This window comes from Bufo bufo, chromosome 1, assembly GCF_905171765.1.
Source record: "Bufo bufo chromosome 1, aBufBuf1.1, whole genome shotgun sequence".
Taxonomy (NCBI): Eukaryota; Metazoa; Chordata; class Amphibia; order Anura; family Bufonidae; genus Bufo; species Bufo bufo.
In genome coordinates, this window is record NC_053389.1 from 764,859,494 (window position 1) to 764,931,582 (window position 72,089).

General features: G+C 45.6%; 1 protein-coding gene across 2 annotated transcripts; it reads right to left on the reverse strand.

Moving 5' to 3' along the window:
• Window positions 1-287: 287 nt before the first annotated feature.
• On the reverse strand, window positions 288-38,849 carry MCOLN1 (mucolipin TRP cation channel 1). Of its 2 annotated transcripts, none has more exons than XM_040414713.1 (14): window positions 38,611-38,849; window positions 18,983-19,179; window positions 14,166-14,333; window positions 11,310-11,460; window positions 11,149-11,215; window positions 9,934-10,030; window positions 9,706-9,805; window positions 8,372-8,478; window positions 8,141-8,290; window positions 6,843-6,944; window positions 5,498-5,620; window positions 5,206-5,412; window positions 4,984-5,117; window positions 288-974 (listed from the first exon to the last, which is right to left on the reverse strand). In XM_040414713.1, exons 1-14 carry the CDS (start codon window positions 38,675-38,677, stop codon window positions 938-940), a joined length of 1,707 nt encoding a protein of 568 aa, XP_040270647.1. In that variant the 5' UTR covers window positions 38,678-38,849; the 3' UTR covers window positions 288-937. The 2 variants fall into 2 exon arrangements, with proteins under 2 accessions (XP_040270647.1, XP_040270646.1); XM_040414712.1 differs by having other exon boundaries at window positions 8,372-8,481.
• Window positions 38,850-72,089: the final 33,240 nt, after the last annotated feature.

Consider the following 72,089-nt stretch of genomic DNA (forward strand, 5'->3'; position numbering starts at 1 on the left):
AAAATACTAGGAGACCAGCATGAGCTGCACCAAACTCATCAGTGTTGCACACGGTACAATGTGTGGCTCATATAAACCCAGCATGGTCTGAAGACACCTACAGACCGCATCTAACCTGGGGTTATATAAAGTGTTAAAGATGCAGTCCATAAAAATAAAAATAAAAAACACAAACACACACACACACACACACACACCTCAAAATGTACTTGGCCACCAGAGAACGTCAAGACTGGTCCATCGTCTAGAAGCAGAACCTTTACTGGAGACCAAAGTTTTTCATATTCAATATACTTTTTATTAAAAATTCAAGACACATGACATTAGACAGCTCAATAAATGGTAGGATTATCTCATGATTCTCCAGATCTGGTGGACGCAAGAGCGCTCAAGCTTTTTCCGTAGCTGTTCCACCACCGCCGGTCTTAGACTTTTACCAATCTGCCATTTAAAAGATGTAAAGGAGATTGTCTGCTGTATTCCCATACAGTACAAGTAAAAAAAAAAAAATATTAAATTAAAAACAGTGTCACCTCAACAACTAATTAGCTGCAGATAATTGTCAAGTGTCCAGTTGTGCGTTTGGTCGCTCGATACTTGCGTTTTCTTCGACTTTGCATCCTGAGTCCTTTCTCCTGTTCCAATACCCCCATTAGTATATTATACACATCTCTTTAGCTTAACCCTCGAATATACTGAATTATAATATAAACTAATAACTTTTATAATGTAGAACTCCATAAAATGTCCAGTGCCTACAGATTTAGCTTAATTCTAATGGAGGCCTCCTGGATGCCATGTTTTCACTCTATGGTTTAAGGCTTTGGCGGAGTCATTTAAAAGATGAACAAAACTCTTTAAAATCAAAGTCCATAAAACGGAATTAAAAGGCCAATATGGAGGAATCCTTCATCCTTCTTATAAGAGCAATGTACCTTCAATTTATATTCACTTGCACATCTTCATCTTGAGCTCTAGAAGAAAGGTTAGAAGCATGTAAAAGTGCGCCATAAAAAGATCATGTAACATACATTCCAATCACAATGGAGGTTAATGTATGAATTTCCAGGTGAGCAGAACTGATGAGCTATCCACAAGCTAGGTCACCAATATCAGATCGGTGGAGTTCCAAAAAAAAGTCATGCTGCACCTTCCTCGCAGCATACCAAGCACAGTGCTGTACATTGTACAATGACTATGCTTTGTATTGCAGCCCAGGCCATTCCACTTTAATCGGGCTCAGAGGCACATAGTCACATTACCCAAGTCACATATTTGGCCCAGAAGGCAACTACAGAGAAGGTACAACAGGGATCATAATATCACAAGAACCTGCACCCAAAGACATTCAAAGCTGCATCGTGACTCAAACTAAGGCCTCATGCACATGGCCTTTGTTTGGGCGGCTCGGATGCGGACCCATTCACATCAATGGGGCTGCAAAAGATGCGGACAGCACTCCGTGTGCTGTCCGCATCCGTTGCTCCGTTCCGCGGCCCCGCTAAAAATATATAACATGTCCTATTATTGTCCGCGCTTTGCGGACAAGAATAGGCATTTATATTGCCGGTGCCCGTTCTGCAAATTGCGGAAGGCAACACAGGCGGCTTCCGTTTTTTTGCGTATCCGCGGTAATGTGCATGAGGCCTTAGTTCAGGTTCACCTATATGTACGGCATACATATTAGGGCTCCACCAGCCGTCAGCCGTCAGTCGTCAGGGGTCAGGTGTTAGACATTGGTTGTCTGGGGAGGGGGACGGCACAAAGCATAATGTCATGTGTACTACTGCCGAACCTTTTGTTCATGCAACCAAGCCTGGAGGGGAGGAGCGTATCATTAAGTCCCCAGGATTTCAGATGGATCTTTATGCCTGGGCAAAGCACTTAGATGCACGGATCCACTACACAGCGATCACAGCGGCAGCAGCAGCCTTAGTGTCTCTCCTTGTATTACAGGTATTTACTTTACTCATGGCTCAGGTACATTATGTGTAAGGTGGGACTCAGGGTGGGGGTCTCGGTCTCTTAAAGGGCCAGGGACATGGACGCCATTTCATAAAAGTTTATGGGACGGAACTTTATGACAGGTCTCTGGACCTTTAAGCCCTTAAGGACTTAGGACGTACCGGTACGCCATGTTTGCCGAGTCTTTAAGGACCCAGGTCGTACCGGTACGTCCCAACTTTAAAAATACATTGCGGCGCGGCAGGGGATAATCGGAACAGGATGTCCACTGAAATCATTCAGCGGGCATCCTGTCAACGCCGGGGAAGGGGGGGGGGGGGGGGGGGTCAGGCTATGAGCTGAGCGCTGCGATTGGCCAGCGCTACAGCATAGAAGGAGACCGCGGCAGGCTCAACTGGGTGGAGCCTAACTACGAACATACCGGAGGCTATAACCGGAGAACGGAGACGGAGCGGCGCCCGGGGATAACAGTAAGTGCAGGGGGATCCCTGGGCGCTGCTCTACACGTCTGTATGGTCAGTTTACATACTTTCTTCGGGTAAAAGGTCCTCTTTAAGGTGAAATAGGGCTGAGTCCTTAAGGGGTTAGGAGACTGAGACCCCCACAAAATGTACCCGAGCCATGAGTAAAGTAAAATACCTGTAATACAAGGAGATATGATTAACGATACGCTCCTCCACTCCAGGCTTGGTTGCATAAAGAAAAGGTCCGGCAGTACCGGACCCCGTCCGCCCCCTCCCCAGACAACCAATGTCCGACACCCGATGTCTAACATCTGACCCCTGACCCCGGTATATTTTGACTGACGTCTGAGGGACGAGGGAGTTTTGAGTTAGGGGAGGGGAGGGAGTTATGGCTGACGTCTGAGCTGACGGAGGAGGGAGTTGAGGATGTCCTAATATGTATGCCATATATATGCACTGATGTCTGTAGCCTTTAGACCTTGAATGTGTCTGTCTAGCAAGGTATTTAATGCTTCCTTCCCCTTTAATTCCTTGTAAATGTATTTGGTTAGTAGTACCTGGCCTTTAGTAAAGGCCAGGAGGGGCCAAGAAACATCTAGCTATGTAACAAATAGCTCTGTTCCACTAAGGACATCAGGGTCAGATATGTCGTGATACCACTACCTCATTTTGTATCATATGGGAATCAACCAGGTGCCATGTTGGGAACTGGCTCATTTCTTTTTACTCTGTAGGTTATCTTCTGTATACTTCTCCACATAGTCTAGTAAACTTTTTAAGCCTATTATTCCTGAATCTCAGAATTCACGGTAATACAAGGTCTCTTCTCATCTGTATGGCTTACTACAAGATCTAAAATATATGGAACCTACAAAAGCATAAATCTAGACACATGTATTCTAGACATGTACGTCGACTGCATTAGTGAAGGTCCATGAGCTGGGACCCTAAGTGCTCCTCAAAATATCATGCCTCGTCACCTTTCAGTTTGGAGACACCCAAACAATCTTAATTTAACACAATCACCATTGGTTTGGAGGTCCAAAAATCTGTAGCATAAGGTATATGGCTTCTGAGTTTGAGCAGTTGCTTAGGAACCTGGCTGACTGAATTAATGCAAAATGGATGACTGACAAACTCTTAGGCCCCTAATCCGGATGAGCGTGTCCGGATTAGGTCTGGATGTGTCGAGTCTGCGATCAGGGAAAATCGTGTGAGTAGATACGCAATTGCAGTCGGTTTTGACTGCGATTGCGTTCCGATGTTCAGTTTTTATTCCGCGGGTGCAATGCGTTTTTCATGCGAGTGATAAAAAAAACTGACTGGTACCCAGATCCAAACTTCTTCATTGAAGTTCGGGTTTAGGATCGGTGTTCTGTATATTTTATTATTTTCCATTATAACCTATCTTCATTCAGCAGGACCTGCACTGATGTCACCGCACTCCCACGTGGTGAACGCGATGACATCACCGAAGTTCCTTTTCCAGCCAGGTCCTGCAAGAAGACGAGCTTGGCTGCGCGATCAAGTGGATGAGGAGAGTTCCTTTTTTTTTTTTTTTAACCCCACAATGGACCATTTACTTAGCATTCTGAATTAAAGAATGCTATTATCCATTATAACCATGTTATAATGGAAAATAATAAAGTAAATGGGGTCCTGGGTAACTCATCCCTCGTCTCTTTAGCAACCATGCGTGAAAAATCGCATTGCTTGCGATTTTCACGCATCCCTATTCATGTCTATGGGGCCTGCGTTGCGCTAAAAACGCAGAATATAGAACATGCTGCGATTTTCACGCAACGCGCAAGTGATGCGTGAAAATCACTGCTCATCTGAACAGCCCCATTGAAGTGAATGGGTCCGGATTCAGTGCGGGTGCAATACGTGAATTCTCACCTGTGTAAAAGGGGCCTTGGTGTCAGTTGCAACATACGGTTGGAGTGTAATTTGAGAAGTAGTCATGTATTTGCATGGCTCTCACAATTCACTTCAATAGAAGTCAAGGAAAACAGCCGAGGCGCGACTCCCATTAAGGGCTCATGCACACGACCGCATGCATTTTGCGGTCTGCAAAAAATACGGATGACGTCCGTGTGCATTCCGTATTTTGCGGAACGGAACAGCTGGTACTATCCTTGTCCATAGTGCAGACAATAACAGGACAATTATTTTTAAAATGAATTTATTGAAATGAATGCGCTTTTTGCGGACCGTATGCGGAACCAATGACACGAAAAGAAAATACGTTCATGAGCTCAAAAAGGTGAATTGAAAAAGCCACACAGGATGGGGGTCAAGTGACTCCTATTCTGTAGATAGGTGCAGGAAGCAATTTAAAAAAAATAAAGAAAAATAAAAACACGTGTGACCAATTTTCCCTATAATATTAATAAATATCTGCTTAAATTTTAAATGAGTTCCCAGTGTCTAAAAATGGTAGAATAGAAATATTTATGTTCCTCTTTGGAGTGCAGCATTTCACAAGGTGAAACTCTGGGCAGCATGAAGACCCAAAGCACCCCTTTTTAAAGGGTTAATGGATAATACTCACCGTTCGGCACAGCAGCAGAGCATAGAACAGTTGGCGGAGCTCGTAGTGCGGAATTTCCCCGAGTTGGGGCTGTCCTTGCACTCGGCTATGTATTGATTGAGCGCGGATACATTTTCTTCTCCTGCATTCTGAAACTGAGGCGCACAGAAGAAATCAGTGTCAAGGCACATAGGGCAAGACTGGTAACTAGCCATTGGTCATGGATTACCCCCAAACTGTTACCTTGATGGTCTCGTAAGCTCCTGTGATCAAGGCAATAAAAAGACTGAGGACCATGTAGATAAAAAGACTGATGAAGGTATATAGGTAGAGTTGGCTGAACATCCACACCAGGTAACTGCTGTTCTGCATCTCCGAGAAGGTGACAAACATGTCGTCACCATTTATAAGGGAGAAGAGGCATTCAGACACCATCGAGAGGGAGCGAAACTAGAAGGAAGGTCACAATGTTACTACTGACCTGAGGGTATTCTGTGAAGACAATGTAATTTCAATGAAGGGTGAATTCCCTCACCTTGACATGATAAGGTCCCAGCACAATCCAGCCACAGAAGCAGTATCCCAGATAAATCACTGCCGCACAGCAACAGAAACGGATGACGTTGGGAAGAGCCACTCGGAGTGTGACTATGAGAACCTGCAAGACCAGAAATCATCAGGACTTGACAGAAGAGGTAAGAGTATGGCATGTTGGCATTTCTAAGCCAGATCTCTCATTGCAATCAATGGCGATACAATATAGTATTCCTTAGGGCAGTGATGCCCAACCGATGACCCGCGGGCCAAATCCGGCCCACGAAGCTGTGTCATGCGGCCGATGCAGTGACCCACATTCATCAGCGCAGTGAGCGCTGTGAACGGTGAAATGACTAATAGCAAAGCTCCTTACAGCCACATGTGACTGCTCCCCGGTGACCATGCTCCCCCCTCCTCATATGTTGCCGCATTCTATGGCAGCGATGGATTTGTACGGTTAACGTGTGGAGTGGTTTAGTAGCTCATTATAGTCATCTCTGCAGCTACACCATGCCCAGGAGAATCTTATCTAAGACCATTCTTTCCATTCTACCACAAAATATATAATTATGAAGAATCCTCATGAACATGGCACAGCCTGCATAGAGGCACACGGCATCCCCAAGCTCCCGTACGCCGGAATTATTCAGACGCTTCTGTAATAAAGCATGTGATGAAATCTCACCTTGATATTCATGATCCCCAGTGAAAAATCTCCAATTGCTGTTGGAGATTAAAGCTTTACCCACTAGTGACCCTGCTCCCCCCTCCCACCCCACTAGTGACCCTGCTCCCCCCTCCCTCCTGTCACCCCACTAGTGACCCTGCTCCCCCCTCCCTCCTGTCACCCCACTAGTGACCCTATCTTTTTACCGGACACAAGAGGGCTGCATACAAGGCTTTTTTGTCTGGTCTTTTGACTGAATCTGCAACAGAGGCTCCAAACACAGCCGCCAATGCAGATTTGAACAAGTGTAGGCCTACGCATTATGTATTTTAGTAATGCTCACACGTGCCCCCTCAGTGTTTGCATTTCTTTCTGGCAAAGCTACCTGGTTCTGGCCTGCAAAATTTATACCATGTCTAGTGCGGCCCTCAGACGAAAAATGGTTGGGCACCACTGCCTCAGGGTATTACCACAGACAAGCAGATCTCTGACCGATGGTCAGCAAGATACCTCCCAACAATAGAGACTTTCTTGTGAAGCATCATGAGACCAGTGATCTCTGCACTCACCACAACCCCTAATTAGGTCATGTATAAGTAATGAAAGTCAGATGAGTTGAGGACCACTGCCAGAACAGATTAAACTCGCACAACGTTCAGTACCCATAAATACTCACATTATATTTCTGAAAGAAGCTCAGGTACCGGATAACTCCAACCCAAACCAGTAAGGTCGAGGTTCCCAGTAGAATGCTGCAGACATCGTAACTGGCAAACGTCTAGAACAAGGGATGACAGAACACAGAATTGATGTGAGGGTAAATGTGACCAGATTTAAGATTCACTGGCAGACTAGGAAGTCTACACAGGTCAGCTCAACACTAAGGCTGGACATGTACTTAGAGGGTAGCCACATATAGGTGGCATTAGAAAGACCATTTTCATTCTCGATACCTTTCACAGGACCCCAGAGCTCCTTCTGAAGGGCCACTAAACCTCAAGTGAGCATTCAAAGATTTGCTGCTAATATCGGTCACAAAAAATCAAAAAATGCCGAACACCAGCCCACACTTCCTACTGCCCCATCCACCTGATGTCCAGACAGATGCACTATTTGGCGCACTAATAGGTAATATAAGTGACGGCAAGCCAGCATTGTGGGAAGAATTTGCAAGTGGAAATACTACAATTGGATAACTTCTTAAATTGATATTCATGGATTTGACTAGTGACGGCCTATTCTCAGGATAAGCCATCAATGTCTGCCACCCTGCCGATCCGCTATTTTTGAGTAGCTCTGCTGAAGGAAGCCCCCACTAGAGCAACGTTGCAGTAACACTACACAATGGATGGAGCCGTGGCGTTCTGGCACGACCCTGAAAAAGCTGATCGGTGGGGATGCAGTTCCTGAGTCATTAGTCAATAGGCCATCAACAGTAAACTACACCTTTAATGACCGAGAAGATTTAAAGGGAGTGTCACCAGGACATACCCTATTAAATCAGGCACTGTGTCTTGTATGGCTAGCTCAGCTGAACGTGTAATACCTTTCACTTAGCGACCCGTTGCTTCATTCTTAATCCATATGCACACGAGCAGTTAAGTGCACCGAGGGAGGACCCAAGACACTTTGTGCAGTTGTTCCTCCGCCTTCCTGTGTCGGCACCTCCATCTCCTTGATTGACAAGGCCAAGTTTTTGCATAAGCATCTCGCCTGGTCCTGTGAACCAAGGAGAGGGAAGGGCTGGCAGAAAAAGCAGGAGAAGCAAGGGTGCAATGAGTGGCTTGGGTCCACCCTCTGTGCACTTAACTGATCATTTGCATGTGGATTAGGAGTACTTCTCTCCAGAATAAATCAACAGATCCCCAAGGTGAAATGTATCATCACATTCAGTTGAGCTAGAACTACAAGACGTTGTGCCTGGGTTTTAGGTGAATGTCCTGGAGAGCAGCGATAGGGTGACAGGATTAGTACCTTGGATTCAATCCCAATCTTCATGACTGTCCCTGACAGAGTGAGGAGGTCACTAATGATGAGCAGCAGGTACCAACCATTTACGAACTCCAGCCGGTCAGACAAGGATACAGCCAAAGAGTGGCGAGTCTGTACAAACGTAGCAAACTCCTATAGACAGAGAAGGAAACACCATATTAGCGTATTGCAACCATCTACCGCCCGAGCAGCACCACCCAACACAGAACCTACACTCTGCAGCCTCAGGCCTCGTATGATGGATCTCCCACATAGAATGAAGGAGAGGACGCAGGAGATCATCACAAAGATGTCAAATGCCACCCGAGAGTAGTTGTCACCTGCTGGGAGAGATGGCACATGAAAATACCAGCACTAGGTAGAGCTGAACAGTATGGAATGACAACTAGGAAATCAAAGCAAGCTTGTGCGAGCAGGAGATAATTGTGCATTTCAAGATTTCTGTCTGCGCTCCAGACTACACAGCTTAAGGCTGGGTTCACACGGGCGTTGCGGGAAAATGTGCGGGTGCGTTGCGGGAACACCCGCGATTTTTCTGCACGAGTGCAAAACATTGTAATGCGTTTTGCACTCGCGTGAGAAAAATCGCGCATGTTTGGTACCCGAAATTCTTCACAGAAGTTCGGGCTTGGGATCGGTGTTCTGTAGATTGTATTTCCCCTTATAACATAGTTATAAGGGAAAATAATAGCATTCTGAATACAGAATGCATAGTAAACTAGCGCTGGAGGGGTTAAAAAAAATTATAATAATTTAACTCACCTTAGTCCACTTGATCGCATAGCCCGGCATCTCCTTCTGTCTCCTTTGCTGAACAGGACCCGTGGTGAGCATTAATTACAGGTAAAGGACCTTTGGTGACGTCACTCCGGTCATCACATGATCCATCACCATGGTAAAAGATCATGTGATGACCGGAGTGATGTCACCAAAGGTCCTTTACCTGTAATTAATGCTCACCACAGGTCCTGTTCAGCAAAGGAGATGCTGGGCCGTGATCAAGTGGACTAAGGTGAGTTAAATAATAAATAAAAAAATGTAAAATTTAAAAAAAAATTAACCCCTCCAGCGCTGTTTTACTATGCATTCTGTATTCAGAATGCTATTATTTTCCCTTATAACCATGTTATAAGGGAAAATAATAATGATCGGGTCTCCATCCCGATAGTCTCCCAGCAACCGTGCGTGAAAAATCGCACTGCATCCGCACTTGCTTGCGATTTTCACGCAGCCCCATTCACTTCTATGGGGCCTGCGTTGAGTGAAAAACGCAGAATATAGAGCATGCTGCGATTTTCACGCAACGCACAAATGATGCTTGAAAATTAACGCTCATGTTAACAGCCCCATAGAAATGAATGGGTCGGTATTCAGTGCGGGTGCAATGCGTTCACCTCACGCATCGCATCCGCGCGGAATACTCGCCCGTGTGAAAGGGGCCTAAGGGAAATAAGGCTCACATTTACGTGTGAACACAAACTAAGAATAGGCAGCTGGGTTATCCTTTGAGATCCATGTTTGCAGAGCGGTTAACACAAGCTGCTCACCTCTTCCAAATACACTCGGATCCTTGCACTCTTTAATGGTTGCATCGTTGTCCAGTTGTATTTTCACTCTCCCACTGTGCGCTTGGTTGTCAAATATGATCTGTATCAGAGACAAAGGACAAAAAAAAGGCAATTATAACTAAACATATAGGAGATCGCATCTGAGCTGCCTCAAGAACACAGCTATTTAACCCCCCTACATATGTGACTACAAGACCTGATACTCACACCGATGGTGAAGGTGTAACAGTCTGGCATCTCATTATTAATGATGGTCTGGATGTTAATTGCTTTTAACTGAAATTGTATTGTGATGTTGATCAATCTAAGAGGAAGGGGAAGGGGGGGGGGGGGGGGGGGAGGGAGAAGAAAAAACAATAGAGATTAAATATAGGATGTGTAGCGTCATTCCTCTGTTGATTCACCAGGAAATATATGAATAAACTTTCAACTCGTAGCAAGCTCTGCCTCTGATGCCGCCAGCTATCCCAAAAGTCAACGTTCGACCTTTTTAACAGGCCTTGAGACATGACTTGGATATTCAGTAAGCCAGCATCTCATCTGCAGACAGCTGTTTCGGGGTTGTTGGCACTCATCAGTGCAGAGCAGAGGGTACTGGCTTAAGTGGGTGAGAGGCCTCTCCCTAAGGAGATAGTATCCCCTGCATCCTAGCCCTCTCACTCAGATAAGCCCATACTCTGAACTGAAACAGCTGTCTGCAGATGAGGTGCTGGCTTATCCAAGTCATGTCTCAAGGCCTATTTAAAAGGGTTTAACATTGACTGCTGCCTTACATCTGGTGAAATTAGAGGTAGAACTTGACAAGAGCTCATTTGCATGCCCTCTTCCCAAAATTCCAGAGGAGCATTGCCTGGCCTATAAGACTCCTCACACCGATCAGGCGCCCCATAAGGAGATATCGCATCCCCTGAATCCTTACCACTAGGCATTACCATTCCCATTGTCAACAGGGTATGTTACCACATAGTCTGACATTGTCAGCACTGATTGGACAGTGCCAGTGTTGATGCAGATAAGCCTCATTAACAATGGAATGGTAACACCCAGTTTAGTCCCACATTACCTACTACAAGCACGGTAGAAGGGGGGAGGCTCCTGCTGCAGCTAGTTGCCACACAGTCAGACATATGACATTGAGGAGGAGCAGAGGGGACATGGCTGATTTCCTGGGACAAAGAAACATGACCATAGCATCTGAAAGGCAAAAAACCTGGAAGCATGAGCTCCCCAGGCAGGAACGCCTCCCCCTGACTGAGATCAGGAAAGGCGTTCCATTGAAGTAATAAGCCACAGCCTGTACTAGGCTTCTAGGCCTACGACTGGTATATCGGTACATCGATGGATGTCGGCTTAGCTCCTCCTCACACATGTGAAAACAGAACATTTGGGAACTTTTTCCCCCTTGTGTAATATTCTGCTTACTTGTGAAATTTAATGGTGATATTCCTGTACTGGTGAGTAGTCTCGAAGGGATCGGCGTAAACACAATCTAGAAGAGATGGCATAGAAAGAATGATTAAATAACTCCATGATGATATGCGCCGTGGAATCCAAAATGGAGCCAAACAGACCATATTTCCTACCTGTGACAACTTTGGGATCGATATTGAATGTATCGTTGGCAGGATCGATGTGGCCCTTGCGGTAATAACGCTGGCATACTGAGAGCGCTGACTGGTTGGCTGAATGTACGTACGCATAGCGAGCTGTGGTTTGGTTCGGTAAAGCGATGTACTGAAAAACAAAAAGGCAATGGGAGTTAATGGGTGTGGTTTGGTTACATCACCGCTAAACCGCCACCACCGCTTGTTGCATTACTGCTTCCCCTTTCTGAAGGTGTCCTGATATGTATTAGCTGGAGCAGGACTGATTATAAAATGCATTTTGTATGTAAATTACCTTTCAGGAGTCAGGGAGGAGGAGCCACGCAGGACAAGAGTCACAGTGCCAAATACTGACCAATCTGACATCTATAGCCGGTCACAAATCCAGAATTCTGTGCCTTGTTTCCTTGTTCTGGCACATGCGCAGTGAAGCTAGATGTACTTACCTTAGCTTAAAGGGGTTGTCTCACATCAGCAAATGGCATTTATCATGTAGAGAACGTTAATACAAGGCACTTACTAATGTACTATCCATATTGCCTCCTTTGCTGGCTGGATTCGTTATTCCATCACATTATACACTGCTTGTATCCATGGTTTCCTATAGTGTGCAAGCACGACCACCACTGCTGGATTACAGGGTGGTCGTAACCATGGAAACAAGCAGTATATAATGTGATGGCTAAATGAATCCAGCCAGCAAAGGAGGCAATATGGACAATCACAATACATTAGTAAGTGCCTTGTATTAACTTTCTCTACATCATAATTGTCATTTGCTGAAGTGAGAGACAATCCCTCCAATTTGCACAATGCCAGCCTGTGCATGCACCAGAACAAAATACAGCAAGTGCAGGATACAAGACGGGACCGAGATTAGGTACCCAGTGATTGGGAAAGTCAATCAAGTCCACCTCTGACTCCTGATAAGTAATTTATGTGTTTGTGGGTCATAAAATGCATGTTTTATATCAAACTGCACCTATTTTTTACACAAAGGACACATACAGAAAGCAAAAAAAGTAAAAGGGACATGGATCAGTGATTTGGCAAAGTAAAACCAGCTGACCGCTTCCTTCAAGGAAACCTGTAAGTTTAGTATGCGGTCCTACGTACAGGGTGGTAGTAGCCATGGCACGAAGAAAATGTGGTGCCGTTTTGTTATTAGCAGTGTTTAAAGGGGTTATCCCATGATTAATGTAAAAAATGAAAATCAGACATCATACAGTACATGAGACCCTCTTTCTAACAAAGCTAGAACCAGCCCTGTACCTCCCATGGATCCAGAGATCTCCCCATTCATTGCTCTGCTAGATTTATATCAAGGGGAGTGTCTTTACTGCTGCAGCTCAGGGGGGCGTGTCTCATCTCTCCCTATCACAGCTCAGGGGGCGTGTCTCATCTCTACCTATCACAGCTCAGGGGGCAGTTGAAGGATGAAACTGAGCATGTGCGGCCATCTCAGTGAGCACGACAAAAATAAAAAAGGAACAAACAGCAGGTGGCGCTATACAGATACATTCTATTGAACAACACAGTGACTATGCTAAATTTTTTAATTATATGCAATTACAAAAGTAATCAGATCCAGGTGCTGGTTTGAAAACTGTAGAATATTCTGTGTGGGACAACCCCTTTAAAGGGTCTGTCCACAGTGGAGAATGGAACTAGCAAGTAGGGAACAATACTTAACTGTTCCATGCCAACCGGTTCCAGCTCTGTAGGCCCCAGGTTGTGCTCACTGCACTTCCCTATGTAAACTTCCAGCAAGGATGAAGCCAATCAATGGGCTCAGTGGTGGCTGTGTCATGTGTAGCTTAGGGACATATTCCCTCCCCCCCCCCCCCCCCCCCCCTTCACCCTCTAAATAGCGAGCAATGAGCTTCAGCACCCACGTCTCCTATCACTCACAGAGCTCAATGATAGAATTCAGACACTTATGGCAGCTGCCACTAGAGGGCGCCAACTACGTACAGACTGAAGCCCTCTATGTGAGGAAGGACATGCAGGATTACCTCAACTACTAATATTCCCTATGGTAGAAATTAGCAATCTCCGGCACTCCATATGTCGTCAAACTGTGACTCCCAGCATGCACACTTGGTTGGCTATCCTTGGAACTTCCGTAGTTATGAATGGAGCGCGCCGAGAGTGGTAGTTTCACAACAGCCGGAGAATGCAGACCCTGTCCCATGGAAAGAGTGAGCGCCCTCTAGTGATGTAGGTTGGGCAAATATTTAAAGGGAATGTCAGGATAAATAGGGGATTACGTGCAGCGGCTACATTTTTTCTACAAAGGATTCTGCAAGAATGAGCACAGTATGTCCAGATACTGGGACCTCCAGTAAATAAAAGTGTGGATTAGCCTATAGTCAGGAGACATCATAGAGTTGTCCTACCCTTGTTCTTCAGAAGTATGGCTGTTAGGAACCTTAAACATTGCAAGAAGACCCTGGTGTGTTACCTATTGAATGAAGGAACAGGCTTTGACTACTGGAGGAGTGGGGGGGCGCCCTATTCTGCTTACTGTCAGGGAACTCACGTGACACGCAAGGCCAGGCTCACACAGCAAACAAATCACTAGTTCAGGCCCAGTTACTTGAAAGGGGATGAGCTCATATCCTGGACCTGGGGGGTCAGCACTTTCCGCACTCCAGGTGCTGTGAAACTACAACTCTCACCATGTAAACTTACTCGGATGTTCTCATAACTCCCACAGAAGAGAAGAGGATTCTGGGAGTTGTAGTTTCACGACAGCTGGAGTGGTGAAGACTGCCGATCCCTCTCAGTCAGTGCTGCCACTTATGTTGACAATAAGGACACCGCCCGCCTCACCTGCTCTACCGCATAGAAAAGGTGCTCGTAGACGTCCCTCTGAGTGTAGACAGCGAAGGTCTTATCCAAATCGTCTGTGTAATCCTTCAGGAAGAGATGCTTAAATGCCACCGTGTTCTCCTCCGTAAACTGCACAACCATCTGATTACTGAGACCAAACATGATGAGCTGCAAGAGACAGGACAGTTCTGAGGGATGTGGACCGGCAGCAGCCATGTCTATCATATTCATAGATACAAAAGGTGCATAATCACCTCTCCAGGCCCAGGTGGTCTATTTAAAATAAGCAGAGTAAAGGCATACAAAAAAAAAGGATATAAAACTATTGCCCAATACAAAATAAGTAAAAGAACATTTGATACATATATTGCCACAAACTGACACAGTTGGCATCAATTATTCTAATTGGTCACCTTGAAATTGGAGGATTACTTACCGGTAATAGTTTTTCCATGAGCCCATGACAGCGCCCTTGAGAGACCACCTCCATCCAGGACAGGAACTTTCATGGAGAGCTCTTAAGGAGGGGCTCTGCCTTTGTAGCACCAGTTAATATCGAGAACTTGTCCTAAACACACTTTCTCTTTTGGACTTTACACCCATTTTTTATATTTATTTACACAAGTATTTCATGCATATGAAACTGAAAACATAGGGTGGGAATAAATCCCGGATGCTGTCATGGGCTCATGGAAAAACCATTACCTGTAGGAAGGATAGACGATCATTAGAGTCTAAATCTAACTTGTAGTGACGAAAAAAAATAAATAAATTTGCTCTAAAGATGCACTGGCCATGAAGTAGAAATGGATCTGGTACTGATAATGAGACAGGCATCTTTTAATGTCTAGACAATGGAGCCTCCTTTCCTTCTCATTCTTAGGGGATTGACACAAAGATGGGAGAACAATATCTTGGGACCTATGAAAAAAAAAAAAAAGACCACTTTGGGCAAAAAAGATGGGTCCGATTTAATGAGCACTCTGTCCTCCAGGATGTTGGTATAGGGAGGAGAGGTTGAAAAGGCAGAAATCCTAACCCTAACCCACTCTCCTAGCTGAGGTGATGGCCACCAAAAAAGCTGTTTTAGGCTGGTTTCACACGGGCGTTGTGGGAAAAGGTGCGGGTGCGTTGCGGGAACATGCATGATTTTTCCACGCGAGTGCAAAACATTGTAATGAGTTTTGCACGCACGTGAGAAAAAGCGGCATGTTTGGTACCCAAACCCGAACTTCTTCACAGAAGTTTGGGTTAGATGCTGTGTAGATGTTATAAGGGAAAATAGCATTCTTAATACAGAATGCATAGTACAATAGGGCTGGAGGGGTTAAAAAAAATAAAAATATTTAACTCACCATAATCCACTTGATAACGCAGCCCGGCTTCTCTTCCGTCTTCTTTGAGGAATAGGACCTTTGACGTCACTGCACTAATCACATGATCTTTTACCATGGCGATGGATCATGTGACAGACCATGTGATGAGCGCAGTGACGTCACCACAGGTCCTTTTCCTGTGCACAGCAAAGATGAAGACAGAAGAGAAGCCGGGCTGCGCGATCAAGTGGATTAAGCGGAGTTAAATCATTTTTTATTTTATTTTTTAACCCCTCCAGCCCTATTGTACTATGCATTCTGTATTAAGAATGCTATTATTTTCCCTTATAACCATGTTATTAGGGAAAATAATGATCGGTTCTCCATCCCGATCGTCTCCTAGCAACCATGAGTGAAAAATCGCACCGCATCTGCACTTGCTTGCGATTTTCACGCAGCCCCATTCACTTCTATGGGGCCTGCGTTCCGGGGAAAACACACAATATAGAGCATGCTGCGATTTTCACACAACACACAAGTGATGCGTGAAAATCACCACTCATGTGCACATCCCCATAGAAATGAATGGGTCCGGATTCAGAACGGGTGCAATGCATTCACCTCACGCATTGTACCCGCGCGGAAATCTCACCCGTGTGAACTCAGCCTTAAAAGATAATGTTTTAATAGATAAATCGTGTAGCAGTTCAAAAGGAGGCTTCATCATCCTAGACAAAACTAGAGTCAGATGCGACGAGGGAACAGAAGACCCGATTACAGGCTTAATTCTACTGACTGCTTTAAAGAATCTCCTAATCCAAGGATGATTGGCAATGGGGAAAATCAAAAAAGGCACTCCGAGCAGAGACCTGTACTTTAAGGCTGAGTTCACACGGGCGAGTATTCCGCGCGGGTGCAGTGCGGGAGGTGAACGCATTGCACCCGCACTGAATCTGGACCCATTCATTTCTATGGGGCTGTATATATAAGCTGTAACTTTCACGCATCACTTGTGCGTTGCGTGAAAATCGCAGCATGCTCTATATTGTGCGTTTTCCACGCAACGCAGGCCCCATAGAAGTGAATGGGGCTGAATGAAAATCACAAGCAAGTGCGGATGCGGTGCGATTTTCACGCACGGTTGCTAGGAGACGATCGGGGTGGAGACCCGATCTTTATTATTTTCCCTTATAACATGTTATAAGGGAAAATAGCATTCTGAATACAGAATGCATAGTACAATAGGGCTGGAGGGGTTAAAATTTTTTTATAAATTGAACTCACCTTAATCCACTTGTTCGCGCAGCCGGCATCTCTTCTGTCTTCATCTGTGCTGTGAGCAATAGGACCTTTGACGTCACTACGCTCATCACATGATCCATCACCATGGTGATGGACCATGTGATGAACACAGTGACAAAGGTCCTATTGCTCACAGATGAAGACAGAAGAGAAGCCGGGCTGCGCGAACAAGTGGATTAAGGAAAGTTAATTTATTTATTTATTTTAACCCCTCCAGCCCTATTGTACTATGCATTCTGTATTCAGAATGCTATTATTTTCCCTTATAACCATGTAATAAGGGAAAATAATACAATCTACAGAACACCGATCCCAAGCCCAAACTTCTCTGAAGAAATTCGGGTACCAAACATGCACGATTTTTCTCACGCGAGTGCAAAACGCATTACAATGTTTTGCACTCGCGTGGAAAAATTGAGCATGTTCCTGCAACGCACCTGCACCTTTTCCCACAACGTCCGTGTGAACTCAGCTTAAGGATGTTAAGTATAAGGTTTTTATTAAGACCTTCTTGAAGGAAATCCAGAACCTTAGGCATAGGAGGATCAACTGGGGTCCTAGTGAACGTTAAAGTCTTCCAGACTCTAAGGTAAATGGTGGAGGTTACTTCCTTACGACAAGATAAAAGGGTGGAGATAGGCCAATATGTTCTAAGATTTCCCCTTCAAATACCAGGTTGCCAGATGAAGGTTCTTTACCTCCAGATGAAAGACAGGCCTCTGAAACAAGAGATCCTGCCTGTCTGGAAGAATCCATGGATTTGACAGACAGTTTCCTCAGCCAAGTTAACAAGGTTCTTCTCGCCCAGAAACATGCAAATTAGAATGAGCCTCGTATGTTCCTGCCTATGCTTCTGCAATACCCTCGGGAGAAGTCTTATAGGAGTAAAAAGGCATACAGAAGCTGATCCGGCCAAGGAAGAGAGAAAGTGTCTATCCCTAACAGAAAGTCTCTTGGATTTAGGAAAAATAAGACTGCATTTTTTGTTTTGCTTGGTTGCGAAAAGGTCTACCCGAGGTTGACCCCCATTCCTGTTCCTGGATGGAGAAGGTCTCTCAAGGGTGCTGTCATGGGCTTAGGGGGAAAAAACACTTTTACCCATAAATGGGGACAAACTCGCTGTTTTGAAGTTCGTGTTCTGTGGTAATATCCGATATGGGTTCCGTTATCACGGACTATAATGGAATTCTATGACGGAAACCCTTTAAGAGAGTCCACTAAAAGTGAAGGGAAAGGAGTTCTCCAGAATGCATTCCGTGCCATTTGGTTGCGTTCCCATGACGCACACAAAAGTGCAGTAAGCAGTGTTTAAGCGCGTCCTGGGATGTGGAGCAAGACTGATCCAATCTCGGACACAATAGAAAGCGGATCTGGCCCCCATTGACTTTCAATGGTGTTCATGACGGATCTGTCTGGCTATAGAAGACATAATACAACCGGATCCATTCAAAATGGATGCAGGCGGTTGCATTTTGACAGAAGCGTTTTTTCTGATCCATGACGCATCCAGTAAAAACGCTGTCCTGAAAGTAGTCTTACTCCTAAACATAATTGTCTGCTTCATCCTTTTTTGTATATCTTTATTCTGCTTGTATTACACTTATCTCCTCTAGGTGGTCTATTTAAAATTATACAAACCTTGTATCTTTCAGTTTTTAAAGGGGTTATCCAAGACTGAATACCACCCCCTCTTCAATGCCTCGACCGGCAACACTGAGCATACTTACCTGATCCCCCAACGCAGGTCACCGCCATGGCCTGCTATTGGCTGCACCCTTCCCCATCGGCAGATGTTGTTTTCTGTAGGCAGGGGAGATGCGAAGATGTCTGTGGAGCAGACTAGGAACCAGGTAAGTATGCTCAATGTTGCCGGTCCGGGCATAGTGGGGGGTTACTCCGTCTTGGATAACCCCTTTAAGCTCTGTGAGCCCTCAGAGCACATTCTCACCACTCGGTGATCCACTGGTCAAGGGGTGAGTCACTATTCTTGTATCATCATACACAATGCAGAGCACAGGTCAACAACATGTTCCATATCTACACAAGCAGCCTGCAACGTGGGGGCATCCACCGGGGTTATCCGCTTACTCCAAGCAGTGCACGCCCTCGATAAGATGACTGACACTCATAAGAAGAGGATGGGTAATTTCTCCTAAATGAGTACTGGGTAGTAATGAAATAAAAATGAATTTGAGGTACCTGCACAGTGACCAACATGATCTTGATTAGCTGCAGGGCCAACTTGTAAGGCTTCCTCCCCTTGGCTCTGTACTTGTCACAGGGGCTCATGAAGAAATACTTCAGTCTCCTCCGAAGCTGCACCTCCTCCGGGCTGAACCCTTCGCACAACCTGGTGCCATAGGAAGGCGATGCTGACAGGAGGCGCTGGCGCTCGGCTACAAAACATATTAAACCGGTGAGAACATCTTAACGAACATACATGAGATGCCATGGGGACTATGTGGTACATAAGCCTGCATGCTTGTAGAAATTCATGTCCATACAGCACCACAGATGCAATGGACGGTAAATAGAAAGTTTCTACATTTTCTATGCAGAAATGACAAATTTTGCAGAATGCCCTTAAATAGAAAGGGTCAGGACAAACTCTCTCCAGTGTGCGACACAGAAGCTTCACAGGTTACTTACATCTTCACAGCCTATATATATATATATATATATATATACACACACACATACACACACACTTTTCTATTTAATCCCAAATCATAATAAATGAAATAAAAATTGGCTAAGAAAAAAAAAAAAAATTACAAAAGGTCCAATTGATACCTGTAGTCTCTATGCAGACCTATGCATCTCTATGGTAACAGACCACACACAACCTTCGTGTAGTCCGATTCTGCAGTCATCTTCCAGCAGTCCTATAATTCACACTAACCTACGATTAGTGCCAGAATTTTGCATCACAATGTTGGAACTTTCTTTTTTTGTACTTCAAGGGGGATCTCAAGGGATTAAGAAAATGAAAATACTTTATTATAAATATATTCCCAAAAACTTAATTTTTCATAACGGCTCATTTTGTCTAGGGAGCAATCATCTGTGGAAACAAAATGGCCGCTGTCCTATTAGTACACACAAAACCTGTCCTAATCACACAGCAGGACAAGTTACTTCACAACACAGAGATAAAGAGCTGCTTCATCCTCCTCTATGCTTGTCAGGGAGTCATGATCCTGAATCCAGATAAGATCTTTAGCTGAATCTCTGTAGTAATGCAGTTTATGAGGAGACATTAAGTACAGAGAGGTGGTGGGGATGTGGATATGAGCAGCAGCACATGTATGCAGTCTCCATTACCACAGCCCCACATTACCACTCTGTCCTTTTCGTCCTCTCTGTACTTTATGTCTCCTCATGAACTCCATTCCCACAAAGATTCAGCTGAAGGACTTATCTGTATTCAGGATAATAACCCCTGACGAGCAGAGAGGAGGATGAGGCAGCTCTTTAGCTCAGTGCTGTGAGGTAACTTGTCCTCTTGTGTAATTAGGACCAGTTTTGTTTCTCCTGATTGCTCCCCAGACAAAAAGCCATTATAACAAATAAAAGGTATTTGGGAATATATTAATCGAGTAATATTTAAGTATTTTCATTAATTTTATTTTCTTAATTCCCGCAGAACCCGATAAGTCACATGACTTTCTGGTAGAACATGCCTCTGTCCCAATAAGCCACACCCCATTCTCAGACAAGTCAGGGGAAAAAAAAAATAAAAAAAAATCTGTCTAAGCAGATTTTTGGCATATTTTAATTAGTACATCTCCCCCAATGTGCTCAGAGAAGCTGAACGTGCTTATTAATAGGTTCTAGGGTAACTTCTCTGGTGGTAGGACCATAAGATGGATGTCCACCCCTTTCCTGCCGTCATACATACGATGAACAACCTGATCGCAGCAGTAATACAGTCAGTGACACAGTATAGGCAAACGAGGAGTGGGAGAGCCAGACTAGAGAACGTGTCAGAAGTGGGTCAGTACAGAACAATGCTCCTTTGACACGGGGTCTTTCACGATCAGCAGTTTGAAGGAGAGGAAAATTTATGGAGCAAAATAAGCAAAAACAATAGATTAATTCCAGATGACAGATTAATAAACTATGGGATCTACGAAGTGGAACTACCGTATATGTGAAAACTCAGGCTGAGAGAGAAGACAAGCCCACAGCCTGCTTGGTCATATTAGAAAAAAAGCAAAATGAAAAGTCAGTCCTGTGTCCCAACACCGACAAATTACTTGCGCTGCTGCTGGTCCCGGAGTAGTGTGGTAGGTCATACACACTGGTGAATACAATATGAAGGGTTTTGGAACCGCGCTGCTCTGGACCAAGTCTCCCGATAAACGTGGATGGCAGAGGATGAGCCCCTTTCTCCCAACACCCAAAGGATCCAATCTTCAAAAGATCTCCTCCTCTAAGGGTTTAAATGGGATAGGCAGAATAGTGAAGCACCCTTTGCAATTTTTTCTTAAAAGGTTTTATTATACTCACAAGAGTTGGTAGACAAAAAGCATATAATACAAGATATCAGAACGTCAGGTTCCTGCCCGACCCGGGTTTCGCTGTCTCGCTTCCTCAGGGGCATCTGCTGTGCATGCTTGCACTCCGGCCCTTAAATAGCCCAGCTGCTCAGCTGCTTAAATAGTCAGTTAACCAGTAAGGTTCCGGAACATGCAGCAGTTACTAAAACAGTTGTACATCTCACATACTTAATTTGTCATTGTTGTTCCTTTATGCTTTCACAAACACATTAGATATAAAAATAAGGAAGGTTCCTTCCTCCTTTATGAGAGTCATAAATTCATACATAAAACATATAAAACATTAATAAAATAAAAATAGGGGATCAGTTCCCTCTATTATAAATTAAACAAACCACATTTCTATCCTTATGTTGCCGCACCATTGCATATTAAATTGCAGCCTAATTCGCATTATAACATCATATAACCAAAATCTACATTACCGTTCCTAGTATCCACCCACTCCTAGTGCATAATGTCAGTATCCCCCGCCCATTCTTACTAGCGTCATCCAGGTATCCCTTGCCCCACCTCCCTCCTCTGTCATAATATCATGTGGCAGCACCGCCCAATAGAACGGTCCAAATATCATGACGTCACTCACAGGTCCTTGAGAAACCAAATAAAGGAGGACAGATGCCAACATGGGTACAGACAGGCTACTGGAGCATGTATTGAATGTATAACTGTCCCCTAAACTGCCTATTCCTGAGTCTTATATCCACCAATCTCCACCTAATTCCTCCTATAGCGCAATACGGGTATCCTCGACCCCGCCTCCTTCCCCCGGCGTGCGTCTCTTGGGGCACCATCACTCCGCCCCCACGACGTCACCCACAGGTCCTTAGGAGGCGCGGTGGTGGAGAGCCAGATCACGCCACTAGGCGCAAGTTACAGTATACAAGGTTTCAAATCAAATTCAATATTAAGCCCTCCTGGTTGTAGGGTCCCTAATTGATAGATCCACTCCACCTCTTTCTTATTAATCTGTGCCAAAGCATCCCCTCCTCGCCAGTGATGTTTAACACTTTCTACTCCCACAAATGTTAAACCTCGCGGATTTTTTTCATGCTTTAATTTAAAATGTGCTGATACACTGTGGGTCATCAGGCCTTTTTTTATATTACGTAGATGTTCCTGTATTCTGACTTTCAGTTTCCTGACCGTCCTGCCCACGTACTGGAGCCCACAAGGGCACTCCAGCACGTATACCATACCCTCTTTTTCACACGAGCAATCACCTCTTATACGGAAATCAGCCCCATTCTTTTTTGATGTTATAAAATTGGTGTATCTCTGCCGTTCTTTCGAATTCCGGTTCTTACATCCTGCGCAAAATCCGCACCAGGTGAATTTTCCTCCATTTTTCTGGGTCTTAATATTTATTGGGGGGATGGCACTATGCACAAGTTTTGTTCTAATGCTTGCTGCTTTTTTAAATATAAAGGAGGGATTCTTTGGTATCGTTTTTCCTAGTATCGGGTCATTCTTTAGAATAGCCCAATTCTTTTTTACCATTTTCTTAATGTTGTCGGACATGGAGCAAAATTTGGTTACAAAGGAGAATCTATAGTCCCTATCCACCTTTTTGTTAATCTCTATAGTTAGTTCCTTTCCTCCCACTTTTTCTAACTCCACACTCTGTATACACTCATCCAGAACAGCCTCATTATAACCTCTCTCCAAAAACCTATCTTTTAGTACCCCGCATTGTGTCCTATAGTCGCTCATCACTGTACAGTTACGGGCCATCCTCTTAAACTGACCTTTCGGTATGTTCTTGAGCCATGGGCCGTAATGGCAGCTCTTGGTGTCAATGTAGGAGTTCACATCTGTTTCCTTAAAATAGGACTTGGTCATGTAACGGCCATCTTCTATCCGTATGCACAGGTCTAGAAAGTTAACACTCTCATTACTGATATCCCCCACAAATCGTAGGTTCCAGTCATTATTGTTCAGTTGGTCAATGAACAACTCGAGTCCCTCTCTTCCTCCTTCCCACACTAGGAGACAGTCATCGATGTACCTCCTCCAGAAGGTCAGTTTGCCTCCTGCGGTGTCCGCTCCTAGTGTGGGAAGGATGGCACTCTCCTCCCATGCACCCATAAAAATATTTGCAAAACTGGGGGCGAATTTCGCCCCCATCGCAGTACCAATGCACTGTACGTAATATGAGTCCCTGAACCAAAAATAGTTATGATCGAGGCAATAACTGAGGCATCCTAAAATAAAATCTCTCTGTGGATCCCCTATTCTTTCATCATTCCTAATCCTACTTTCTACCGCCTCCATCCCTAATTTTTTTGGGATGACAGTGTACAGGGATGCCACGTCAATTGTGGCCATCCATGTATTCACAGTTGGGGGACTAAGGCCTTCAATAAGATCTAACACGGATCCAGTGTCCTTTAAATGCGAGGGGTTTTGCAACACGTATCCTTGCAGATAAAAGTCAATGTATTCCGTGACCCTGCACGTCAACGAGTTAAGCCCCGAAACAATTGGCCTCCCCGGAGGATCTGTTGGATTTTTATGTACTTTGGGCAGATGGTAAATCACCGGTACTAGCGGGAATGGGATGGAAAGGTATTCATATTCTTTTTTATTCAATATCCCTTTTTTAAAACCCTCTGATAGAATGTTATCCAGAGTCAATTTATACTCCTGGGTGGGGTTACTTTTCAATTTTTTGTATGTTGTTGTATCTGATACTAATCTTGCCATTTCGGCTTCATATTTTTCTTTGTTCATTACAACAACCCCCCCTCCTTTATCAGCTGGCTTTATAATAATATCTGTTTTTTTTTCCAGATCTTTAAGGGCTTTTCTCTCTTTATATGTTAAATTTTGTGTCCCCTTATCCCTATCCATCTCTTCCAACTCCTTTAATAGACCAGTTTTAAAGGCCTCTACACATTCGTTATTGGGATTTTTCGGAAAAAACTTTGATTTTTCTTTCATTTTTGTGTGTAGGATCTCCCTATCCTTATCCGATTTTATATTAATCCCTTCAACATTTATGTTCTGTGGTGCAGGGTTATTAATCCAATATTTGGCCATATTTATTTTTCTGATGAATTTATGAATATCCAAAAATGCCTCAAACTTATTGATCCTCTGGCTTGGTGCATATTTCAAGCCCTTACTCAGGACATTCTTTTCTCCCTCTGTTAGGGTGTGACTGCTTAAGTTAAAGATTCCTCTTATATCTCCTTGCTCCTTTTCATTTTTGGGCTTATTTTTCCCTTTTCCCCTTTTTCCTCTACCAGGCTTCTTTTTTGTGGGGTCCTTACTGCTTGTTCTCTTAGTTCTCCTTCCCTCTGTACTCCTTTTATGCCCTGGTGGGGAAAATTTTGCTCATCCTGTGGCCTCAAACTCTGTCTGTCTCCCTCCTCAGTATCCCTTTTTGGTTCTTCTCCATAGCTGTTTCTTTCATAATGGGCTCCTTTTCCATAATGACTCATATTATAGTTTTCATTGTAATTTTCCTGTGGTCTCCATTTAGGTTTTCCCCTATATCCTCCTCCCTGATGTGACTGTCTGTACGGTGGTCTGTATTGCTGCCCCCTATATCCATTGTTATACCCGAAATTCCCATTATACTGTCCTCCTCTATAATCCTGATTAGGACCCCAACCACCCCATTGTCGACCTCCCTGGTTATACTGATATGCACTGTTTTGCGGGTGCCTATGATGGTTCGTTCTCCCTGAATGCGAATCATATGCATATGTATTTTCCCTATTCTGCTGATAATAATTGTCATGGTTTCGATTGTGATACCCATGGTTCTGCTGCGGCATATACTCATTAGCTTGTGGTTTATAGTTGTTTTTAAAAACTTTTTGTTTCCCCACCCCATTCTCAAGTTTCGTAAAACCTCCAGTGTAGTCTCCAGGGTTTGGATTACTATCACTGCATTCATCCACAAATATCGTTTCTGACCCAATCCCCTCCGTGTTTTTTTGCTTATTCTTCCATTTATATATCATATCTGTTTTGTAATCATTACAGATTTTGGCATATTTCTTTTGTTTTTTACTCCTAATTTCTTGTTCGGATTTGAGCACGGATTCTTGACATTGCTTACTACATTTCTCATATATCTCTCTATTGGCATTTATTAGTGGATTAATCACCTCTTGTAAATCATCAATGGCCTTATTAATCTTCCTTAGTTTGTTCTTTCGAACCACAATAATATATTGCATAGCTTTCCAGGCACATTCATTCATTACTTTCTCCCAACCCACTAAATCTTCCTCCTCCTCAGTTACCAAAGGGAGTTGTCATCTCAGACCTTCTGGGATCCTGCCTTCCATTAGGAATCGCTCCAAGGAGGCAATGTCCCAGGTGGTCCTGATTTCCCTAGTGAACTCTCTTTCCAGTTTCACAAATAGTAATCGCATGTCATCCTGCCCTTTGTCAATATCATACGGAGTTTCATTAAACACATCAAGATTACACTTAAAATTAGCTCTAAAATCAAAAATGTCCATGTTGTTAACAAGACTTAATGACCCACAAATACAGGTAAAAAAGCAAAATGAAAAGTCAGTCCTGTGTCCCAACACCGACAAATTACTTGCGCTGCTGCTGGTCCCGGAGTAGTGTGGTAGGTCATACACACTGGTGAATACAATATGAAGGGTTTTGGAACCGCGCTGCTCTGGACCAAGTCTCCCGATAAACGTGGATGGCAGAGGATGAGCCCCTTTCTCCCAACACCCAAAGGATCCAATCTTCAAAAGATCTCCTCCTCTAAGGGTTTAAATGGGATAGGCAGAATAGTGAAGCACCCTTTGCAATTTTTTCTTAAAAGGTTTTATTATACTCACAAGAGTTGGTAGACAAAAAGCATATAATACAAGATATCAGAACGTCAGGTTCCTGCCCGACCCGGGTTTCGCTGTCTCGCTTCCTCAGGGGCATCTGCTGTGCATGCTTGCACTCCGGCCCTTAAATAGCCCAGCTGCTCAGCTGCTTAAATAGTCAGTTAACCAGTAAGGTTCCGGAACATGCAGCAGTTACTAAAACAGTTGTACATCTCACATACTTAATTTGTCATTGTTGTTCCTTTATGCTTTCACAAACACATTAGATATAAAAATAAGGGAGGTTCCTTCCTCCTTTATGAGAGTCATAAATTCATACATAAAACATATAAAACATTAATAAAATAAAAATAGGGGATCAGTTCCCTCTATTATAAATTAAACAAACCACATTTCTATCCTTATGTTGCCGCACCATTGCATATTAAATTGCAGCCTAATTCGCATTATAACATCATATAACCAAAATCTACATTACCGTTCCTAGTATCCACCCACTCCTAGTGCATAATGTCAGTATCCCCCGCCCATTCTTACTAGCGTCATCCAGGTATCCCTTGCCCCACCTCCCTCCTCTGTCATAATATCATGTGGCAGCACCGCCCAATAGAACGGTCCAAATATCATGACGTCACTCACAGGTCCTTGAGAAACCAAATAAAGGAGGACAGATGCCAACATGGGTACAGACAGGCTACTGGAGCATGTATTGAATGTATAACTGTCCCCTAAACTAAAAAAAATAAGCCCAAAAATGAAAAGGAGCAAGGAGATATAAGAGGAATCTTTAACTTAAGCAGTCACACCCTAACAGAGGGAGAAAAGAATGTCCTGAGTAAGGGCTTGAAATATGCACCAAGCCAGAGGATCAATAAGTTTGAGGCATTTTTGGATATTCATAAATTCATCAGAAAAATAAATATGGCCAAATATTGGATTAATAACCCTGCACCACAGAACATAAATGTTGAAGGGATTAATATAAAATCGGATAAGGATAGGGAGATCCTACACACAAAAATGAAAGAAAAATCAAAGTTTTTTCCGAAAAATCCCAATAACGAATGTGTAGAGGCCTTTAAAACTGGTCTATTAAAGGAGTTGGAAGAGATGGATAGGGATAAGGGGACACAAAATTTAACATATAAAGAGAGAAAAGCCCTTAAAGATCTGGAAAAAAAAAACAGATATTATTATAAAGCCAGCTGATAAAGGAGGGGGGGTTGTTGTAATGAACAAAGAAAAATATGAAGCCGAAATGGCAAGATTAGTATCAGATACAACAACATACAAAAAATTGAAAAGTAACCCCACCCAGGAGTATAAATTGACTCTGGATAACATTCTATCAGAGGGTTTTAAAAAAGGGATATTGAATAAAAAAGAATATGAATACCTTTCCATCCCATTCCCGCTAGTACCGGTGATTTACCATCTGCCCAAAGTACATAAAAATCCAACAGATCCTCCGGGGAGGCCAATTGTTTCGGGGCTTAACTCGTTGACGTGCAGGGTCACGGAATACATTGACTTTTATCTGCAAGGATACGTGTTGCAAAACCCCTCGCATTTAAAGGACACTGGATCCGTGTTAGATCTTATTGAAGGCCTTAGTCCCCCAACTGTGAATACATGGATGGCCACAATTGACGTGGCATCCCTGTACACTGTCATCCCAAAAAAATTAGGGATGGAGGCGGTAGAAAGTAGGATTAGGAATGATGAAAGAATAGGGGATCCACAGAGAGATTTTATTTTAGGATGCCTCAGTTATTGCCTCGATCATAACTATTTTTGGTTCAGGGACTCATATTACGTACAGTGCATTGGTACTGCGATGGGGGCGAAATTCGCCCCCAGTTTTGCAAATATTTTTATGGGTGCATGGGAGGAGAGTGCCATCCTTCCCACACTAGGAGCGGACACCGCAGGAGGCAAACTGACCTTCTGGAGGAGGTACATCGATGACTGTCTCCTAGTGTGGGAAGGAGGAAGAGAGGGACTCGAGTTGTTCATTGACCAACTGAACAATAATGACTGGAACCTACGATTTGTGGGGGATATCAGTAATGAGAGTGTTAACTTTCTAGACCTGTGCATACGGATAGAAGATGGCCGTTACATGACCAAGTCCTATTTTAAGGAAACAGATGTGAACTCCTACATTGACACCAAGAGCTGCCATTACGGCCCATGGCTCAAGAACATACCGAAAGGTCAGTTTAAGAGGATGGCCCGTAACTGTACAGTGATGAGCGACTATAGGACACAATGCGGGGTACTAAAAGATAGGTTTTTGGAGAGAGGTTATAATGAGGCTGTTCTGGATGAGTGTATACAGAGTGTGGAGTTAGAAAAAGTGGGAGGAAAGGAACTAACTATAGAGATTAACAAAAAGGTGGATAGGGACTATAGATTCTCCTTTGTAACCAAATTTTGCTCCATGTCCGACAACATTAAGAAAATGGTAAAAAAGAATTGGGCTATTCTAAAGAATGACCCGATACTAGGAAAAACGATACCAAAGAATCCCTCCTTTATATTTAAAAAAGCAGCAAGCATTAGAACAAAACTTGTGCATAGTGCCATCCCCCCAATAAATATTAAGACCCAGAAAAATGGAGGAAAATTCACCTGGTGCGGATTTTGCGCAGGATGTAAGAACCGGAATTCGAAAGAACGGCAGAGATACACCAATTTTATAACATCAAAAAAGAATGGGGCTGATTTCCGTATAAGAGGTGATTGCTCGTGTGAAAAAGAGGGTATGGTATACGTGCTGGAGTGCCCTTGTGGGCTCCAGTACGTGGGCAGGACGGTCAGGAAACTGAAAGTCAGAATACAGGAACATCTACGTAATATAAAAAAAGGCCTGATGACCCACAGTGTATCAGCACATTTTAAATTAAAGCATGAAAAAAATCCGCGAGGTTTAACATTTGTGGGAGTAGAAAGTGTTAAACATCACTGGCGAGGAGGGGATGCTTTGGCACAGATTAATAAGAAAGAGGTGGAGTGGATCTATCAATTAGGGACCCTACAACCAGGAGGGCTTAATATTGAATTTGATTTGAAACCTTGTATACTGTAACTTGCGCCTAGTGGCGTGATCTGGCTCTCCACCACCGCGCCTCCTAAGGACCTGTGGGTGACGTCGTGGGGGCGGAGTGATGGTGCCCCAAGAGACGCACGCCGGGGGAAGGAGGCGGGGTCGAGGATACCCGTATTGCGCTATAGGAGGAATTAGGTGGAGATTGGTGGATATAAGACTCAGGAATAGGCAGTTTAGGGGACAGTTATACATTCAATACATGCTCCAGTAGCCTGTCTGTACCCATGTTGGCATCTGTCCCCCTTTATTTGGTTTCTCAAGGACCTGTGAGTGACGTCATGATATTTGGACCGTTCTATTGGGCGGTGCTGCCACATGATATTATGACAGAGGAGGGAGGTGGGGCAAGGGATACCTGGATGACGCTAGTAAGAATGGGCGGGGGATACTGACATTATGCACTAGGAGTGGGTGGATACTAGGAACGGTAATGTAGATTTTGGTTATATGATGTTATAATGCGAATTAGGCTGCAATTTAATATGCAATGGTGCGGCAACATAAGGATAGAAATGTGGTTTGTTTAATTTATAATAGAGGGAACTGATCCCCTATTTTTATTTTATTAATGTTTTATATGTTTTATGTATGAATTTATGACTCTCATAAAGGAGGAAGGAACCTTCCTTATTTTTATATCTAATGTGTTTGTGAAAGCATAAAGGAACAACAATGACAAATTAAGTATGTGAGATGTACAACTGTTTTAGTAACTGCTGCATGTTCCGGAACCTTACTGGTTAACTGACTATTTAAGCAGCTGAGCAGCTGGGCTATTTAAGGGCCGGAGTGCAAGCATGCACAGCAGATGCCCCTGAGGAAGCGAGACAGCGAAACCCGGGTCGGGCAGGAACCTGACGTTCTGATATCTTGTATTATATGCTTTTTGTCTACCAACTCTTGTGAGTATAATAAAACCTTTTAAGAAAAAATTGCAAAGGGTGCTTCACTATTCTGCCTATCCCATTTAAACCCTTAGAGGAGGAGATCTTTTGAAGATTGGATCCTTTGGGTGTTGGGAGAAAGGGGCTCATCCTCTGCCATCCACGTTTATCGGGAGACTTGGTCCAGAGCAGCGCGGTTCCAAAACCCTTCATATTGGTCATATTAGAGAAGAACCGGAAATCACAGCATAGCCACACTTAGAATTAATTACTCTAGAAAGAGTATGAATGAAGTATAAAAAAGGGAAAACCACAATCTAAATCGTGCAGAAAATCAAAACGACACACGGATCACATGAAATGTACTAGAAAAATACCCATTTTAAAAGGGGTTATCCGAGACTAAAAAACGTCCCCCTTATGCCGGGCCCCTCACAATGAATATACTTACGTGGCTCCCTGCATCGCTCCTGGCCCCCGCACCGCCGCTGTTGCTTATCCCCGTGCGCGGATGAAAACATCTGGTGTCAGCCAACAGCAGGAGGTGACAAGCCTCCCTATCATCGAGGGTGACGCTAGGGAGGCCTACCTTAGTCACCGCCTGCCCCTCCCTCCTCCAGACACCAGATGTTTTTTCATCCGCGCACGGGGAGAAGCAGCTGCGGCGGTGCAGGGAACAGGAGCAGAGCGGGGAGCCAGGTAAGTATATTCAATGTGAGGGGCATTTGTTAGTCTTGGATAACCCCTTTAGGTTTAAATGTGCTAGTCATATCTAATATTATAGTCTTCACAATGGTTACTGGAGCACAAATAGGTTGAAATTTCTTGCTTTCTGAAGCTGACTTTTTAGCTTGGCTATATAAACTGGAACATGGTGAGCAGAGTCATCTCATTACCACTAAGGCTACTTTTACACCTGCGTTTAGGTGCGGATCCGTCTGGTATCTGCACAGACGGATCTGCACCTATATGCAAACGCTTAGATCCGTTCAGAACGGATCCGTTTGCATTACCATGAACAAAAAAAAATAATAATAATTTTTGTTCATGATAATGCAAACGGATCCGTCCAGACTTTACATTGAAAGTCAATGGGGGACAGATCCGTTTGAAAATTGAGCCATATTGTGTCAACTTCAAACGGATCCGTCCCCATTGACTTACATTGTAAGTCTGGACGGATCCGTTTGCTTCCGCACGGCCAGGCGGACACCCGAACGCTGCAAGCTGCGTTCAGGTGTCCACCTGCTGAGCGGAGGCTGAACGCTGCCAGACTGATGCATTCTGAGCGGATCCGCATCCACTCAGAATGCATTAGGGCTGGACGGATCCGTTCGGGGCCGCTTGTGAGAGCCTTCAAATGGAACTCACAAGCGGAGCCCCGAACGCAGGTGTGAAAGTAGCCTAAAAGTGTTTTCCAAGATTTTTATACCGATGACCCATCTTCTGCTTGAAAAACACTCATTGTAGTCGAACGGTGATATTCTTGGTGAATAAATTATGAATTGTATTGAAGACATCGAGTGCTGCAGCATTTCTCCCAAACCCAATCCTTTGGATCAGTCATTTATATCCAGGACCCCCGCTGATCAGCTGTTTGAGAAGGCACCAGCGCTTCTGCACTGGTATCGCAGCTCAGCCCCATTCACTTCTATTCTACGTGACCGACGAACGTGACGTCACATGACCTAGGGAAATCCGCGAGAAGGCCACAGCACTGCTGCGCATGCCACTGCCTTCTCAAACAGCTGATCAACGGGGGTCCAGTGTGTCGGACCCCACCAATCAGATACTGATTATCTATCCACAGTTGAATTATACTGCTGGAAGCCTAGCGAAGACAGTACAGCAACGGTATTCAGAAGACTGTTAGTAGTCTCATTTATTACAGCTGCGGACAGTCTATGAATACAAAACCACTTTACCCATAAATTTTTTATTTTTTAAAAAAAAAAAAAAAAAAAAAAGAGGAAGGGAGAAGAGGATGTCCGGGTGGCTACAGCCTCCGGCTAAGAGCATTGTGGGGAGCACGTCCCTTTGCCGGTTGCTGCTGAAAATGATTTTTAGGCGATAAATGGTTGCTCGCTTGTCGCTGCCATTTTTACATAGGGCAATGACTGGGAACGATCGCTCTTATAAATGCTAGTTCAGCCAATTATCTGCACGTGTAGAAGGGTCTAAAAGGACTAAGTGATGTAGAACTCAGATCTCACATAGGACATGACGACCTCTTTCTAACAAACTTAGAACCAGCCATGTACCTCGCATGGACTTAGAGATCTGCCCATTCATTGCTCTGCTAGATTTATATCAAGCCGACAGCTGAGGGAGGCGTGCACCATCGGGGATGTGTCCTTTCTGCTGCAGCTGGTGGCATTTTCCCCAGATATATATACTGATGACCTATCCGCTAGATAGGTCATCAGTACCTGATCAGTGGTGATCCCACACCCAGGACCCCACTGATCAGCTGCTTGAGAAGGTACTGGTGCTCACCGTAGCGCCGCGGCGTTCTCTCAGCTTTCCCTAGGTCAAGTGACATCACGTTCATCAGTCACATGGCTAAGGGTAGGTCTACACAAGGACATTTGTAACGATAGCCAATGGTGTTGCACTGCGAAACCTGGACGGATTTTTGTGTGACTCATGATGCAGTGAGACACCATTGATTTTTAATTACATTCAATGACAAAAATATTGAGATCCAGGAGCTGGTTTGAAAAAGGTAGAATATTTTTGTGGGACAACCCCTTTATGTCACTTTGCAGAAAGGTACATATGACCTTTGGGAAGGGCAGGGAAAGTGCCTTCTGGTACAGATCTGCCTGTAGATCTCCGGTGTCATCCAGAACAGGGAAGGATGTGACCACAGCTCAGTGACAGACGGGATTCATCACTCCCATCCGATTGTGTACTCAGAACTGGTTCCACCTGACGTTCATAGCACATAGACCAGTCACTGGGAAGGAGGCCGAAGGAATCTAGTGCTACAGGGATGACGGCAGGTTGTCACCTCATTACCATGCTGCACGCTGTCATTACAGGTCATCATCCCTCGTCACCATAAACCTGCCACAGAAAACACTGCTGCCATCTGCTCCCCAGGGGTTACAGTCATGCCAAGTAAATGCTTGGCCAGTTTCACACTGAGGTAGCACTGTGGTGGGAATGCCATCAGAATCTGATCGATGAGGGTCCGACACCTGGGACCCCCAGCCGATCGGTTGTTTGAGAAGGCACTGACGTTTGCAGTAGTGAAAAATATGCTGTGCATTAAGCAGAGAGATTGAGAAGGCTGCAACACTCGCACGAGCCCCCGCTGATCATAAGAGATGCATACATGTATGGCGCTTCATTCTATGGGACTGCCCGGGACAGCAGAGTACTAGCGCTGGGCAATCTCCGCCAGCCCCATAGAGCGGCAGCGCAGATGCATGACCAATGATCCTTTCAGGTGGTGGAGAACGGACCCTCCTGCTGATCAGAAACGCCAATGCCACATTCCCAGAAGCACTGGCTCCTCGGCTCTTGAGATTGGAACTGCCCTTCATAGAAACTATGGATTTACCAACACAAAAACTGTAGTCCTCGCAGGGTATAAGGACTTTTTGACCAGTGCCAACAAAATCAAAGGGTGGTCTGACGGGTGCGCTATAAAAGAGCCAAAAGGGAACTGTATCATTAGAATAGGACAGTACTTAAACAAGGTTTTATATAAACTTTGCCTTCTGAATTCCGTAGCATACTCGTCAGCCTCGCAGTATAGGCTGGGACAGAGTAAGTACAGTTCCCTCTTCATCATTACTGATGACATCTCAACTGTACGGCTAGAGGTCTTGATACGGCAGGATAGCAATACATTACATCACGAATGGTGCAATTTATCATCTCCCTGCGCCATTTTTATGGTGTACAAAATATATATATATATATATATATATATATATATATAGTCAAACACTGTCGCAAGTGGCATCGCTACTCCACCCTCAACATTTCCCTATAAGGGGAGTGGTAAGGGTGGGGCCAGCGAGCCCGCTACATTCATTTTATTTTCATTTACACCAGTTTTCCAGCAGAAATGAAAAGCACCTCACCTCCAAGCTGCTAGGGGTTTCAGTTTAGGCGCATGCTTAGTGTTGCCCAAACCAAGGGCAACAGGAAGTTTTTGACTACCAGTGTACGGTGTGCATAAGACAGTCGGGGAAGCAGTGCGGCCATCTTGGAAGACAGAAGGGCTCGAGAACTTATGAATATGCAGATGAAAAGGCAGGAACCAGGTAACTGTTCTGTTCTTTCCCCAGCTGTGATTTTTTTTTTCCTGAAGATCGCTTTAGGACACCTTCTCCTGCAAGGAGGGTGCCTGAGCAATAGGTTCCAGTAGTTTAGTCTCCTGAAAAGGTGCCCGACTTGTCCTCTGCCTGATCTCTGTACAGATCCTGAGCTGCCTGGCCTGACGTTCGGACTGACTCTGGATTGTACAAACCCTGCATGCCCTTACATCGGCTTGTCCCTGATCCCTTGGTGTTTTGCACTGGTTGCTCCTGACCCTCATGAGTCAAACAGTCTACTGAACAGAGACTGCTCCAGGAGGTAGCAGCCTGGTGGTTCCCCTGCACTGGAGTCCATGTTCCAGTATAAAGCGTAAAGGAATTGCACAGCAATATATTGATGACCTAGCCTAAGGATAGGTCCTTAATATCTTATTAGTGGAGGTCCACCGATCAGCTGCTTGAAGGGGAGGCGGCGTAGTGTAATTAAGAGTACTCGCCCCATTTAAGTGAACGAGTACTCATCATTAACCAGCACCTCTAAGATGAAGTGCAGTGTAATCATCAGGAAGTCTCTGTTCAAGCAGCTGATCGGCAGGGGTGGCGGACCCCTGATCAGATATTGATGGCCTATCCTGAGGATACCTTACATTACATGATTAGGAGTGGCCAACAAGTCAAATCTGCTCATTACACACATCCACTTTGTACGAGTTTAAAAAAAAGTAGCCCTAACAAACAAACAGGTTTTTTTTTTGCGACCTGCAGTTTTTGCTGAGTTTTTCTGCCATTCTGTCTTACTACTAGTTTTTTCTCCATGGCATTTTCCCCTATAGAGAAGGTGACGTGAAAAAGTTAGAAAAAAAAAAAAAGACAAAGATCACAGACTGAGGAACAAAAACACCAGGAATAGGAAAAACACGTGTGTGTCCTGCGTTTCATATTTCCCCAAAGGCCTTCAAGCTAACATCTGAAGCTGGTGCTTTCACCGCAAAAAAAAAAATATTATTGCTAACTTATATGTGAAAGCGGCCATAAAGGGGTTACCCCCCACCCCACCCCAATGCCCGGGCCCCTCGTATACATTATACTTACCTACTCCTCAGCACCTGCGTCACTCCAGATCCCTGCACGGCCACAGCTGCATCTCCCCATCGTTTGGATCCAAATATCCAAGGGGGGGGGGGGGGGGGTAAGCATCCGATAGCAGGCCATGACAGGGACGAGACTCTAGCGTCACCTGCGATGCTAGGGAGGCTCATCCCCCGTCGCGCCCCCCCACTGCCAGATGTTCGGAGCGATAGGGAGATGCAGCGGTGGCTGTGCAGGGATCCGGAGTGACGCAGTTGACAGGGAGTAGGTAAGTATAATGTATACAAGGGGTTCAGGCATTAAGTGACAAAACTGAAAATTCCTGAATTCATGTCTGCTGGATCCATATAGAGCTGACACCTGCCTGCAGTAGCTGAAATTAGGTAACTGACTCCGGGGCCCTTAACCCTTTAGATACTTACAAAACGTACAACTTGTCCAAAAAAATAAAAAAAAGTTTACAAATTTGGCCTGGTCCAGAAGAGGTTAATAGTCAGCGCTATGGATCCGGCTTGGTTCCCACGGACAGCAGTATACCCCGGGCGACGTCTCAACAGACACTTCAAGCCTGTCTCGTGCTCCTTCAAGACATACAGACACGTGCCATCATCATGGGATGCAGAGTGCAAGGAGTATAAAGGGGTTGGGTGTCCCTAATCCAGGAGATTATCCCAGATAAAAGCCACTTCCAAAATGGGAATATTCTTAACGGGCACAAACAGGGTGGATTTGATTTAAATCACTAGTCAGTAAGGCTCGATTTAAATCATAGTTTTCTACATAAAGACTAATTCTTGCTGGTATAACTTATAATATGCAAGTAGATGAAGATTTTTAGAATAACAACTTTTCATATAAGGCTACTTTCACACCTGCGTTTAGGTGCGGATCCGTCTGGTATCTGCACAGACGGATCCGCACCTATATGCAAACGCTTAGATCCGTTCGCATTACCATGAACAAAAAAAAAATATTTTTTTTTTGTTCATGATAATGCAAACGGCTCAGTTTTGACTTTACATTGAAAGTCAATGGGGGACGGATCAGTTTGAAAATTGAGCCATATTGTGTCAACTTCAAACGGATCCGTCCCCATTGACTTACATTGTAAGTGTGGACGGATCAGTTTGCCTCCGCACGGGCAGGCGGACACCCGAACGCTGCAAGCTGCGTTCAGGGGTCCGCCTGCTGAGCGGAGCGGAGGCTGAACGCCGCCAGACTGATGCATTCTGAGCGGATCCGCATCCACTCAGAATGCATTAGGGCTGGACGGATCCGCTCGGGGCCGCTTGTGAGAGCCTTCAAACGGAGCTCACAAGCGGAACCCCGAACGCTAGTGTGAAAGTAGCCTTAGTTTGATTCTGTATTCATAGGTTTGTAGAAGTTAGGATTAAGGTATTTTTCTCAACTCTCTTGTTATAACATTTTTGCTGTGAAGAGGAGGCATGTGATCGCCGCTGAGTCAAATTCAGTTTTGAGAACTGCAAATGTAAACCAAGCATCTGTGATAATATCTTGTAGGCAGAGAAACTGCCCAATAATCTTACAAAAACCTCTGGAAGAGCAGGACATTGTGAATGGATTAATGGAATACAGCCTTAATCTACATAAATTAAAAAAACAAATCTTTATTTCATGATGAAATAACCTTCGGATGGTAATACATTTTCCTCAAAAGGCATTTTATGTAAAAAGAAATAATCCGATTTACATTAAAAAAAAAAAAATTTTTTTTTTTTTTAAATCATTGATTTTTATCCACCCTGGGCACAAACTTTGGGTTCTTAAAGAAGACCCCTCACCTCTCCTGACATCTCTGTTTCAGTAACTACTTCTGCATGTAATAATTAGGGAGCATTCATTCTTATGACTGAAGGTCCAGAATGGTGTCACCGGTTTGGGGGGGTGGGGGTGTCCCTTCACAGTCTCACATTATCCAGTTAGTGCTGCCAGTGTCAGACTGTGCAGGGACCCCCCCCCCCCCCCAACAGGTAACTCCCATGCTGACCTTTATGGCAGCCCGCTGGTAATTCATCCCTCTGTACAGTGGTGCATGGAGGCCACGTAAGAGGTCTCTAAGAGCCGACCGCCCGACCAGCAGCTGAACAGTTCTCAGCGTCATCGCTGTTCTTGAGCGTTCAGTCTTATTATCCGGTTCTATGGCATAACCCCCCTGGTGCGTGGTCCTCATGGGGTTAATCGTGAAACATTAGCAGGCTGATCTGAAGCCAGAGATATAATGCACTCATCAGCATTACAGGATGTGACCTGGACAAAGAGATAACCAAAGCTTCCTAAAAAAAGAGAGGAAGGAATTCACTGTCTCAGCAGAGCCTGGACCCGGGACAACCTGCTGCTTACAGTATCTGGGCCGAACAAACAACTTGCTGATGGTTTCCACCCTTCAATGCATGCTGCAAAACCCACATATTGGCCCCCTCTTGCCACGTCCTAAGGAAGGGCTGCTTCGCGTGGAGAATCTCTACAACCGGAGTCCGGACGCCATATACTGCACAGCGCTGAAGATGGCCACCGACTACCAGCCAAAACGTACACGTTATTTAGAAGTCATCCAAACGTGCCGATTAGGGCCGGACTGGCTGACCATCTAAGGCTACTTTTACACCTGCACTTTCCTTTCCGGTATTGAGACCCGGCCATACTGGACGACTACCAATGGTGTCTGCATGAAGCCAGAGTCCCTACAGCACAGTAGAATGGACCTATAGGGACTGCGCACTACCATATGCTTCCTCCGTGAGGGACTGTCATGGCACATGGTGGTTTGACCCCAATAGTTCATGCTGGCAGCACTACAGGTCATTTACAATAATCTGGGGTGCAATACAACACAAGTGACAAACTCAGCTCTGCTGCATCTGTGCACTGCCCCCCTCTGACTAGTCTGTTCAGAGTTTTTTGTTTCTTGTTGTGACCCCCTCTTGATGTACAGCGCCACAGAACTAATATATATATATATATATATATATATATATATATATATACACACACACACACACACATACATACACATACATACACACACACACCACAGAGAGTACAGGGAGGAAGCAGCCACACAACACTACCTGCTACTGCCAGTCCAGGCTTGGGGTTGTCACTGAGGCTGCGGCTCCTGCGCATTGAGCCCATCATGTCTCAGTGCGGGCTGTCCCTCGGGTGATGAGCGGGCTCTGCTGTCTCATCTGCTGGAGGATGCGCTGTGTCTCCGGGCTCTCGCTCAGCCGCCGTCCCATCAGCTCTACCTCTGTCCAGCGCTCTACCAGCTGACCTACTCAGTGTTGGTCACGTGACCAAGACAATGGCAACGCAGACTCTGCCCACTTCTTTACCACAGCGCTTTGTATGGGCGGAAATGACGTTATGACAGGGCAGCGTAGCGCACAACTTTCCCGTGACTGGGCGTGTTATTATTGGAAAGAAGGCCACGCCCACCCTGTTCTCTTGCCGCAGGGCGGGAAAAAAAAAATGAGCGAACTGGTTGGGTCTACACAGCAGCACGTCCTTTATAACCTGAGGTTGATATGAATAATATGGATATTAATGAGCTCTGGCAGGTTACTCATGGAGAGGTTATCATGGGTGAAGCTGATAAGGGGTTGACAAGGTTGAAGAATGTAATCCCTTAAATTGTCATTAACCTGTTAATGGTGCCCTATGTGATCCCTAATATTTGTATGCGCCAAATCATTTTTATTAGGCTTCTTTCTTTAAGTTCAGGCCAGCAGATTGTTCTGAACCTTTCCTTAGATGTCCAGTTCAAAGGTACCTACCAGGGGCGTAGCTATAGGGGAAGCGGCTGCTTTGGGGCCCTGACCCAGAAGGGGCCCATCCAGAAGGAGGAGGACTAAAAGATTTTGTCAGGGCCCCCTCGATAGTATTACACAATGAAATGGCCCCGGTCTGAGAGAGCCATCTTTACTAGCCACAGGAATGGGGGCGGCACGAAAGGAAGGGGTTGCAAAAAAATTGCTGGGGGGGGGCCCCATTAAAAAATTTGCTGTGGGGCCCAGTCATTTCTAGCTGCGTCACTGGTACCGACTAGTGTTGAGCGGACTTGTTTTTTAAGTTCGGTGTCCAAAGTTCGGGTTATTGAAGAATCCCGTTATGGATTCCAAATTCCGTTATGGTCCGTGGTAGCGGAATTCATAAGGGGATTTTTCGATAACCCGAACTTTGGACACAAGTTCGCTCAACACTAGTACTTACTTGAACCAGATGTCAGGCGTGTTTATAGGGGCAGGTCATGGGGGCAGCTTTTTGGTACAGACACATTGGTAAATCTGGGCCAGCGTGTTTGTTTTAGCTTAGTACGTTCAGGGTGGCGACTGCTCCTTTTGATCTGAAGCTTTCCCAAGCCCGGCCCCCTTGTCGAGGATCTCGGAAAACAGTGTATTAACCCTAGATGCGCCAATATGCTGCACTTTCTAAACATAGAAACATAGAATGTGTCGGCAGATAAGAACCATTTGGCCCATCTAGTCTGCCCAATATATCTGAATACTATGAATAGTCCCTGGCCCTATCTTATATGAAGGATAGCCTTATGCCTATCCCATGCATGCTTAAACCCCTTCACTGTATTTGCAGCGAGCACTTCTGCAGGAAGGCTATTCCATGCATCCACTACTCTCTCAGTAAAGTAATACTTCCTTATATTACTTTTAAACCTTTGCCCCTCTAATTTAAAACTGTGTCCTCTTGTGGTAGTTTTTCTTCTTTTAAATATGCTCTCCTCCTTTACCGAGTTGATTCCCTTTATGTATTTAAAAGTTTCTATCATATCCCCTCTGTCTCCTCTTTCTTCCAAGCTATACATGTTAAGGTCCTTTAACCTTTCCTGGTAAGTTTTATCCTGCAATCCATGTACTAGTTTAGTAGCTCTTCTCTGAACTCTCTCTAGAGTATCTATATCCTTCTGGAGATATGGCCTCCAGTACTGCGCACAATACTCCAAGTGAGGTCTCACCAGTGTTCTGTACAGCGGCATAAGCACTTCACTCTTTCTACTGCTTATACCTCTCCCTATACATCCAAGCATTCTGCTGGCATTTCGTGCTGCCCTATTACATTGTCTTCCCACCTTTAAGTCTTCTGAAATAATTACTCCTAAATCCCTTTCCTCAGATACTGAGGTCAGGACTGTGTCAAATATTCTATATTCTGCCCTTGGGTTTTTACACCCTAGGTGCATTATCTTGCACTTATCCACATTAAATTTCAGTTGCCAGAGTTCTGACCATTCTTCTAGTTTTCCTAAATCCTTTTCCATTTGGCGTTTCCCTCCAGGAACATCAACCCTGTTACATATCTTTGTGTCATCAGCAAAAAGACACACCTTCCCATCGAGGCCTTTTGCAATATCACTTATGAAGATATTAAACAAAATTGGTCCCAGTACAGATCCCTGTGGAACCCCACTGGTAACATGACCTTGTTTTGAATGTTCTCCATTGACTACAACCCTCTGTTGTCTGTCACTCAGCCACTGCCTAATCCACTCAACAATATGGGAGTCCATGCTCAATGACTGCAGTTTATTAATAAGTCTTCTATGTGGGACAGTGTCAAAAGCCTTACTAAAATCTAGATATGCGATGTCTACTGCACCTCCACCGTCTATTATTTTAGTCACCCAGTCAAAAAAATCTATAAGATTTGTTTGACATGATCTCCCTGAAGTAAACCCATGTTGTTTTTCATCTTGCAATCCATGGGATTTTAGATGTTCCACAATCCTATCCTTTAATAGGGTTTCCATTAATTTGCCTACTATTGATGTCAGACTCACTGGTCTATAGTTGCTCGATTCCTCCCTACTACCTTTCTTGTGAATGGGCACGACATTTGCCAATTTCCAATCTTCCGGGACGACTCCTGTTACTAATGATTGGTTAAATAAATCTGTTAGCTTTTTGGCGCAGACACGTTAGTCAGTCTGCACAGCCCATCACCGTATCATAAAGCCATGGAAATTGGCGTGTTTTTCACCACGTTCTGAGGTTCAGTGTAGCCGCACATCTTCACTAAACATCCAGACCCGATGCATTGCTGTTTCAGCGCCTCCGCGTCCAGATAATGTCCTATATGTTCAATAACACACCTTTTAAGGGTCCATTCACACGACCGCACAGTGTTTTGCAGTCCGCAAATTGCGGATCCACAAAACACAGATGCCGCAATTTGCGGAACAGAATGAGCGGCCCATTATAGAAATGCGATTGCGGACAAGAATAGGACATGCTCTGTATTTTTTGCAGGGCCGCGAAACGGAACTACGTATGCGGACAGCACACGGTGTGCTGTCCGCATCTTTTGCGGCCCCATTGAAATGAATGGGTCCGCACCCATTCTGCAAAATTGCAGAACGGGTGCCGAATCGTTCATACGGTCGTGTGAATGAGCCCTTACGGACCAGCTTTCAAACGGGCGTAAAGGTCTCTACACAGATTGTGGGGAAGGAAGTGTTCCTTTCCGACAATCTGCTGATCGCTTGATGGGGAGCAGTGATCGCCAATGCCATTGTTCTTCCCCATACTGACTCGTTGTTTCACGGTAGCAGATCGGGTTTACACAGCACACTCTGCTGTCAGGAAATGAGGATTTTTGTGTTCGCTGAAACTATCCAATTACCCGATGAACGAGCGTTTCGTAATCGGCCGCACATTTACACCGACGGATCATCACTAACGAGCGTAACTATGAACTCGATTCCCGGTCCGTGTAAAGGGCCCTTAAGACCACAAGGTGGAACCGTACCCAAGTTCGGGAAAAGTTTTTTTACAGTAGAAATCAATTTATGAAGTTATTACCCAAAGTCTCGTGAGACTTCGCGAAGTAATAACTTCGGCTCATCTGAACCAATACATTCTAATACTGTACGGAGCACTCGAAATATTATGTGAATCGACTTTGGATGTTTCATCCGAAGTCGATTCGCTCATCCCTTGTCATAACCCCTGGATAATGTGATGGAAAAATTAATCCCACCAGCAAAGGAAGCAATATGGACAATCACAATACATTAGTAAGTGCCTTGTGTTAACTTTATCTACATAATAAATGCCACTTGCTGAAGAGAGAAAACCCCTTTAAGGCCTCATGCACATGGCCGTGTTCCGCGGCCGAGAGCGGTCCGTGGTAACCCGGCCGGGATTCCTTCTGACGGCAGGAGTGCACGGCGTCATTGGTTGCTATGACGCCGTGCGCTTCATGCCGCTGCTGCTGTACAGTGATACACTGGTATGATCTGCAGATCTTCCGCCAGATGATCGCTAATGAGCATTCGTAGTAAAGCTCGTTAGCGATCATTTGGCAATCTAATACTGCCGCTGATTACCCAATGAACGAGCAACCGCTGGCGGCAGATCCTGGTGTCTAATCACAATCTGCTGGCAGCAAATAACTAGTCAGTATGGGGACAAGCAATGACATAACCATCACTACTCCCCATACTGTGGAGGAGATCACTGCTTGTAATAGCAGTGCTCTCCTCCGCTTACAAGCAGGCCATTGCCTGCAGAATCGGCTAGTGTAAGGCTACTTTAACACTAGCGTTGTTGGAATCCGGCAAACTGTATGCAAACGGATATCCTTGTTTTCCGGATCCATTATATGGATCCGGTGATATACTGTATCCATCTCATCCGGAATAACGGATCCCGTATTTAAATTTTTTCAAAGATCAAAAGCGAAACTAGCTCCAGGTAAGCTGGTGTGACATCACAAGTGAGTTGCACTCAGGTAAGCTGGTGTGACATCACAAGTGAGTTCTAGTAAGGTAAGCCAGTGTGACATCACAGGTGTCTTTCAGTCAGGTAAGCCAGTGTGACATCACATTTGAGTTCCAGTCAGGTAAGTTGGTGTGACATCACAAGTGAGTTGCATTCAGGTAAGGCCTCATGCACACAACCGCTGTGTGCATCCGCGGCCGTTCTTCCGTTTTCCGTGATTTTCTGCGGACCCATTGACTTTCAATGGGTCCGTTGAAAACTCGGAAAATGCACAGTTGTTCATCCGCGGCCGTGATCCGTGTTTCCTGTCCGTCAAAAAAATAGGACCTGTCCTATTTTTTTGACGGACAACGGTTCACGGACCCATTCAAGTCAATGGGTCCGTGAAAAAACACGGACTCACACAAGATTGGCATCCACGTCCGTGGTCCGTGGCCGTAGGTGTCACGGATGGTGTACAGGAAACAAGACAATACCATATAAACAATGTCTCTCTGGATCCACAACTAAGGAACAAAGGGAGACCCCTGCAATAGACCTGCCGCTCTCCCTCACTGCTCAGCCTATGCGAACACCCCAAAGGTGGATGGGCGCATATCCACGTTCCTCGGTTATCTATTACCTGAAGACCCTACAATAGTGAGGGGACACGACCACCGGCTCCCTACACTGACACGGAGGGAGTCAGGGTCACCTGGATCCAGAAAAGACAAAATCATAAATACATAAACAGCACTTATCTTGCAGACCAGTGACGACTGAGAACTGGGAACAGCATGCACACACACTCCAGGAAGTTGTATCAGCCGCACACTACTGCATTATGGGGAGGAATTTAAAGGGTAGTAATCAGTCCAACAGCATGACAGCTGAGATAGACTAACGAGATGAGAAACTAAACCAAAACAAAGAAATTCAAGGAGGAGGATCTGAGAAGCTCCTGTGAGCGCTTCTCAGCTGTCTGGCTGTGACAGTACCCCTCCCTCTAGGAGTGGACTCCGGACACTCAGAGCCCACCTTCTCAGGATGGGACCTATGGAAAGCCCTGATGAGACGAGAGGCCTTAATGTCCGTCACTGGGACCCACATCCTCTCCTCAGGACCATAACCCTCCCAATGAACGAGGTATTGGAGGGAACCGCGGACAAGACGAGAATCCACAATCCTAGAGACCTGAAATTCAAGATTTCCATCAACCATAATCGGAGGAGGAGGCAAATGCGAGGGTACAATAGGTTGAACATAAGGTTTCAATAAGGACTTATGAAAAACATTATGGATCTTCCAAGTCTGAGGAAGATCAAGGTGGTAGGCAACAGGATTGATGACAGACAGGATCTTGTAAGGCCCAATAAACCTAGGACCCAACTTCTAGGAGGGAACCTTCAATTTGATATTCTTGGTAGACAACCACACCAGATCACCAACATTCAGGTCCGGACCAGGCACACGTCTCTTATCCGCCACACGCTTATATCTCTCACTCATGCTCTTTAGATTATCCTGAATCTTTTGCCAAATAGATGACAAAGACGAGGAGAATCTGTCCTCATCAGGCAAACCAGAAGAGCCCTCTCCCGAGAAAGTCCCAAACTGCGGATGGAACCCATATGCACCAAAAAATGGTGACTTAACAGAGGACTCCTGACGACAGTTATTTAAAGCAAACTCAGCAAGGGACAAAAAAGAACACCAATCCTCCTGATTCTCCGCCACAAAACAGCGCAGATATGTCTCCAGATTCTGATTGACGCGCTCTGTCTGGCCATTCGACTGCGGATGGAAAGCAGAAGAGAATGACAACCGAACCCCCAAGCGAGAACAGAAAGCCTTCCAGAATCTGGAAACAAACTGCGTGCCCCTATCAGAGACTATGTCTGAAGGAATCCCATGCAATTTGACAATGTGGTCAATAAATGCCTGCGCCAGCGTCTTAGCATTGGGCAAACCAGGAAAAGGGATAAAATGCACCATTTTGCTAAAACGGTCCACCACCACCAGAATCACAGACTTCCCCGAGGAACGAGGCAAGTCCGTTATGAAGTCCATGGACAGATGTGTCCAAGGACGGGAAGGAATGGGCAAAGAAAGGAGAGGACCTGATGGCCGTGAATGAGGGACCTTGGCACGAGCGCAAGTCTCACAAGCTGCCACAAAACCCTCAACAGACTTACGAAGCGCAGGCCACCAGAATCTCCGAGCGATGAGATCCAGTGTGGCTCTTGCCCCCGGGTGCCCAGCAAGGACCGTGTCGTGGTGTTCTTTAAAAATCTTGTGTCTCAAAGCGAGAGGCACAAACAACCTCCCAGGAGGACAAAGATCAGGAGCTTCTGACTGGGCTGCCTGCACCTCTGCCTCCAATTCAGGAAAAAGAGCAGAGACCACCACACCTTCAGCCAAAATGGGACCCGGGTCTTCAAAATTCCCACCTCCCGGAAAACAACGTGACAGGGCATCTGCCTTCACATTGTTAACCCCAGGGCGGAACGTAACAACAAAATTAAACCTTGAAAAGAACAAAGACCATCTGGCCTGTCTCGGGTTCAGACGCTTGGCTGACTCCAAGTAGGCCAGATTTTTATGGTCAGTAAACACGGTAATAGGGTGTCTGGCTCCCTCTAGCCAATGGCGCCATTCCTCAAAAGCCAACTTGATGGCCAACAATTCCCTATCTCCCACATCATAATTTCTCTCTGCGGAGGAGAGTTTCTTTGAGAAAAAGGCACACGGTTGCCATTTGGCAGGAGAGGAACCCTGAGACAAGACCGCACCCACCCCTACCTCAGAAGCATCAACCTCAACTATGAAGGGTAACGAAATATCAGGTTGTACTAGGATGGGAGCTGAAGCAAAACTCTCCTTGATATTAGAAAAGGCCTTACGCGCCTCTACCGACCAGGAAGAAAAATCTACCCCCTTTCTGGTCATATCAGTGAGTGGTTTAACAACAGAGGAATAATTCAAAATAAATTTCCTGTAATAATTGGCAAAGCCCAAAAAACGCATCAGCGCCTTCTGATTCTCAGGAAGCTCCCACTCAAGCACAGCGCGGACCTTCTCGGGGTCCATGCGAAAACCAGAAGCGGAGACAAGAAACCCCAGAAATTGGATTTCTGGAACCGCAAACACACATTTTTCCAGTTTCGCGTATAATTTATTCTCCCGCAGGATGAGCAAGACCTGACGTAAGTGTTCCTTATGAGTCTTGAAATCAGGAGAAAAAATCAAAATGTCATCCAAATACACTAATACAAATTTTCCCATTAAATGATAAAAAATGCTGTTGACGAAATGCTGAAAAACGGCTGGGGCATTCATCAAACCAAAAGGCATAACCAAATTCTCAAAATGGCCCTCAGGGGTATTGAAAGCCGTCTTCCATTCGTCTCCTTCTCTGACCCTAACCAGGTTGTATGCCCCTCTTAGGTCTAATTTGGAAAAGACTTTAGCCCCAACAACCTGGTTAAACAGGTCCGGGATCAGAGGAAGCGGATAAGGATCACGAATAGTGATACTGTTCAGCTCCCTGAAATCCAGACAAGGTCTTAAAGAACCATCTTTTTTCTTAACAAAGAAAAACCAGCAGCAACAGGTGACTTCGAGGGTCGTATGTGACCTTTTCTCAGACTCTCAGAGATATAAGCCCGCATAGCGACCCTCTCAGGTTGGGAGAGATTGTATAAACGAGATTTAGGCAGCTTGGCGCCTGGGATGAGATTAATAGGGCAATCATACTCCCTGTGCGGAGGCAAACCCTGAACTCCACTCTCAGAGAAGACATCCAAAAATTCAGAGAGGAAAGGTGGTACAGTCTTAGTAGAAACCTCAGAAACAGATGTTATGAGGCAATTCTCTCTGCAAAAGTTACTCCAACCATTTATTTGCCTCGCTTGCCAATCAATGGTGGGGTTATGTTTAGTGAGCCAGGGTAGCCCAACACTAGAGGAGTAGGCAAACCGCTAAGGACGAAACATGACACATCCTCAACCCTGCCAATAGTAACAGACTGAACATTTTTAAAAGATTTTTTCCTTTTTGTCTCTTTATTACTCCCAGAAAACTGCCTGAATCTCTTAGAGGGACAAACATTTGCCAGATGATTTATACCTCCACAACAAAAACAAACCCTCCCCTGCGGGCTGAATCTTCTATTGTCAGAGGCAATCAACCCCAGCTGCATGGACTCCTGCTCAGAAGGGGCTGACAGCGACTGAGACCCCTGTGCACAGAATGAGACCGCTGCACTGTCCCGGGACTGAGTATGACAGGAAGGAGAGATCTCTCCTCTCTCTCTAAGACGCCTGTCAATACGAACAGCCTGAGACATAGCAGAATCCAAGGAGGTAGGTCTTTCATGAAAGGCAAATGCATCTTTCAATCCCTCTGAAAGACCATAGCAAAATTGACTTCGGAGTGCAGCATCATTCCAACCCGTATCTGCTGCCCATCTCCGAAATTCTGAACAGTATATCTCTGCGGATTGTTTACCCTGGCATAACAGACGTAGTCTAGACTCAGCCAGAGCAATACGATCCGGATCATCATATATCTGACCCAGGGCTAAAAAGAATTCATCCACTGAACGAAGGGGCCGTGCCCCCTCCGGCAGCGAAAAGGCCCAGGACTGAGCGTTACCCCTGAGCAGCGATATAATGATCCCCACCCTCCGTTCTTCATCACCAGAAGAATGGGGAAGAAGGCGAAAATGGAGTTTGCAAGCCTCTCTAAAACGCACAAAATTCTCACTACCCCCGGAGAACGTATCCGGGAGCGAGATCTTAGGCTCAGCACAAACTCCATGAACGCAAGCTGAACCGGTCACTTGAAACTGAGAAAAAGTCTTACGGAGATCAGCTACCTCCAAAGAAAGACCCTGAAAGCGTTCAGCCAAAAGTGAAACCAGATCCATGCTTGAGACGGTTTTGGCGGCTGATAATGTCACGGATGGTGTACAGGAAACAAGACAATACTATATAAACAATGTCTCTCTGGATCCACAACTAAGGAACAAAGGGAGACCCCTGCAATAGACCTGCCGCTCTCCGTCACTGCTCAGCCTATGCGAACACCCCAAAGGTGGATGGGCGCATATCCACGTTCCTCGGCTATCTATTACCTGAAGACCCTACAATAGTGAGGGGACACGACCACCGGCTCCCTACACTGACACGGAGGGAGTCAGGGTCACCTGGATCCAGAAAAGACAAAATCATAAATACATAAACAGCACTTATCTTGCAGACTAGTGACGACTGAGAACTGGGAACAGCATGCACACACACTCCAGGAAGTTGTATCAGCCGCACACTACTGCATTATGGGGAGGAATTTAAAGGGTAGTAATCAGTCCAACAGCATGACAGCTGAGATAGACTAACGAGATGAGAAACTAAACCAAAACAAAGAAATTCAAGGAGGAGGATCTGAGAAGCTCCTGTGAGCGCTTCTCAGCTGTCTGGCTGTGACAGTAGGCTACTTTCACACAGACTGATCCGCAGATCCGTCTGCATAAAAGCTTTTTCAGAGCTGAGTTTTCACTTCGTGAAAACTCAGATCCGACAGTATATTCTAACACAGAGGGGACGCTTCTAGTTAGAATATACTTTGAACTGTGTACATGACTGCCCCCTGCTGCCTGGTAGCACCCAATCTCTTACAGGGGGCTGTGATCCGCACAATTAACCCCTCAGGTGCTGCACCTGAGGGGTTAATTGTACGTATCATAGCCCCCTGTAAGAGATCATGTGCTGCCAGGCAGGAGGGGGCACACCCTCCTCCCTCCCCAGTTTTAAATTCATTGGTGGCCAGTGGGCCCCCCCTTCCTCCCCTGTAGTACTGTAGATTCATTGGTGGCCAGTGGGCCCCCCCTCCCTCCCCTGTAGTACTTTAGATTTATTGATGGCCAGTGGGCCCCCCTCCCTCCCCCTCCTAATTAAAATCTCCCCCCCTATCATTGGTGGCAGCGGAGAGTTCCGATCGGAGTCCCAGTTTAATCGCTGGGGCTCCGATCGGTAACCATGGCAACCAGGAATCTACTGCAGTCCTGGTTGCCATGGTTACTTAGCATTTTTTAGAAGCATTATACTTACCTGCGATGTCTGTGTCCGGCCGGGCGCTCCTCCTACTGGTAAGTGACAGGTCTGTGCTATAAGCAATGCGCCGCACAGACCTTTCACTTACCAGTAGGAGGAGCGCCCGGCCGGTCACAGACATCGCAGGTAAGTATAATGCTTCTAAAACTTGCTAAGTAACCATGGAAACCAGGACTGCAGTAGCGTCCTGGTTGCCATGGTTACCGATCGGAGCCCCAGCGATTAAACTGGGACTCCAATCGGAACTCTCCGCTGCCACCAATGATAGGGGGGGAGATTTTAATTAGGAGGGGGAGGCCCACTGGCCACCAATGAATCTACAGTACTACAGGGGAGGGAGGGGGGCCCACTGGCCACCAATGAATCTACAGGGGAGGGAGGGGGGCCCACTGGCCACCAATGAATTTAAAACTGGGGAGGGAGGGGGGTGTGCCCCCTCCTGCCTGGCAGCCCATGATCTCTTACAGGGGGCTATGATACGCACAATTATCATAGCCCCATGTAAGAGATCGGGTGCTGCCAGGCAGCAGGGGGCAGTCATGTACACAGTTCAAAGTATATTCTAACTTGAAGCGTCCCCATCACCATGGGAACGCTTCTGTGTTAGAATATACTGTCGGATATGAGTTTTCACGATCTAACTATCCGATGGTATATTCTAACATAGAGGCGTTCCCATGGTGATGGGGACGCTTCAAGTTAAAATATACCATCGGATTGGAGAAAACTCCGATCCGATGGTATAATAGGGACTCCTGACTTTACATTGAAAGTCAATGGGGGACGGATCCGTTTGCAATTGCACCATATTGTGTCAACGTCAAACGGATCCGTCCCCATTGACTTGCATTGTAATTCAGGACGGATCCGTTTGGCTCCGCATGGCCAGGGGGACACCAAAACGAAAAAACGGTCACGGACCTACGGACCCCGTTTTTGCGGACCTTAAAAAAAAACGGTCGTGTGCATGAGGCCTAAGCTGGTGTGACATCACAAGTGAGTTCCAGTCAGGTAAGCTGGTGTGACATCACAAGTGAGTTCTAGTCAGGTAAGCCAGTGTGACATCACAGGTGTCTTTCAGTCAGGTAAGCCAGTGTGACATCACAGGTGTCTTTCAGTCAGGTAAGCCAGTGTGACATCACAGGTGTCTTTCAGTCAGATAAGTTGGTGTGACATCACATTTGAGTTCCAGTCAGGTAAATTGGTGTGACATCACAAGTGAGTTCCAGTCAGGTAAGCTGGTGTGACATCACTAGTGGATAATAGGTACCATGTATAAATGACCCATTTGAGAAACTAAAAAACTCAAATTATTCTAAACAGTGTTTTTAATCAGATGGTTTTGTTAGTTTTTCATGAAACACAAAATAGAGATATGAATATACAAAAAACCCCATACAGGTCAACCTCCCTCCCAGGGACAATGAACATTTCCTCTAATAAAGAGATTATTAACCCAAATGTGGTTGGAGATTATAATTCACAGTTTCCATAGAGGAGAGATATCATGATCGAAATCATCAAAGAAACCAAGGTTATAAATTTATAATACTGGACCACCCGGCTAACTCTAGAAGACGCAGTGTTATCTAGGTAGGCCTGTCGAGCCCTGTTAAAGGGGTTGTCTCATCATGGACAACGGGGGCATATCGCTAGGATATGCCCCCATTGTCTTATAGGTGCGGGTCCCACCGCTGGGACCCGTACCTATATCGAGAACAGAGCCCCGCAAGATGGTTGCTGGAGGACTCCGGTCAATGGGGGCATATCACTAGGATATGCCCCCATTGTCTTATAGGTCCTAGGGTGACTATCCACGGTCCCCAAATTTGCTGGTAATCCCTGGAAGAAGCTGGTATATTACCTTCATTTTTCTATATTTTGCCTTCATTTCGTTATTGTATTTAACTATTTTCTGGTATATTTCATAATGAGATTTCAGCATTCTATTTGGGCTTGTTCATTTTAATAGATAGCATTTTTTTATCCATTGTAATCATGTGATGGCGCCCTCTTGTGTCTATGTGGGTGGATGTCTGCTACGATATTTATCGTCATTTGACTTGTTAAATGACAGAAAGGAAGGGGTGCGATTAGGCTTTTGGAGGGCAGATTTTGCTGAAATAGTTTTCGGGTACCATATCACATTTGCAGAGCCCTTGAGGTAGCAGTACACTGTATAACCCCAAAAAGTTACCCCATTTTGAAAGCTAAACCCTTCAAGGAAGTCACCTAGGAGTGTACTGCTTGATTTGACCCCAGAGGTGTTTCATAAAATTCTTTTAAATTGGGACATGAAATAAAAATTTATATTTTATTTAAATTATTAGTAATTTTAGATTCAAATGTTTCATTTTCACAGGTGATGGGAAGAAACAGCACCCAACGTTTTGTTATATAATTTTTTTTCTGAGTACTACAATACCCCCTATGTGGTTATAAAGCGCTGTTACAACTTTTCACTTCCGTCATTGCTTTTTGGGTTTTGTTATTGCGGCGTAGACGGTGCTGGAAAAATTTAATATTAACTTTATTCTGCTGGTCAGTACAATTACAGAGATACTAATTTTATTTTTGTAAAGTTTTTCTACTTTTACACAGAGTATTTTTTATTTCATTTTTGAAATCATGTTTTTTGTTTCACCATCTTCTGAAAGCCACATTTAAAAAAAAATGTTTTGGGGGGGGCTCTATGGGTTTGTGTGAAGGCTTGTTTGGCAGGATGAGGTGATGTTTTCATTGGTACCATTTTGGTGTACTTTTTTTTTTAATGTTTTTTGTCAAGGTAACAAAAATAGCTGTTCTGCCCTAGTTTTTATTTCTTTATTGGCATTTACCTGATGGGGTAGGTCATGTGATGTTTTTTATAGAGCTGGTCATTATGGGCTCGGCGATGTTCAATATGTCAAATATGGCAGAGACAATGTGCCTGCATAGAGTTTGTTTTCTGTATAGTTATTTTTTTTCCCTCTACGGGTATGTTCACACAATACAGAACGCTGCAGATTTTCTCTTGCGGAATTGCATGCAGAAAATCTGCAGCCTTTTACAGTACCAGCAAAGGGAATGAGTTTTAAAGGGGTATTCCCATCACAGACTGGAGCAGGGAGAGCCAGCGATTGGCTATTTTCGGTGTCCCCATAGCAATGAATGGAGGGTGGCTGCGCGTTCTCGGTGTAGGTGTGGGTCCCAGAGATATCCTAGCGATATGCCCCCATTGTCTGTGATGGGAAAACCCCTTTAAGCAATTCTAATTCATGTGCTCCTGAAAAAAATCAGGAGTGGAAACCGACCTGTGGTGTAGATTTTACATCTGCACCATGTGAATTTATGCTGTGGATTTTCATTGTAGATTTTACCACTTACAATGCATAGTGCAATCTGAAAATACAGCTTTTGCCAAAGTCTCATCCTTCACCAGATTTCTGGCCTGGGCTATGGATGGGACATCACTTCCACCAGAACTATTCCTCTCCGTGGCACATCTGCAAACTCCTCAACCAACCTCTTCAGCGCATTTTCCAAGGAGAGGAATAGGTCTGGCCCAATCCACAGTAACGTCCATAGCCCAGACCAGAATACTACTAAAGGATGAGACTTCAGCGAAACCTGTATTTTCAGAAGATGAGCTTGATGTGACCTGGAGTCCGATCCACGAAACTTTGGAACAGTAAATATATTACAAACATTCTCCTACAGGGGTGTTCTGTCTAATTAAAGTGACTTTGTGGGACCTCCTGAGTCCTGGAAAATCCCTTAAAAATTTAGACAGTTTGGATACGACCAGTTTTATCTAGTGCCTGACTGGTGGTTTTGTGGAATAATGGCATCAATGAATGACTGTTTGCATTGTTAGGAACAGTCATTAATTAGACATAATCAGTCAACCTCTAGTTCCAGGTACTGGATATGGACTAAAGCTTATCTCTTGAACTAATTTGCAATGCATGTAGTCATTGCGGGTCTTAACCAGTCCAGAAGACAATAGAACAATGGTAATTCATGGGGACTCCATACATGATGCTGCCGGTTTGATTGACTAATGGATGATCTAATTAGCAGCTAAATACACTGGCTATGTGGTTAGTCAGTCAGGGGTCGGCTGGATTTACATGTTCAGGTTTTCTGATGCAATTTGTGAAACCAGACCTGGTGGATTCTAAAGGGAGAGTGAAGCTGGATTTACACGGGCCAACTGAGCCAGGGCCGGCCTTTGGGGTGTGCGAGCTGTGCGGCCGCACAGGACGCCATGGCAACAGGGGCGCCCGGCAGCCGACACAGCCACTGGCGGATCCAGGGGCACGGTAGGGAGCGGCGGCGGGGGGGCACAGGGAGATGAACGCTTCCATTGTGGAAGCGCTCATCTCCATAGTCATCTGTATCGCCGTCCTCAGGACAGCGATACAGTAGGCTGTGCTGAGGCAGGGGAGGGAGAGGCGTGTTCCTTTCCCTTCCTCTGATAGGCTGCCGGCACTAGGCCGGCAGCCTATCAGAGGCCGGCGCAGGTGGCGCAATGACGTCATCGCGTCGCCTGAGCTGTACAGCGCGGGACACAGGCCGGAAGAGGCCTGCATCGCATCGCTGACACTGAGGTAAGTATAAGGTTGTTTTGTTTTTTTTTATATTTGCAATACTTTTACTGGCACATTGGGGGGCTGTTATTACTGGCACATATGGGGGGCTATTATTACTGGCACATGATGGGGGGCTGTTGTTACTGGCACATGATGGGGGGGCTGTTGTTACTGGCACATGATGGGGGGCTGTTATTACTGGCACATGATGGGGGGGCTGTTATTACTGGCACATGATGGGGGCTGTTATTACTGGCACATGATGGGGGGGCTGTGATTACTGGCACATGATGGGGGGCTGTTATTACTGGCACATTGGGGGGGCTGTTATTACTGGCACATTGGGGGGGCTGTTATTACTGGCACATGATGGGGGGCTCTTATTACTGGCACATGATGGGGGCCGTTATTACTGGCACATGATTGGGGGGGTTGCTCTTGTTACTGGCACATTATTGGGGGCACTTCTTACTGGCACATAATTGGGGGCATTTTATATGGGGGCTCTGTACAGTAGAATTTTATACTGGGACACTATGGTGGGCACTATGGGGAATGGGGGAGAGGAGTACTATGGGTGCACTAAGAAGGGGTATTTTATACTTGCAAATTAAGGGGGACACTGAGGGCATCTACTGGGGCATTTTATACTGGTACATTATGGGGGGCACTAGAAGGAAGGGGGGAGAGGAGTACCATGAGGGTACTGTATAGGAGTATTTTATACTGGTACATTATGGGGGCACTATGGGGAATTACAAGGGGGTATTTTCCAAACGCCCTCACAGCGGCACGTAACAGGAGGATACCCCGCCTCCCCAGGAACAAGAAACAACATGGAGATCTTTAAATAGTCCCCTCCCCTACCTGCACCAGTTGTTTCCTGTCCCTCTGGGAGTACGTGGAGATCCTCCTGTGGAAGAACGTTGGGTTTCCAGGAGCAGAGCCCGGTCAGCAAAGAAGAACTCCCGGCAAGAAGCAGGGGCGCGGTGTGGCCCTTCCTGGTTCCTAGGCGTAAGTCCTCCGGTGGGGGCAGCCCCGGGCGGTGTTCCGTGCGAGATCTCGTGAGAGGACGCGCGGGTCATGTGAGCCTTTTACTCACGAGCAAGAGGAGCTCCGGGGAAGCAGGAGCATGACGCAGTTTCCCCTAGACAACGAGCGGGGATAAAACTTGGCGTCCTCTGTGCAGTAGCCGATCCAAGCATGTCGGCACCAGGAGAGGACGCGATACGCAGGCCTGCAGACCCAGCTAAAACTGGCAGCCCGGTAAGACATCCTCCTTGGAAGGTTAAAGTTGATTGCTCTTTCTTATCTGTGCACTTTTTTGGGTCAGAAACAATCTTTTATTGCACCAGGGTGAGGGTCTAACTTAAAATATTCTGGGGTGGCACCTTTACTGAAAAAGCACTCTTATGTATCTCCTAGGTCAGGGAGGCCCAAAAAACAGCTGAATCTTCGCAGCGGGTCAAAAAATGTTCCATCTGTAAAAAGGGTTTGCCGTCTGGATATAAAAAAAAAACTCTGTTCAAGATGTTTGGAAAAAATTGTTTCTGAGGAGTCTCCTTCCCTCTTGGATAACATCAGACACATTATAAAGGAGGAAGTGAGCAGTGCGGTGGATCAAAAATTAGCTTCCACGTCTCAGAGACCCTCTACTTCCATGACCGAGATGTCCGCTTCCTTAGAGACTGACGGTCAGGAAGATGAATTAGATGAAGGGGAACTTCCCTCCAGGTCTGAGTCGGATTCCTCAGAGGATGAGTCTGGGAGGCCGCTTTGTTCCATAGAGGACACTGACGCATTGTTAAAAACTATTAGAGCGACCCTAAACTTAGAAGAATCCAAACAACCCAAGACGGTGCAGGACCGTATGTTCATGGCTATAGGAGAAAAAAGAAAGAGAGTCTTTCCCCTTCACTCCAATATTACGAGATTAATCAATAAAAAATGGGTCGACCTAGAAAAATGACCTGGGGTTTCTAGAGTCCTAAAAAGAAAATACCCTTTCGCAGAGGAAGATACAACTTTTTGGGATAGATGCCCCAGTTACAAAAATTACAAAAAAGTCAGCGCTACCCTTTGAAGATTTAGGTCTGCTGAAAGACCCTATGGACAAAAAGGGTGAGGCGCTACTGAAAAGATCCTGGGAAGCCTCCATGTCCATCCTAAGGCCTAGTGTAGCTTCCACTTACACGGCCAGATCTATGTTAATTTGGATAAGCCAATTAGAGGAACACCTAGGGGCAAGAACCCCCAGAGAAGATATTGTGGCCTCCTTGCCGATGCTTAAGCAGGCGGCGAAGTTTTTAGCGGATGCCTCGGTAGACACTGTTAAACTAGCAGCCAGATCAGCGGCCCTCTCAAATGCCACCAGAAGAGCAGTGTGGCTTAGGTCGTGGGCCGGTGACGCTGCATCTAAAAATAGGTTGAGCGGCATCCCCTGTGAAGGAGATAGATTGTTCGGGTCGGTCCTGGATGACATCTTAGAAAAGGCCACTGATAAAAAAAAGGGGTTTCCCTCAGACCCGAGGAATTTTCGTCAAAGACGAAACTTTCCTTTATCATCGAGAGGCAGGCAGGATCAGAAAAAATTAGATTTCCCATCCCGATGGTGTTTGGGAAGGGGAAGAGGAAAAGGATTTTTATTCAATGCCTCAGATTCTTCCCAGATATCATCAAAACAATGACGCCAGAGGCAGGGTAGGAGATAGGTTAAAGGATTTCGTCCAGGCCTGGAGAAATATTTCCAGCTCTCCGTGGGTGCTGGACGTAATTTCGTCAGGCCTAAGGCTAGAATTTTCCTCTCTACCCCAGGATGTTTTGCAGATTACCGGAAAAACCAGATCGGTCCAGTCCTTAATCCTAGACCAGGTAAAGATCTTATTGCAGAAAGAAGCCATAGTTCCAGTCCCCCCGGGGGAAGAAGGAACAGGATATTATTCTCCTATATTCCTCGTAAAAAAGCCGAACGGCTATTACAGAGCCATTATAAATCTAAAAGGGCTGAACCATCTTCTGCTTTACAAGCGTTTCAAGATGGAGAGTATAAAATCCACGATCGGTCTATTAAAAAGAAACATCTTTATGGCAACTCTAGATCTCACCGATGCATACTACCACATTCCAATTTGCAGAGAACACCAAAGATACCTCAGATTTGCAGTTCGGTCAGAGACAGTAGTACATCACTTCCAGTTCCAGGTCCTCCCATTTGGCCTTACGTCAGCACCGAGAGTCTTTTCCAAGGTAATGGCAGATGCGGTAGCGGACCTACATCTGAAGTGAATATTAGTTGTCCCTTATTTAGACGACTTCCTTATTGCAGCAGAATCAGAGGATCTACTTCTGGAACACATAGAATTGGTAAAGCGGAGTCTAACAGATCTAGGATGGTTGATAAATACGGAGAAGTCAGATCTCCGTCCAGAAAAGAAAAATGTATTTTTAGGGATGTTGTTGGACTCGGAACTCATGAAGATCAGTCAGGAGTTAACCCTGTTCCGCAGCAGATACAAGGTAACAATCCGATTGATAATGAAGATTTTGGGTCTGATGTCGTCGGCTATTCCAGCAGTAAGGTGGGCCCAGGCTCACTCTCGGACCCTCCAGTCATTCATGCTCAGAAGATGGAACAAGAGTGTAGACTCACTGGAGATGAAAGTGAGAGTTCCTCAATACGTAAAAGACTCCTTATGCTGGTGGCAGAAAAAATTTAGGCAGGGGCGTTCCTTGGCAACAAACAGACGTTGTTACAATCACTACAGACGCCAGCAGAAGCGGCTGGGGAGCCTTTTCAGATCAGTCCATAGTACAAGGTACCTGGCAGAAACATCTAAGCTTAGCTTCTTCCAACCTAAGGGAGTTAACCGCAGTTTGGGAAGCATTAAAAGCCTTTCACCCAGAACTCAGGGGAAAGGAGTTAAAAATATTATCGGACAATACCACAACCGTAGCTTACTTGAACAAACAAGGGGGCACAAAAAGTCCAGCCCTAGAAAAAGTCTCAAAAGAAATATTCCAGTGGGCCGAAAGAAACGTACTGTCAGTCTCAGCAGTTCACATAATGGGAAAGAACAACGAGGTCGCAGATTTTCTCAGCAGAGATGTCTTGAAAGAGGGCGAGTGGTGCTTGAACCGGAAAATATTTCTTCAGATAACAGAAAAATGTTTTTTTCCAGAAGTAGATCTATTCGCAACGCGACTAAACAGACAGACAGAAAAGTTCGGTTCTCTATCCTACACAGATCACCCATTCATAGTCGACGCTCTCTCCCAGCCATGGCCGGACGAGAACTTGTATGCCTTTCCTCCATTTGCGCTAATCCCCAAGGTTCTACAAAGAGTGTTGCTGGGAAGACACAGGTTGCTTCTGATTGCACCTTATTGGCCCAGGAGATCATGGTTCCCACTACTACTGAAGATGTCAGTAGGGGACTTTTGTCTACTACCGGATGTCCCGTATCTCCTTCACCAGGGCCCAGTTTGGCATCCCAGGGCAACTCGACTTCAGCTAGCAGCGTGGAACCTGAACGGGAATTATTTAGAGAAAAAGGCTTCTCCGATGCGGTAATTTCCACGATTCTCTATAGCCGCAAAAGTGTGACATCAAAGATCTATAACAGAATCTGGCAGTTATTTATAAAATTTACAGATGGTGATATCAGGGGCCCCTTTATGATCACTAGGGTTCTGGAGTTTGTCCAGTCGGGTCTACAAAAGGGTCTTAGAGTTAGCACAATTATAGTCCAGATATCTGCTCTAAGTGCCTTTCTGGATATTAAACTGGCAGAAGTGGACCTCATCAAAAGATTTGTGAAAGGGGCCCGGAGAAAACAACCCATGTTTAGGCCTACTGTTCCCCCTTGGGATTTAAACCTGGTATTATCTGCCGTAACAGACAGTCCCTTTGAGCCCTTACCGGAGATATCTTTAAAATTGCTTACTTTCAAAACAGTTTTCCTGATAGCTATTACCACGGCTAGAAGGGTGGGGGAAATACAAGCCTTTTCGTGCAGACCTCCTTATCTAAGAATAGTATTAAAACACTCTCCTTTTTTGCCCAAGGTGGTCTCTAAGTTCCACTGTGTACAGGAGATGTCTCTTCCATCCTTTGGGTCTCCATCTGGCAGTCAGGAACAAAGACGTTTTCATAACCTAGATGTGAGAAGAGCAGTACTGACCTACCTTAAAGCCACGGAGGACTTCAGAAAGACAGACAGACTGTTTGTTCAATTTTCAGGCCCGAACAGGGGGAAAGCGGCAAGCAAAACATCTATTAGCCGATGGATCAGATCTGCAATCTTGCGGTGTTATGACTCAAAGAAAGTCTCCCCCCCCAGCAGGTCTAAAAGCCTATTCAACTCGGTCGGTAGCAGCATCTTTGGCTGAATCAACGGATGTTCCATTAGAACAGATTTGCCAGGCAGCCACCTGGTCCTCACCTTTCACATATTTTAGGCATTATCAGTTGAATGTGTTAAGGAATAGAGAGTTATCCTTTGCTTGCAGATTGTTATCTGCGGTAGTCCCCCCCTAATTTAGAGTTTCTCTGTTATTCCTCCTGTTAAGTGCCGCTGTGGGGGCGTTTGGAAAGATTTCAATTACTTACCGGTAATTGGTTTTTCCTCTAGTCCCCACAGCGGCACGGGGAATTATCCCCCCCCCCATTATTTTTTTGCTTTTCTATATTGAATTTTTTCTTTGTTGGAAAATATCCTTGTTCATGTTTTGTTCAAATTTGATAATACATAGATATTAATATGTTGCATCCTTTCCAGAGTTTCTCGGTTATTTACTGGAGCAGGTAAGGAGAGGGGACTATTTAAAGATCTCCATGTTGTTTCCTGTCCCTGGGGGAGGCGGGGTATCCTCCTGTTACCTGCCGCTGTGGGGGCTAGAGGAAAAACCAATTACCGGTAAGTATTGAAATCTTTATAAGGAGAATTATTCCTACTGGGGGGGCATTATGGTGGGCTTTATTACTCCCCCATGGTATGACCCCCTAGTAGCAGCACCAGCCTCTCCCTGCTCTGCTATCCCTCTGCCCCTCCAAATCCTTATTATGAAATCTTTCTCATTAGGATAAAACACAACATCAGCTCCGCCGAGCCCCCCAGCCAAGTGTTGAAGTGGTGTCCGAGATCCCAAGCCAAGTAATTGTAAGGGCCAAGCCAAGTAATTGTAAGTTTTCATGTGAAATATGTTTATGTTATACACATATAGCATACACTGTGCCACACAATATACAGTATACCTCTACACTGTGTAGTCTTTTGTATAAGCACCATTGTTTTGTGGCGGCGGACAGAGAATAATCTGGAAGTGCCCCTCCCGAGACCAGGCTCTGGATCCGCCAGCAGGCCAGCCCGAGATTGTGTGAAAAACTATTTGTTACAAAGATTGATTTTCTCTTTGTTTATGTTTAGGTGAACGGGGGGGGGGGGGGGGCAAGATTAGCTCCCACAGGGCGCCTAAACACCTAAGGCTAGCCCTGAACTGAGCGGCCGATTGTCGGGAAGGAAGCGTTCGTTCTCGATAGTCGGCTGCTCGCTCATCTCCTACATTGTATGTGGACAGGGGATTGCTATTGCCATCGCTCTTCCTCAAACAGAATAATGGTTTCTGAGCAGCAGACTGCTGTTTAGACCCAGGGGTGCACCTAGCCTTTCTGCTACCTTAGGTGAAAAATGAAATGGCGCCCCTCCCCATGCCAATTTTTTAACCTAACCCCTTTGCCACAATGAAAGAACTCATTGCCCATGGCCTATCAGTATGGGGTCTGTGTCCCCACCGCAGGGTGGCAGATCGCTGTCTGCACATCGCAGCACCATGGGTCCCAGTACTGGCTCACCTTGAAGGAGACGCAGGCGCCCGCCAACATACTGCCGCATCCGTCCTCACTGCCAGGTGTCATCTGATGCGCTATAGCACGCGCGCACCTCTCCCTTTCTTATAGGAGTATGCAGCTGGTTCCTGATTACCGTCCCCACCCGGAGGCGGGACTATTTGTATTTAGGGCAGCTTCACTCATCATGAAGTGCCCAAGCGTGGTTGTTGTACCTATTGACTCCCGCTGAAGCGTCCCACTGTGTCTGTTTATTGGATCTCCTGGATTCTGACCTCTGCTTCGTTTGACTACGCATCTGACTGCCGTCTGTTTATTGGATCAACTGGATTTTAGACCTCTGCACTGTCTGACTACACATCTGCCCATTGCCTCCTGTAAGTCTGCCTGGATCCTGACCCTGCATTGCCTGACAACAAGACCGCTTAAATCTGCATGCTGTATTGCTCTGAACTTTGTTTTGCCTGTATCTGTCAAGTGACTTTTGAATACTGTCTGCCAGTAAAGACAATATGTTCCTTTACTCCGCCTTTGTTGGACTCTGTTCACACTACTGCAGGTAGCTGTGTAGTGTTCCACTAGGTAAATGTGGGCACTACACAAGGGTCAATTGGGCCACGTTGTTCTCCACCTCCTGTGGGACAGTGGCAGTGTATTTCACAGCACATTTTAATGCATTTTTAATGTGTATTTATGTGTATTTTTCCTGTGATATGTGTGGCAGGCCTTTGAGGGTGTAGTTCAACATTCTAGACACTAGAGGGAGCTAGGGAACACCTAGTATATATATTCAGAACCAGACAGGGAGGAGTTAGTCTGTGTAGTCAGGAGTCTGTGTAGAGACAGAAGGGAGTCTGCACCTTAGCCAGAGAGAAGCTAAGGGCCACATCCTGACATGCAACTAGACAGCCCAGGCTTCTAGTTGACACCAGGAGTCTAGCAAGTGTGAAGATCAAATCAATAGAAATATAGGCTGGCTCACAGTATTTTTGCATTAAAATTTTTATTAATACACTAAATTAAATGACTTGTACCATCATACAACATACATACATGCATACATGTGTGAATATAGGTATATCAGTGCGGAGCTCACGCACAATCCTATATATCTGGAGTACTCCTAATAGGACCAAATGGCTAGAGTGAGGCTGCAAGAGATATTCAAATGAACCGCTTGTATGTCCAGGACATGGATGGCAATTTGCCAGGTGATTGAAACAAAAGTTCAAACAAAGATTACAAAATGTCCTTGCTGTATTCTCATCAAGAGAGGTTCTGCATTCACATAACCTGTAACAGATCTTAGCCGCAACTGTTAGGCAGTGCTCCACTTACTTTTTCGCTTGCGGAGCAAGATTTCAGACAAGCTCACTCAGCGTCTCACGTGTCCAGCCAGGTAATGAATCGCTGGGTTAGTGACGCAGGCGTCTGAAGCCGTCAGACCAACGGAAGCTGGTTGAGCTGAGCTGAGCTGGTGATTGCCTTAGCCTGTCAGGCCGGCAGCAGTAGATGTAACAAGGTTTTACCTTGATTTGCGGCAATAGTGACACAGGTGTAGTCCACTTTTTGAGTAGTTAGTGAATGCAAACCTTTAAAGCGGTATGGGACGTCTTCGGATACTTTAAAAATCCTCAAAGAACTGGAAATTGAAGCAAAGTCCTCCTCTTGCAAAAAACCGCACCGACAGCCTTGGTCTCTATACACACTAGACGCATTTCGGAAACAAGTTCCTTCCTCAGTAGATAATCATAGAATGAATATGTTTCAGCCTGCATTACGCACCTCCTTTTCGGATCCTGAACCCATGCAGGTAAATTCCACTCGGCTCTCGGATGAGGAACGTCGTCTTCGCATGTCTTCTGGACTCTGCCTCTACTGTGGTGGTCCGGGTCACCGTGTCCGCAACTGTCCCATTCTCTTTTGCTGGGGTTGCCCTGGCTTAGGATGCACAATCCAGTAATCGAGTGGAGCTCTGGAGAGGTTCTTCAATAGGGGCAGCTGTGCCAAGGCAAGTGCTTATGTTCTATTCAACAAAGGGTTTCTATATCCTTTCCTAAAAACCTGGTGGTCTATCATTCCTTAGCGGATGTGTTAGATAAAAAGGAGGCTGAGATACTACCACCCCATCGCCCCTATGACTGCCCAATTGATTTACTACCTGGGAGATTTCCTCCTCTGGGTCGTGTTTATCCTCTGTCTCCCGCTGAATCGCAGGCTACAGCAGACTACATTAAGGAGAACCTTGAGAGGGGTTTCATCAGGAAGTCTTCTTCACCCGCAGGGGCAGGATTCTTTTTTGTGAAAGAAAGATGGGTCTCTTCGCCCCTGTATAGACTACCGTGGTCTGAATAAGATCACCATCAAGAATAAATACCCTTTATCATTTAATTTCTGAATTATTTGATAGACTCCGTGGGGCTCGGATCTTCTCTAAGTTGGACTTGCGGGGGGCATATAATTTAATACGGATTCGTGAGGGTGACGAATGGAAGACAGCTTTTAATACCAGGGATGGTCACTATGAATACCTCGTGATACCCTTCGGACTCAGTAATGCCCCTGCTGTCTTCCAGGAGTTTGTCAATGATATTTTTCGAGATCTACTCTATTCTTTTGTTGTCTATTTGGATGATATTCTTATTTTTTCCAGAGACATCAGAACTCATCGCAGGCATGTGCAGATGGTCTTACAACGCTTACGAAAGAATCGTCTGTACGCTAAATTGGAAAAGTGTGTCTTTGAAAAGTCATCCCTGCCCTTCCTGGGATACATTATCTCAGATCATGGTCTCAAAATAGATCCTGGAAAGGTGGCAGCAGTGCTCGACTCTCCCCATCCCTCCGACCTGAAGGCAATGCAAAGGTTCTTGGGTTTTGACAATTACTATCGTCAGTTCATCCGTAATTTTTCTACCCTGACAGCTCCTTTTTCTGGTCTGACCAAGAAGGGTGCCAATCCCAAACAATGGTCCCCTGAAGCAGAGACAGAATTTCCCTCCCTCAAGCAAGCCTTTTCTTCAGCTCCAGTCCTTAGACGCCCAGAACCCAACAAACAGTTCTTTTTCGAGGTGAACGCATCCTCCATGGGAGCCAGGGCGGTCCTGTCACAGAAGAATGCCTCAGGTCGTATGTCTCCTTGTGTTTTTTTTTTTAACTTATTTTCCATTGCCGAAAAAAACTATTCTATTGGGGACAGGGAACTCCTAGCAATTAAGATGGCTCTAGAGGAATGGAGATATCTTCTGGAAGGTTCTAGCCTACCGGTCATAATTTACACCGATCATAAGAACCTGACCTATTTGCAGACAGCTCAACGACTCAATCCTCGTCAGGCTCGTTGGTCTCTCTTCTTTGCCCGATTTAATTTTCAACTGCATTTTTTCGGTCCGCTGACAAAAATATCAAAGCGGACGCTCTCTCCGGGTCCTTTGATACCACAGATTCAGAAGACGAACCCCAGTTCATCATTGAACCAACTAAAGTAGTCCCAGTGGCTCCAGTCAACCTGTCCAAGGTCCCCCCAGGTAAGATCTTTGTTCCAGAATCTGTCTGTTTATTGGATTTCCTGGATTCTGACCTCTGCTTCGGTTGACTACGCATCTGCCTGTTTGTTTATTGGATCACCTGGATTTTAGACCTCTGCACTGTCTGACTACGCATCTGCCCATCGCCTCCTGTAAGTCTGCCCGGATCCTGACCCTGCACTGCCTGACAATGAGACCGCTTATATCTGCACGCTGTATTGCTCTGAACTTTGTTTTGCCTGTATCTGTCAAGCAGGGGCGGACTGAGAACCCTCAGGGCCCCCGGGCAAAATAAATCAAGGGCCCCCTTACAGGCCCTACCCATGTTCTGCTGCAAGCCCCACCCTTGTCCCGCCTCCATGCCCCGCCTCCAGCCACACCCTACACAATCTTTAATAAGATTTCAAAGTTAAAGCGACACAAAAGGCACCCAGACCACTTCAGCTCATTGAAGTGGTCTGCGTACAGTGTCCCTTTTGCAAATCGAGCTGCAATGTTCTAGAGAAACTGCATTGTTTACATTCCAGCAATAAGTCAGGCTCTAGTGGCTGGCAGCCACCTGAGGGCTTCCTGGATTAAAACAGACCTTTGGTCTGGTATCTGACGCTGGACGTCCTCACACTCTGCATGATGACGTCCAGGGTCAGATTTTTCCCCATAGGAAAGCATTGATTCAATGCTTTCGTATGGGGTGATCTAATCTCAGCGTCCATTATTGAGCCTCTGTTAGAAACAGTCCCCTCCACCTTGTACTTGTTCCACTGATCTGCTACTTGCGGGCTACGTGGGCATGAGTTCAGTCACTTTGGCGCGTGATCCCGCGAGACCCGTGACCTACAGCGGCGGGTCTCGCGGGATCACGCGCTGCAGGACGGGATTGCGCACCGAAGTGACTGAACTCATGCCCGCGCAGCCCACAAGTAGCGGAACAATTACAAGAGGGGTGGGGAATAGCCAAATTAAAAAATATTTTTAACCAAAAGGTGTGCTTTTGGTGGGTTTTGAACTAATGGTGGTCTGTGGATGACACTGTTGTGGGGGCTCTGTGGATGGCACTGTTGTGGGGGCTCTGTGGATGGCACTGTTGTGGGGGCTCTGTGGATGGCACTGTTGTGGGGGCTCTGTGGATGGCACTGTTGTGGGGGCTCTGTGGATGGCACTGTTGTGGGGGCTCTGTTGTGGGGGCTCTGTGGATGGCACTGTTGTGGGCGCTCTGTGGATGGCACTGTTGTGGGGGCTCTGTGGATGGCACTGTTGTGGGGGCTCTGTGGATGGAACTGTTGTGGGGGCTCTGTGGATGGCACTGTTGTGGGGGCTCTGTGGATGGCACTGTGGGTGACACATATATAGCACCTTATGCTATATATGTTTTATCCACAGATCCCCCCATAACAGTGTCCCTGTGAGTGAATGACCCCCAATACAGGGTCTGGGGGCCGGCATCTGGTGTTGTAATGGCAGCGGGGCTCGGCAGACAGTATTCAAAAGTCACTTGACAGCAGGGGCGGACTGACCGGTCGGGCACTTCGGACATGCTCTGAGGGCCCGGCCGGGATGGGGGCTCGCCGGATCCACATCCTCTGGTTGTAAACATGGCCCTTCTGCTGCCCCCACTCTTGCCCCTACCTGGTGTTGCCTGAGGCGATCGCCTTACCTGGCCTCATTGGTGGTGCACCCCCAGCTCGATCTGCTGCCCAGAAGCCATGATCGGTGGTGCCTGCATGAACAACATCATTTATCCGGCGATCGGCGGCACATTTACATGATCGGATAGTCTGGAACGACCATTTGCAAGAACGGTCATAATCTTCCCGATTCTTGGACCGTGGAAATGCACCATAAGTTATAAAGGACAGATACTACCTCACCTCACCTGAACGTGTAAACCCAGCCATACAGTGAATCTGATCAAGTGATACAACCAACCTTACCTAAATGCAGAGTCCACCACCCATCAGATGACTTCTCTGCAGGCTATATACTGCTACATATGGGTGTCGGTGCTTTGCCGCATAGGAGGAATATAGGTATCCTACAACCTTTATGGAGAATGGCAGCATAAATGAGTGACTGTTTAAATTGTTGGGAATAGTCATTAATTGGAGATAAATAGTCAAGCTCTGGTCCCAGGTCGCATGTGCTGGATATAGACCGAGCTTATCTTCTTGAATTAGTATGTAATTCATGTAGTCATCACAGGTTTCAACCAGTCTAGAAGACAATAGAACAATGGTAGCTTTGTAAAGGTCCCTTCAAACGGGACGATACAGCAGGTGATTGTAGACATGATAATGTAGAAGACTGTATTCCACACATCATGGGGACTCTATGCATGTTATGACTATGCAATTACCTTAATGCAGAGTCCACCACCCATCATATGTTTTCTCTGCATGCTATATGGTTCTACATATGGGCGTTGGTGCTTCCTCGAATAGGAGGAATAAAGGTATCCTACTGAGAACAATTGATTTTAGCTCTTAATTTGTCGACAGATTGGACAATATTTTCTTAGAGTGGTCCTCTTGAGGTTTTAAGGGTGCTGGGATACCCCAAGGCCAACTTTTATTACCAGAGGAATACATGTCTCGTGAGTCCAAATTTTCCCCTGCAGTGAACCATTAAACTGTCTTTAGGCCATGGTTACAGGGTGAATTGTCCAGCAGATATTGACACGTTTCTGCATAAAAATCTGCACAGAATCTGCACTCAATCCACCTCCACACAGTAGTTTATACAGAGTAGAAGTGAACAAATCAATTTTGAACAAATCAGCTTCATTGCAGATGTCACAAAAATTCTGCTGCCAAGTGAATCCGAAGCTTTGGTCATCTACTTCGCACAAAATGGCGCCTGCACTGTTTTACTGTGAAAATTATAAGGAAAGAGGACAGGAAGATAAAAACATATTTTTGCGGGACGATATGTTTTTGATAATACCATTTTGCGGTTTCTATGACTTTGTGATCACTTTTTATTCATTTTTTATTTTTTTATTTTTTTGGGGGGAGGTAATCAGCCATTTAAATTTTTTTTTCCATTACCCCATTCACCCTATGGGATCCGTTTTTTATATTTTAATAGAACTGATGTTATTGCACATGGAAATTTCCAAGATGTTGAATTTTTGTATTCTTTATTAATTTTCGGGGAAAGGGGGGGTGATTTGAATTTTTATATATTTAACTTTTCATTAGTGAACCACAAAATACAATCATTAGATTGCAATTTGTATAGGGTAATGGAATTTTCTCCATTATCCTATACAGAAATGAGCAAGTAATGAGCATGGATGCCTAATACAGGCTCAGATGCATTACTTTGAATGAATGCCTTCCCTGATCTCCATTGGGAGGAGGCTTTCCTGCCTGTGAAGCGCACACTTCCAGGTTTCTGGCTTCTCATATGCTGTGTTCACATTTTACCAGTTGCAGACATTGGCCGTGGGTGTCTGCTGTATAAAACTGCAGGCACCTGCTATATATGGCACTCTCTCCACTCCAGAGCGGGTGCCATAAACAAGGGGGTGGGGGAGGGGTGGAAAAAGAGTAAAAATTAAAAAAAATGGAAAAAAAATGGAAAAACAAGAGAGAGAGAAATCTGAGTCCTAGGAGAGCTCAGAATCACATACTAATTGTCAGGCCAACTGGAGCCATTTTGATTCAGGTATAATCGATTCAGACCCAAATCAAATTTTTGGACCGATTCTGTGAATCATAGCCACAAAAAAATTTTTCTAAAAATTCACTCATGTCTATTACAGGGCATTTTTTTCCGTAAATTAATTGATAATCTGCACTGCAAAAAAATAAATAAACATTTTCTGTCTTGAAGTGGATTCTGCATAGAAGTTTCCAATAAATCAGCTGGAATGCCTAAAAACCACATCAAATTCTGCATCACTTCAAATGAAAAGCTGCATTAAAAAACACAGCGCGGAAAGTGCGTCATATTTTGATGCAGATTTCATGCCTAATTTTTCAGTGTGCTAGTACAAATGTGTACATACAATAAAGGGGGTTTCTGGGTTATAATATTGATTATTTATCTTTAGGAGGGACCAGGGTTACTCCATTGGCGTGACCTTGGACCTTGTCCATGACTATGGACACCAGTTGTCCAGACCCTGCTGACAGAGGACAATGCAGATGCATGCAGTCTCATGACCATGCTACTTGCAGCATCATCCCAGGGCCGGAATAAAAACAGTTAAGGAGAAGCAGCAGCAGGAGTTCAGGATCCACCATTTGCCATGGGTCAGCAGGGGCAGACTGGGCCAGGAATTATCTCCCTGACTGGCACTTACAGGGCATTTTTACTAATACATGTTTCCTATTTGGGGTGTATTAGATGACATTATTCTCCAGTCCTCCAATCCACATGCTTTACCTTAAAGGGGTTGTTTCATCTCAACATGTGACTTTTATTATGTATAAAACACTAATATAAATTATTTACCAATTAACGTTATTCTTCCATAATGGCTCCTGACCTTGATATCTTGAATTCGGCTTCACTTTATACCATGGTCGTCTGTAGGGGGTTACGACCACCACTACAATGCAGCAGCGGTGGCCGCACAACCGTCGTTAACAGAAAGAACGATGGCTTTTCTGGTGGTCGGGATACAGAAGAAAGTGCACATAGACTTTCATGTGTGTGCAGTAGCTCCTGTCCCCAACCACCTCATATCTCCTCTAGCAGATGTTCCTCTCCCCGGCCAACTTATATCTCCTCCAAGACTGCTAATAATCTGCTGAGCAGCCTTGGGAGCAGGCACGCACAAGCAAGGGACAGCATTTACTGTCAGTCATATTGCAGGAACCCCCTTTAGAGCGCCGAAAATCTTGGCCTGAAGAAAAGTGAGAAGGTGAGGCAATTCTTTAAGTAGGTACAAAATCCTATGATCTGTAGTTCTTATCTCCGAATTCCTTACAGGTCATAAATAGGGATGAGCCGAACATTGAGGGTTCGGGACCAGAACCCAAACACGGACTTTGTCACGGAAGTCTGTGTTCGGGTTCGTTGTTTAAATGCTGAGTAAAGTTTGTTGAAAGGCTGCAGCACAGCCAATCAACAAGCTTTTTAGCTGTGGGCACTTGGAATGTATAAATGTCGAATCACATGTGCCGCCGCCATTCTGCTCTAAGTAGCATAGGGACAGGATGCTGCTGCAGTGAGGTACAGTGTTAGGCTATTAATCTGTCTGGTAATTGTGTGGGTGAACAATAGCATCTTTTTGGGGGTGAGATACACCTCCTTTGTACCCGTAACATAGAAATACAATAGTTAATCTGTCTGTTAATTCTGTGAGTGACATAAACCCATATTTGGGGTGAGATACACTTCCTTTGCACCCGTGACACAGAAATACAACAGTTAATCTGTCCATTTTGTGGGTGACCGTAAGAAAATGAGGAAAGCATCAAATAAGGGATGTGGCTGTGGTCGTGGTGCTGCTGTAGGGAGAGGACGTTGTCGATCTGTGCCAGCTACACATCCAAATGAAACACCTTCCTCTAGTGTACGCAGGCGACAGGACATTCTGCGTGATTTTGTAGGCCCGAATATCGCTGTATGAATGGTGAGGCCAGAACAAGTAGAGGTAGAATTAGATGCCATGGGCATCTGTCTTCCAACTCAACCTGCAAATCAGCCAAGCAGTCTGAGCCCTAAGTCATGCAGCAGTCACTTATGCTTTTTGATGACTCTGCTAGCGGGGATTCTGTGAGACATCCACTTAGCCCTGCCCCAAAAGTGCCAGAGATTGAGTGCACTGATGCCCAACCACTTATGTTTGAGGATGAGGAGGTGGGAAGTACGTAGAAGATCATGTGGAGCATCCAGGTAATCCGAGCGACATGTGCAGTTCGGAGGAGGAGGTTGTGGTCACACAGCGCCAGCCGCACAGCAAAAGAGAGAGCAGGGTGCAAAGTGATAATGGCTGACCCCTTCTACTGCCCACTGCACTGAGGTACTGAGCACATGAAAGCCAGCTCAAAGGAGTTCCTGGGTGTGGTAGTTCTTCAGGCAGTGTGCTGACAACAAGACAAGGGTGGTTTGCACGCTGTGCAGTCAGAGCCTGAAGCGAGGCATATGTTCTAAACCTGAGCACCACCTGCATGACCAGGCATCTAAATTCAAAGCCTGAGCTGCAGTAGAGTAGACACCTGAAGAACCACAAAAGATCTTAGGCTAATCCTACTCCCTCTTCTACTGCGGTCTTGGCATCTTCCTCCCCCTCTAGAGCAACAGGGCCACCTGGCTCCCCGCAAAGAGAGGATGTGACAGCAACAAAACCACCACCAGTGTCACCGAGCATCTCCACACTGTCCCATTAAAGCATTCAGCTGTCCCTCCCCCAAACACTGGAGAGAAAGAGGAAGTACCCCTCTACCCACCCGCGAGCCTTGGCCCTGAATGTCAGCATTTCAAAATTCCTGGCTTTTGAAATGCTGCTATTCCGTCTGGTGGAGATGGACACTTTAAAAACCTTATGGTGGTGATTGTCCCACTGTACGTGGTTCCCAGCCGCCAATACTTTTCCAGGCAGGGCATCTCTGCCCTACGGAAACAAGTGGCAGAAAAAATCAGGTGTGCGCTGCGCAACGCCATCAGTGGCAAGGTCCACATAACCACTGATAAATGAACCAGTAAGTACAGGCAGTAAATGTAGTGGCAGCTGGGCCTGCAGCTGAAAGCGTTTTGGCAAATGTCCTGACCCCATCGAGGATTGCTGGATGTTTTTTGTTGCCTCTTGTTGCTTCCTCCTCCTACTTCGCATCATCCTCCTGTTCCTCCTCTACCGCCTCTTCATCACGTCAGCCAACACCTGCAGCACCAACTTCGGCACAGCCAAGGGGAAATAACAGCAGGCTGTTTTGAAACTCATCTGTTTGGGGGAAAAACCCCACACCGCGCAGGAGCTGTGGGCGGCCATAGAAGAACAGACCGATGAGTGGTTGGTGCCGCTGAGCCTCAAGCCAGCCCTAGTGGTCTGCCATAACAGGCAAAATCTCATAGCAGCTCTGGGCCTAGCCGGTTTGACGCACATTCCTTGCCTGGCACATGGTGGTGCAGAGTTTCCGATAACTCCGATATGTCAGAGCTGCTGCAGAAAGTGAGGGCCGTCTGTGCGCGCTTTCGGCGTTCTCACCCTGCTGCTGCTCATCTGTCTGCGCTGCAGAGTAACTTCTGCCTTCCCACTCACCGCCCCATATGCGACATACTCACAAGGTGGAACTCCACCCTGCACATGCTGGAGAGACTATGAGAGCAGCAGAAGGCAATAGTGGAGTTTCAGCTCCAGTACGCTCTGCGGAATAGCACCATTTTACCACCGAGTCGGCCTCCATGCGGGACGTGTTGCGCTGTTTGAGAACTCCACCAACATGGCCAGCGGTGATGATGCTGTCATCAGCCTTACTATCCCACTTCCATGTCTCCGCTTCAAGCGATGATTAATGAGGTGGTGGAACAGTAGGAAGAGGAGGAGGAACAGGGATTTTTCCAACGGTTATCAGGCCAGTTGTTCACACGTGGCTCGGAGGGTGGGTTCCTGCACCAACAGCGGCCAGGTATCCGACTGTCCAGCCAGCACGGAGGATAAGGAGCAACCGTGTTCATAGCAGGGTGGCACTCAAATCAGCTCACGGCATCACTAGAGCATTGCTGGGGGGGTAAAAGAGGACACAGACAATACACCTCCCACCAAGGACAGCTAGTCGTTGCCTCTGGGCAGCCTGGCACACATGAGCGACTATATGCTGCAGTGCCT

Excerpts from the sequence above, each read along its gene's own strand:
- MCOLN1 (XM_040414712.1), bottom strand. The coding sequence starts at position 38,677 with ATGATGGGCTCAATGCGCAGGAGCCGCAGCCTCAGTGACAACCCCAAG. Across the intron at positions 9,806-9,933 it reads GTTACACCTTCACCATCGGT|ATCATATTTGACAACCAAGC; the intron begins GTGAGTATCAGG and ends TCTCTGATACAG. Across the intron at positions 975-4,983 it reads CTCTGCTGCTGTGCCGAACG|AGCTCAAGATGAAGATGTGC; the intron begins GTGAGTATTATC and ends CCTTTCTTCTAG.